The sequence below is a fragment of the Pristiophorus japonicus genome, chromosome 22 (assembly GCF_044704955.1).
Source record: "Pristiophorus japonicus isolate sPriJap1 chromosome 22, sPriJap1.hap1, whole genome shotgun sequence".
NCBI lineage: Eukaryota > Metazoa > Chordata > Chondrichthyes > Pristiophoridae > Pristiophorus > Pristiophorus japonicus.
This window is the reverse complement of record NC_091998.1, coordinates 70,624,845-70,696,933: the sequence shown is the minus strand read 5'-3', so window position 1 is coordinate 70,696,933 and position 72,089 is coordinate 70,624,845. Positions and strand designations below refer to the sequence as shown.

General features: G+C 47.8%; 1 long non-coding RNA gene across 1 annotated transcript; it reads left to right on the top strand.

Moving 5' to 3' along the window:
• The first annotated feature begins 13,979 nt into the window (after positions 1–13,979).
• LOC139235148 (uncharacterized) lies at positions 13,980–44,671 on the top strand. The gene is made up of 4 exons (XR_011588425.1): positions 13,980–14,126; positions 26,832–27,023; positions 43,934–44,062; positions 44,337–44,671. It is a non-coding gene; the product is annotated as an uncharacterized lncRNA (long non-coding RNA).
• The last annotated feature ends 27,418 nt before the right edge of the window (positions 44,672–72,089 follow it).

Below are 72,089 nucleotides of genomic sequence, written 5' to 3'. Positions count from 1 at the left end.
AATTGATGGGATTGAAGGCCGATAAGTCCCCAAGACCTGATAGTCTGCATCCCAGAGTACTTAAGGAAGTGGCCCTAGAAATAGTGGATGCATTGGTGGTCACTTTTCAGCAGTCTATCGACTCCTATGGACTGGAGGGTAGCTAATGTAACACCACTTTTTTAAAAAGGAGGGAGAGAAAACAGGTAATTATAGACTAATTAGCCTGACATCAGTTATGGGGAAAATGTTGGAATCAATTATTAAAATTGAAAATTGAAATAGCAGCGCATTTGGAAAGCAGTGACAGGATGGGTCCAAGTCAGCATGGATTTATGAAAGGGAAATTATGCTTGACAAATCTTCTGGAATTTTTTGAAGATGTAATTGGTAGAGTGGACAAGGGAGAACCAGTGAATGTGGTGTATTTGGACTTTCAAAATGCTTTCGACAGGGTCCCAAACAAGAGATTGGTGTGCAAAATTAAAGCGCATGGTATTGGGGGTAATGTATTGACATGGATAGAGAACTGGTTGGCAGACAGGAAGCAGAGAGTCGGGATGAACGGGTCCTTTTCAGAATGGCAGGCAGTGACTAGTGGGGTGCCGCAGGGCTCAGTGCTGGGACCCCAGCTATTTACAATATACATCAAATATACATTAATGATTTCGATGAAGGAATTGAGTGTAATATCTCCAAGTTTGCAGATGACACTAAGCTGGGTGGCGATGTGAGCTGTGAGGAGGATGCAAAGAGGCAGGGTGACTTGGACAGGTTAGGTGAGTGGGCAAATGCATGGCAGATGCAGTATAATGTGGATAAATGTGCGATTATCCACTTTGGGGGCAAAAACGCGAAGGCAGAACATTATCTGAATGGTGACAGATTAGGAAAAGGGGAGGTGCAACGAGACCTGGGTGTCATCATACATCAGTCATTGAAAGTGGGCACGCAGTACAGCAGGCGGTGAAGAAGGCAAATGACATGTTGGCCTTCATAGCTAGGGGATTTGAGTATAGGAGCAGGGAGGTCTTACTGCAGTTATACAGGGTCTTAGTGAGGTCTCACCTGGAATATTGTGTTCAGTTTTGGTCTCCTAATCTGAGGAAGGACGTTCTTGCTATTGAGGGAGTGCAGCGAAGGTTCACCAGACTGATTCCTGGATGGCAGGACTGACATACGAGGAGAGACTGGATCGACTGGGCCTTTATACATTGGAGTTTAGAAGAATGAGAAGGGATCTCATAAAATTCTGACGGGACTGGACAGGGTAGATGCGGGAAGAATGTTCCCATTGCTGGGGAGTTCCAGAACCAGGGGTCACAGTCTAAGGATAAGGGGTGAGCCATTTAGGACCGAGATGGAGAAACTTCTTCACTCAGAGAGTTGTTAACCTGTGGAATTCTCAATCGCAGAGAGTTGTTGATGCCCGTTCATTGGATATATTCAACGGGGAGTTAGATATGGCCCTTACGGCTAAAGGGATCAAGGGGTATGGAGAGAAAGCAGGAAAAGGGTACTGAGGTGATGATCAGCCATGATCTTATTGAATGGCGGTGCAGGCTCGACGGGCCGAATGGCCTACTCCTGCACCTATTTTCTATGTTTCTATGTAAATCTATATAACTCTATGTAACGCTCTGTAACTCTCTGTAAATCTATGTAACTCGATGTAACTATGTTTTGTGACTCCTGATGTAGTTGCAAAAGCTTTTACTATTATTACTACAATTGTGCACCATCTTCATTTCCAAATATTACTGAGCTTTCTCATCATCATCATAGGCAGTCCCTTGGAATCGAGGAAGACTTGCTTCCACTCCTGAAGTGTGCCCTTAGGTGGCTAAACAGTCCAATACAGAACCTGTCACAGGTGGGACAGACAGTGGTTGAGGGAAGGGGAGGGTGGGACAGGTTTGCCGCACGCTCCTTCCGCTGCCTGCGCTTGATTTCTGCATGCTCTCAGCATTGAGACTCGAGGTGCTCAGCATCCTCTCGAATGCACTTCATCCACTTAGGGCGGTCTTTGGCCAGGGACTCCCAGGTGTCGGTGGGGATGTTGCACTTCATCAGGGAGGCTTTGTGGGTGTCCTTGTAACGTTTCCTCTGCCCACCTTTGGCTTGTTTGCCATGAAGGAGTTCCAAGTAGAGCGCTCGTTTTGGGAGTCTCGTGTCTGGTATGTGAACAATGTGGCCTGCCCAGCAGAGCTGATCAAGTGTGGTCAGTGCTTCAATGCTGGGGATGTTGGCCTGGTCGAGGACGCTAATGTTGGTGCATCTGCCCTCCCAGGGGATTTGCAGGATCTTGCGGAAACATCGTTGGTGGTATTTCTCCAGTGACTTGAGGTGTCTATTGTACATGGTCCATGTCTCTGAGCCATACAGGAGGGTGGGTATTACTATAGCCCTGTAGACCATGAGCTTGGTGACAGTTTTGAGGAACTGATCTTCAAACACTCTTTTTCTTAGGCGGCCGAAGGCTGTACTGACGCACTGGAGGCGGTGTTGAATCTTGTCGTCAATGTCTGCTCTTGTTGATAATAGGCTCCCAAGATCTGGGAAGTGGTCCACGTTGTCCAGGGCCACGCCGTGGATCTTGATGACTGGGGGACAGTGCTGTGCGGCGAGGACAGGCTGGTGGAGGACCTTTGTCTTACGGATGTTTAGCATAAGGCCCATGCTTTCGTACGTCTCAGTAAATACGTCGACTATGTCCTGAAGTTCAGCCTCTGTGTGTGCACAGACGCAGGCATCATCCGTGTACTGTAGCTCGTCGACAGAGGTTGGGGTGATCTTGGACCTGGCCTGGAGATGGCGAAGGTTGAACAGGTTCCCACTGGTTCTGTAGTTTAGTCCACTCCAGCGGGGAGCTTGTTGACTGTGAGGTGGTGCATGGCAGCGAGGAAGATTGAGAAGAGGGTTGGGGCAAAGACACAGCCCTGTTTGACCCTGGTCCGGATGTGGATTGGATCTGTAATTGATCCGTTGGTAAGGATCACGGCCTGCATGTCATTGTGGAGCAGGCGGAGGATGGTGATGAACTTTTGGGGGTATCCGAAATGGAGGAGGACGCTCCATAGACCCTCGCGGTTGAAGAAGGCCATGTTTCAGGGCTGACGCTGCACTTTGGGGGCAAAAACACGAAGGCAGAATATTATCTGAATGGCAGAAGATTAGGAAAAGGGGAGGTGGAGCGGGACCTTGGTGTCATGGTACATCAATCATTGAAAGTTGGCATGCAGGTACAGCAGGCGGTGAAGAAGGCAAATGGTATGTTGGCCTTCATAGCGAGAGGGTTTGAGTATAAGAGCAAGGAGGTCTTACTGCAGTTGTACAGGGCCTTGGTGAGGCCCCACCTGGAATATTGTGTTCAGTTTTGGTCTCCTAATCTGAGGAAGGACGTTCTTGCTATTGAGGGAGTGCAGCGAAGGTTCACCAGACTCCCGGATGGCTGGACTGACATATGAGGAGAGACTGAATCGACTGGGCCTTTATTCACTGGAGTTTAGAAGGATGAGTGGGGATCTCATAGAAACATATAAGATTCTGACGGGACTGGACAGGTTAGATGCGGGAAGAATGTTCCCGATGTTGGGGAAGTCCAGAACCAGGAGATACAGTCTAAGGATAAGGGTTAAGCCATTTAGGACCGAGATGAGGAGGAACGTCTTCACTCAGAGAGTTGTTAACCTGTGGAATTCCCTACCGTAGAGAGTTGTTGAGGCCAGTTCATTGGATATGTTCTAGAGGGAGTTAGATTTGGCCCTTATGGCTAAAGGGATCAAGGGGTATGGAGAGAAAGCAGGAAAGGGGTACTGAGGTGAATGATCAGCCATGATCTTATTGAATGGTGGTGCAGGCTCGACGGGCCGAATGGCCTACTCCTGCACCTATTTTCTATGTTTCTATGTTTCCTAAGCTTCTTATGGCTTTTTCTACCTCGTGCAACATTGGGGTTTCGCTGAGGTGGTGGCGGGTAGCATACTGCGGGATGGAGTCGAGAACACTCGAGTCAAAGCTAGAGTCTCGATTGAGGAGATCTTCGAAGTGCTCCTTCCAGCGGGCCCTGACTGCCTCAACGTCCTTGATGAATGTTTCCCTGTTCTTGGCCAGCAGTGGGGTGGGGCCTTGGGTGTTTGGACCATAGGCCTTGACTGCGATGAAGGATCTTCGCACATCATGGCTGTTGGCCAGTTGTTGTATCTCCTGTGCTTTCTCCATCCACCACCTGTTCTTTAAGTCCCTGGTTTTTTGTTGGACTTCAGCCTTGAGCCGTCTGTAATGCTGCTTTGCTGTTCCTGAGTTGGGTTGTTGCTTGAGGCTCAGAAATGCTCTGCGCTTGCGATCTATTAGCTCTTGGATCCCCTGACCATTCTCATCAAACCAGTCCTGGAGTTTCCTGGTTGAGTAACTGAGCGTCTCTTCACAGGCACTGGTTATGGAGGCTTGGAGCTTCTCTAATGGCATGCGGACGATTTGGCCCGTCCAGCAGAGCTGATCAAGCGTGATCAATGCTCTGAGTCAGAAGGTTGTGAGTTCAAGTCCCACTCCAGAAACTTGAGCACATAAATCTAGGCTGGCACTCCAGTGCAGTGCTGCGGGAGCGCCACACTGTCGGAGGTGCCGTCTTTCAGATGAGACATTAAACCGAGGCCTCTCTCAGCTGGACGTAAAAGATCCCATGGCACTATTTTGAAGAAGACCAGGGGAGTTATCCCCGGGGTCCTGGCCAATATTTATCCCTCAATCAACATCACTGAAACAGATTATCTGGTCATTATCACACTGCTGTTTGTGGGAGCTTGCTGTGCATAAGTTGGCTGCCATGTTTCCCAAGTTACAACAGTGACTACACACTATACACTTTGAGATGTCCAGTAGTCGTGAAAGGCGCTATATAAATGCAAGTCATTCTTTCTTTTGACTCGCACAATTGTGGGTGATATTTGTCCCTATTCTCCTGTCAACTGAACTCATCTTGTTCTAAACTGGGTTCAATGTAAGACGGTTCGAGGAGTCAGGACTCATTCACTGTGAGACCTCCACTGTCCGGTAAAACCGCAGTCGGATCCTCAGTAAGGATTCCTCGGGTTCCTCACCATATATTTGTCAGGAGACTGAAACCCAGCGTTCACAGTCCACTCCTGGAGGCCCCACTCCCTGAGCCTACAACCTTCAGCAGGGTCAGTGATGGAGTTTCGCAGCGGGAGTGATCCCAGAGTAACTGTCGGGATCGCACCCCCGTGGATGTTCCGGGTCCCGGTGTCGAACCCGCTCACATCAATAAAACCGGGAATTCCTGGAAACATGCTGCAGGTCCTTCTTTATCCGGGGATCAAATGTCTGTTGCATAATTGTACCAGTAGTTAATGGGCTCCTGTGAACTCCTCCGCCTGCTTTTAATGCAGACTTTACAATGCATTTATTTAATGCAGACTTTAAGCAATTTATTTTAAACGGTTTATGTTAAATGAGTTAACACCTGGCTTAAGAAGGTAGACTCAGGACTGTCACATAAACACGTTAAATCTTCGGGGAATAATTACCAGTCATTTTTAGACTGGAACCTTAAACCTGCCGTGTTGCTTTCAGTCAGGAACAGATCGCAGTTTTACACCAATCTCTCTGACAGCACCTTTCCAGCATTCCCCTCGAAACACAGTTGTAAAGCAACCTTCTGTTCCATGCCCCGGAGCTCTGACCATGGGAGAGAGCGGCTGGGACACATTTCTTTCACACCTCGGGATTAACCTGCACGGAGACGTTGCTGTCAGTGAAGAGAGATGAGAAAGACCACAATACCGGTCACAGGCACAATCCCTGCCCCTTCAAGGAGAGCGCGCTCTATATTTTTACGGATGATTGATGGTGCGTAGCCCCGCCCCCCATGGCTGATTGGCGCAGATGCCCAGCGCGGCCTCGCCATTGGCTGCAGGCTGAGTGGCAGCGGGAGGGCGCTTGGCGGTTTGTGGGCGGGGCTCCACTTGCGGCCCGGATGGTCAGAGAGCCGCGGCGGGAGGGAGTTATGCGCAGGCGCAGAGCTGGCCCAGTGTGGGGACTGCCCGCGGGCGGGGAGAGGAGGAGCGGCCCAGTGTGGGGACTGCCCGCGGGCGGGCGGAGAGGAGGAGCGGCCCAGTGTGGGGACTGCCCGCGGGCGGGCGGAGAGGAGGAGCGGCCCAGTGTGGGGACTGCCCGCGGGCGGGCGGAGAGGAGGAGCGGCCCAGTGTGGGGACTGCCCGCGGGCGGGCGGGGAGAGGAGGAGCGGCCCAGTGTGGGGACTGCCCGCGGGCGGGCGGGCGGGGAGAGGAGGAGCGGCCCAGTGTGGGGACTGCCCGCGGGCGGAGAGAGGAGGAGCGGCCCAGTGTGGGGACTGCCCGCGGGCGGAGAGAGGAGGAGCGGCCCAGTGTGGGGACTGCCCGCGGGCGGGGAGAGGAGGAGCGGCCCAGTGTGGGGACTGCCCGCGGGCGGGCGGGGAGAGGAGGAGCGGCCCAGTGTGGGGACTGCCCGCGGGCGGGCGGAGAGGAGGAGCGGCCCAGTGTGGGGACTGCCCGCGGGCGGGCGGGGAGGAGGAGCGGCCCAGTGTGGGGACTGCCCGCGGGCGGGCGGGGAGGAGGAGCGGCCCAGTGTGGGGACTGCCCGCGGGCGGGCGGGCGGGGAGAGGAGGAGCGGCCCAGTGTGGGGACTGCCCGCGGGCGGGCGGAGAGGAGGAGCGGCCCAGTGTGGGGACTGTCCGCGGGCGGGCGGTGTTGGGCAGCGGAGGGGCCTGGGGAACATGCCCCAGCTCCCTGCGGACTCACTCACGCTGCGGGCGGCGGCTGTTGGGAAGCTCCTGACACGCCCCTGGATTAATCCACAGGCCGAGACCAATGATCAGGTGACAAGAGTTTCAATCCCATCATGGCAGCTGGGTAATTCAATTCAATAAATCTGGAATATAATAATTGATAAGTCCTGACTACACAGTGTAAATGCACACAAGGCCCAGACTCGAGAGGTCAGTCTGTAACCAGTTACCTTTATTAGCCAGCGCTCAAGTGATGAAGGTGGGTGGAGCTTCCCCTTTTATACCTGAATGTCCAGGTTAGGAGTGTCTCCCACCTAGTGGTCAGTGTTCTCACAGTGTACAACTTAGGTCAGTTTATACATGGGTTACAATATTGGTTGAATACATGACATCACCTCCCCCCCCAAAGTCTTATTGGGATCACAGGTTGAGTCTCTCTGGTGGTTTACGCTCCCTTGTAGAGCGCCTGAGTTGGGGCTCCGATTGTTGGGCGCTGGCCTGAGTGTCTGCTGTTTGCGGTGCCTCAGGCCTGTCCGGACTGCCCACAGTGACTGGGCTCTCCTCCCTTTGGTTCTGGTGTTCGGTCACCTGTGGTGGAGTGAACTCTATCATGTTCTTCCTCTGCTTCTTCTATGGGGTGCTGAACCTCCTTTTTGTTTGATCCACCTATTTGTGGCAGATTTGTCCATTGGTAAGTTTAACTACCAGAATCCTATTCCCCTCTTTGGCAATCACAGTGCCTGCGAGCCATTTGGGCCCTGCAGTGTAGTTGAGGACAAAGACAGGGTCATTGACATCAATACATCGCGCCCTCGCATTCCCGTCATGGTAGTCACATTCTGACTGGCGCCTGCTCTCAACAATTTCTTTCATGGTGGGTGTATAAGGGATAACCTGGTTTTGAGCGTCCTTTTCATTAGCAGCTCTGCGGATGGGACCCGGTGAGTGAGTGTGGTCAGGATCTACTGGCCAACAGGAAGCGTGATAAGCGGCATTGTAGGGAACCCCCTTGGATTCTGAGCATCCCCTGTTTGATTATCTGCACTGCTCGTTCCGCCTGGCCGTTTGAGGCCGGCTTGAACGGTGCCGTTCTAACATGGTTGATACCATTTCCTGCCATGAAGTCCTGGAAATCAATTCTTGTGAAGCACGGGCCATTGTCGCTGACCAAGACTTCCGGTAGACCGTGGGCGGCGAACATTGCCCGTAGACTTTCTACCGTGGCAGAGGATGTGCTTGAATTTAAAATGGCACACTCAATCTATTTGGAGTAGGCGTCTACTACAACCAAAAACATTTTTCCCATGAAAGGACCTGCGTAGTCCACATGGATGCGTGACCATGGCTTGACGGGCCAGGACCAGGGGCTAAGGGGGGCTTCCCTGGGCGCATTGCCCAGCTGGGCACATGTGTTGCACCTGCGAACACAAAGTTCCAGGTCTGCATCTATCCCTGGCCACCAAACGTGTGACCTGGCAATTGCCTTCATCATGACAATGCCCGGATGATCATTGTGGAGTTCTCTAATGAACACCTCTCTGCCCATCCGGGGCATGACTACTCGGTTTCCCCATAGTAGGCAATCAGCCTGAATCGAGAGTTCATCCCTGCGCCTGTGAAATGGTTTGAATTCCTCAGGGCATGCCCCGTACGTGGCTGCCCAGTCCCCATTCAGGACACATTTCTTGACTAGAGACAATAGCGGGTCTCTATTTGTCCAGACTTTGATCTGACGGGCTGTCACGGGTGAGCCTTCGCTTTCGAAAGCTTCAACAGCCATGACCATCTCAGCAGCATGCTTGGTTGCCCCCTCGGTGGTGGCTAGTGGGAGCCTGCTGAGTGCATCGGTGCAGTTTTCAGTGCCCGGTCTGTGCTGAATTGTGTAGTCATAGGTGGCTAATGTGAGTGCCCACCTCTATGCGGGCCGACGCATTTGCATTTATGGCCTTGTTGTCGGCCAAAAGGGATGTTAGGGTTTTGTGATCTGTCTCCAGCTCAAATTTCCTGCCAAACAGGTACTGGTGCATTTTTTTTTAATGCATATGCACATGCAAGCGCTTCCTTTTCTACCATCCCGTAGCCCCTTTCTGCCTGACAGACTTCTGGAGGCATAAGCTAAGGGCTGTAACTGACCCTTGGCACTAACATGCTGCAACACACACCCGACCCCATAGGACGATGCAACACACATTAAAACAAGTTTCTTACAAGGGTCATATAACGTTAACAGATTGTTGGAACATAACAAATTGTGAGCTCTATCAAAAGCCCTTTCCTGCCTGTCTCCGCAGACCCATCCAGTACCTTTGTGTCGGAGCACGTGTAGCGGCTCTAGCAGCGTGCTCAATTTGGGAAGAAAGTTACCAAAATAGTTCAGGAGCCTCAGGAACGAATGCAGCTCCGTCGTGTTACGGGGTCTGGGTGCTCTCTGGATTGCTTCCATTTTGGACACAGTAGGTCTGATCCCGTCTGCTGCTACCCTCATCCCCAGGAATTCTACCTCTGGAGCTAGGAAGACGCGCTTCGCCTTTTTCAGTCGCAGCCCTACCCGGTCCAGTCTGTGTAGCACCTCCTCCAGGTTGTGGAGGTGTTCTTCAGTATCGTAACCCGTGATGAGAATGTCGTCCTGAAAAACCACCGTCCCTGGAATCGACTTGAGGAAACTTTCCATATTTCGTTGGAAGATCGCGGCGGCCGAGCAAATCCCGAACGGACATCTGTTGTACTCAAACAACCCCTTCTGTGTCGTGATGGTGGTCAGATTCTTCGACTCACTCGCTAGCTCCTGGGTCATGTAAGCTGAGGTCAGGTCCAATTTTGAAAAAAGTTTGCCGCTGGATAGCGTCGCAAAGAGGTCCTCCGCTCTCGGTAGCGGGTACTGGTCTTGGAGTGACACCCGATTGATGGTGGCCTTGTAATCACCACATATCCTGACCGACCCATCCGCCTTGAGCACCGGCACAATCGGGCTCACCCAGTCACTGAATTTGACTGACGAGATGACGCCTTCCCTCAGCAGGCATTCCAATTCGCCTTCTATCTTTTCCCGCATCACGTACGGCACCGCTCTGGCCTTGTGGTGTACTGGCCTGGCGTCCAGGTTTATGTGAATCACTAATTTTGTCTCCATGAAAGTGCAAATGCCGGGTTGAAATAATGAGTCAAATTTGTCCAGGATCTGTGAGCACGATATTCGCTCCACAGAAGAAATTGCATTGACATCGCCCCATTTCCAGTTCATGACAGCAAGCCAACTCCTCCCCAGTAGTGCGGGACCGTCCCCCGGGACAATCCAGAGTGGCAACCTGTTCTCCGAATCTTTGTGCGTCACGACTATCATGGCGCTGCCTAGCACTGGAACGATCTCCTTTGTATATGTCCGTAGCTGTGCGTCAATCGGAAATAATTTTGGCCTCCTGGCCTTGGACGCCCACAACTTGTCGAACTGTTTGATACTCAGTAGGGACTGGCTGGCCCCCGTGTCTAGCTCCATTGATACTGGGATGCCATTGAGGAACGAATGGTTGAGCGATTATAATCAGGGATGCTCAAGAGGCCAGAATTTGAGGAGCGCAGAGATAGAATCATTCAAGTTTGCAACACGGAAGGAGGCCATTTCGGCCCATCGTGTCCGCGCTGGCCGACAAAGAGCTACCCAGCCTAATCCCACTTTCCAGCTCTTGGTCCGTAGCCCTGTAGGTTATGGCACTTCAAGTGTACATCCAAGTACCTTTTAAATGCAGTGAGGGTTTCTGCCTCCACCACCCTTTCAGGCAGTGAGTTCCAGACCCCACCACCCTCTGGGTGAAGAAATTTCCCCTCAAATCCTCTCTCATCCTACCAATTAATTTAAATCTATGCCCCCTGGTTGTTGACCCCTTTGCTAAGGGAAATGGGCCCTTTCTATCCACTATATCCAGGCCCCTCATCATTTTATACACCTCAATCAGGTCTCCCCTCAGCCTCCTCTGTTCCAATGAAAACAGACCCAGCCTATTAAATCTGTCCTCATAGCTACGATTCTCCAGTCCCGGCAACATCCTCATAAATCTCCTCTACCCTCTCCAGTGCAATCACGCTTTTCCTGTAATGTGGTGACCAGAACTGCACGCAGTACTCCAGCTGTGGCCTAACTAGTGTTTTATACAGTTCAAGCATAACCTCCCTGTTCTTATATTCTATTCCTCAGCTGATAAAAGCAAGCATTCCGTATGCCTTCTTAACTACCTTATCTACCTGGCCTACCTTCAGGGATCTGTGGATCTGCACTCCAAGGTCCCTTTGTTCCTCTACACTTCTCAGTGTCCTACCATTTAATGTGTATTCCCTGGCCTTGTTGCCCCTCCCCAAATGCATTACCTCACACTTCTCCAGATTAAATTCCATTTGCCACTGTTCTGCCCACCTGACCAGTCCATTGATATTTGCTATGTCTGTAATACTCTGATGAATGACTCCAGGAGGTCTAGTATTGTACTTGAGCTGTTGTGACTTTAGTCCTATTTATTGTAACTCCAGAGTAAGGCACAAGCATGGTGGGCAGTCTTTTATACTGGGCCCTGCACACCTATGCAGGTGACCCTCAGGTCTCCCACCGCAGTGCCCTCTGGTGGCACACCTTATGTGACTATACAGTTAGTATACATGGTCTACATACATGACATCACTTCTCCCCAAGTCTTTAGTGCAAGTTGACTTGTACATTGACGGTGACCTGGGCTTTGCTCTTCCTGGTTGACCATTGGAGGATCGCTTCTAGCTTGGTAGTGAGATTTGTTGCCAGTGGAGGTCCCAGTGGTTTCTGGTTGTGAGTCCATGACTACTCCATTCTCCCCCCCCCCCCCCCCCCACACTGAGATCATGTGATGGCCCGTTTTTGCAAGTCGCATTCAAGTTCATCACATGGGTTTTACATTTACATCTTGGTACATTTGTAGGGTGGATTACAGTTGCGTTTCTTTTTGTGTGGTACATTTACATGATCAGTACAGGTATCTCAGTACGGGTACACAAGGACAGTCTAGTTCCAGCACGGCCGGATGAGATCCGGGTCGTCTGGTGGCAGCGCAGTGCCCCATGCCAGTGGGTCGAGTTGCCAGAGCTCAGGGCTCTTGCCGTTACTCCTAGTGTCGGGCAGGCCCAAAGATAGCTGATGTGTCTGTGACCTCCCAGTCCTTTTTGTTTGCACAGTGTCGCTGTTGCTCCCTGGGAAGCGGTCTGAGCGAGTGAGCGTTTCGTCTAGGCGACGGTGGGGCTGCCTCGTCTTGTCTAGCAGTTCACAGGGGACTGCTGACTCGCTTTCCTTGAGGGCACCGTTGTGAGCACTCTCTAGTTTGGGATCCTGGCTGGTCCAGGTCCCGATCGGAGGAGCCGTTGTGGGTGACCCTTTGCTCTTGGGCATTGCCGTGGTGGCGAGTGGGTTTGTGGGCTATGCCGTTTCCACCTAGGTGCTGGGCGCCGGTAGCCGACCGCAAGCATAGGCGCAGTTTACTGTTTCTGGTCCATGACGGTTCATGCCATCGGGGGCCTACAACGTTAAACCGATCTGAGGCAGGGTATCGCGACCGGTGCCTCTGCTCTCCGGGGATCGTTTACTCTGTGGCTTGTCTACTTCTGTCAGCCGTGGGGACACTTTATGATACATCGTTCTGGTCCCGGGGACGCAGGCTACAGCATTAGGTAGCCCGCTGGCCCTGTATACAACCGTTGGGTGTTCACCCGCTACATTGGCTGATTGCAATTTGCACCCAACATCACTCAATTACATTTTTCTCGTTACAGCTGGACTTTTACATTGGTTACCAATTTCAAGAAGTTCATTCAAAAATGGCAGGTTGCTGGCCTCCTTTAAAATGGCCTTAATACTTTTACCGCAATCATCTTCCTTGCGTGGAACCATGTGTCGTTGCTCCATTAGCGCTGCACCTCGTGGTTTGGACGCCATCTTTTCCCTGTCCATGATGTCGACTGCCGCGATCTTCTTTCCCAGGGATTCTGCCACTGAAGCTGGGAAGGTGCCCTCGGATCCAATCTTCCTCCCCAGGAGTCCTGCCACTGACACCGGGAAGATGCGTTTGCGTCGTCTCGGCCAGATCATCGCCACGCAGTCGTGCTGAGTGGTCTGTGCCTCGGGGGCTGCGCGGATCTGCTCTCCGGTGCTTGGTCCAACCGAAGGCACCGGAGCACGGGAGACGTCGATCGCTGGACGGATGAAGTCTTCCCAGTTCCAATGAATCCTCCCCATCCATCTTCTTCCAAGTAGCATTGGTCCATCACCTGAAACAATCCACAATGGTAAATTGTGCACCGCGTCATCATGGGATACACTTACATCCGCACTACCAACAACTGATATCAGTTCCTTGGTGTAGGTGTTCAGCTTTGCCTGAATCGGGACCAGCTTGGGTCGTTCAGCTTGATCGTTCCATAGTCTCTCAAAGGCTTCCTGGCTCATTACTGACTGACTCGCCCCTGTGTCCACTTCCATGAAGACTGGAACGCCATTTATCTCGACTTCCATTATCACTGGAGGACAATCTGTGGTGCAAGTATATACTCCATACACTTCATCCTGGGACTGAGCTGCCTCTCGAGCCATCTCCTCGTAATCCGCGCTGGATTCACAGCCATCTGCTGACTCCTCTTCCACGTGGTGAGTCACAGCTCTTTTGCACATTCGCTGGAGGTGGCCCTTTGTGCTGCAGCCTTTGTACACATAGTCTCTGAACCAACACTGATGAGCCCTGTGATTACCTCCGCAACGCCAGCATGGTGCTACTCGACTTACGTCTGCACCCCTCAGCGGACTCTGAGTTAAAGGACTCGGGGGCCTGTACACTCTGCCCTGGGCAGATTCACGTTCAACAGTTCTGCCTGTGAAAGACGCCATTCTATTTACAGTACTTGCCGTGTTTGAGTCCTGAGAGTGAGTCATTATCTGCTTGGAGCTGCAGCTTGAGTTCATGAACGCCTGGCTGATGCTGAAGGCCTTCTGCAGAGTGACGGTGGTTTCGGGGGACAGTAGCTTGTGAAGAAGGACCTCATGACTGATGCCAATTACGAAGACATCCCGTAATGCATCGGTGAGGGATGCGCTGAATTCAACGGTCCTGCCAGCCTCCTGAGGTCGGCAGCGTACTTCGCGATTTCCTGGCCCTCGGGCAGCGGTGTGTATAAAATCGATGTCTGGCCGTGAGGAGGCTCTCCTTCAGTTTGAGTTGGTCCCGAATTAGCACCTTCAGCTCTTTGTTGTTTTCTCTGGTGCAAGCAAGTCCCTGACGAGGCCGTAGACCGCGGGCCCACAACTGGTCAACAGGATAGCTCTGCGATTATCTGCCAGTGTGGTCGGATCATCGTCTACCAGGTGGTTTGCTACAAAATATTGGTCAAGCTGCTCTGTAAAGGCTTCCCAATCTTCACCCTCTGAGAACTTTTCTATTGCACCAAAGTTAGTCATTTTTGTGTGAAAGTTCATAATCTCGTCACCAGTTGTTATATCTTTAATACTCTTATGAATGAATCCACGAGGTCTAGTATTGTACTTGAGCTTCAGTGACCTTAGTCCCATTTATTGTAACTCCAGAGTGAGGTATAAGCATGGTGGGCAGCCTTGTATACTGCGCCCTGCACACCTATGCAGGTGACCCTCAGGTCTCCCACCGCAGTGCCCTCTGGTGGCACACCTTATGCGACTACAGTTAGTATACATGGTCTACATACATGATATCTTCCTGCAATCCGCAGCTTTCTTCTTCGTTACCAACCACACAGACGATTTTAGTATCATCTGCAAACTTCTTAATCATACGCCCAACATTCAAGTCTAGATCATTGATGTATACCACAAAAAGCAAGGAACCCAGTACTGATCCCTGCGGAACCCCACTGGAAACATCCTTCCAGTCGCAAAGACACCCATCAACCATTACCCTTTACTTCCTGCCTTTGAGCCAATTTTGGATCCAACTTGCCACTTTGCCCTGGATCCCATGGGCTTTTACTTTTGTGACCAGTCTGCCATGTGCGACCTTATCAAAAGCGTTGCTAAAATTCATATACACTACATCATACACACTGCCTCCATCGACACTCCTGAGTATTTCCAGCATTTTATATTTTTATTTCAGGTACAGCACGGGGTTAGATACAGAGTAAAGCTCCCTCTACACTGTCCCATCAAACACTCCCATGGTAGTTACAGGGGGTTAGATACAGAGTAAAGCTCCCTCTACACTGTCCCATCAAACACTCCCAGGGCAGGTACAGCAAGGGGTTAGATACAGAGTAAAGCTCCCTCTACACTGTCCCATCAAACACTCCCAGGCAGTTTAGAAAGACCTTTACTGGCATTCATCATCTCGATGAGCACAAAGATTAATCTAAAGAAGGTGACACAAACCCATCGGTTGCTCCCCAGACACAGATACTGAGGGACAGGGAGTGTCCGGGACAATGACATTCCTCACTCAATAAGGTATAAATTGATCCTGTACCTCTCCGCGTAAATCCTGGGCTCCACACGGGTCGAAACCTGATCCTCTTCCCCTTCCTGAAACAGACTGAGCTCAACATAGCCCATAATAAGCAGGGCTCAGGGAGGTTGGTTGCTAGGCACTGCAGTGATGTCATAAAGCAGGGCCATTCAGCCCAGCGGGTCCTCTCCTTGTCCCTTTAAAGGTGGAGAGCTGGGTCATCCTGTCTCAACATACATCCCCTGTTCATACTGAGAATCCCTGGGGAAGGCCCAAGGCCCAGAGTGTGCAGCACAACCAAGGGGGAGAAGAGAATGAGAGAAGGGGAGGTAAATGAGGGAGCAGGACCCGAGGGACACCAAGCTGAAGTTTTACAGCCTGTAGACTTCAGATGGGGAAGAGCGAGTTCAGTAGTTTTAGGATCCAGGGGGAGAGCAAGGTACATTACACAAATTCCTAGTATTTTAACCTACTCTCCTCTCCTTCCCTGAAGGTGCTGACTCTGGCTGGGTTCACTTCTACACTCACTGGTTCCCCTCCCTCTCCTCCCCTGAAGGTGCTGACTCTGGCTGGGTTCACTTCTACACTCACTGGTTCCCCTCCCTCTCCTCCCCTGCTGATCAGAACAGGAGGGGCCCAGGTTTAATCACTTTTGCATATCCTCCCCTTATACCCTGTAAAGGCTGTTTACAAAAGTCATCACTATACCATGGCTGATCTGTATCTTAGCTCCATCAACCGACTTGGTTCCATAATCCTTAATACCCTTGTCCAACAAAATTCTAGCACACTGGGTTGTGAAATTTTGAGCCTGGACAGTTTTTGGGAGAGCGTGTTCCTGATTTCCCCTGTCCTTTGTCTGCTTCCTGTCACCAACACTGAACGGCCAAGCCCTGAAGGTTACGGCAATTCAGCTGCACATCCAAGTACTTTTTAAATGTGATGAGGGTTTCTGCCTCTACCACCCTTTCAGGCAGTGAGTTCCAGACCCCCACCATCCTCGGGGTGAAAACATTCCCCCTAGATCCCCTCTAAACCTCCTACCAATTATTTTAAATCTATCCTGGTTGATGACCCCTCTACTAAGGGAAATAGGTCCTTCCTATCCGCTCTATAATGTTATACACCTCAATCAGGTCTCCCCTCAGCCTCCTCTGTTCCAAAGAAAATAAACCCAGCCTATCCAATCATTCCTCATAGATACAATTCTCCATCCATCCTTGTAAATCTCCTCTGTACCCTCCAGTGCAATCACATCTTTCCTGTAATGTGGTGACCAGAACTGAACACAGTATACTAGCTGCAGCCTAACTAGTGTTTTATACAGTTCAAGCATAATCTCCCTGCTCTAGCCTTGGCTAATAAAGGCAAGTATTCCGTATGCCTTCTTAACCAGCTTATCTACCTGGCCTACCTTCAGGGATCTGTGGACCTGCACTCCAAGGTCCCTTTGTTCCTCTACACCTTTCAGTATCGTACCATTTAATGTGTCTTCTCTTGCCTTGTTGGAGCTCCTCAAATGCATTACCTCACACTTCTCTGGATAGAATCCCATTTACCACTGCTCTGCCCACCTGACCAGTACATTGATATCTTCCTGCAGTCCGCAGCTTTTTTCTTCATTATCAACCACACATTTTAGTGTCATCTGCAAACATCTTAATCATACCCCCAACATTCAAGTCCAAATCATTGATATATACCACAAAAAGCAAGGGACCCAGCACTGAGCCCTGCGGGACCCCACTGGAAACATCCATCAACCATTACCCTTTGCTTCCTGCCTTTGAGCCAATTTTGGATCCAACTTGCCACTTTGCCCTGGATCCCATGGGCTATTATTTTTGTGACCAGTCTGCCATGTGGGACCTTATCAAAAGCTTTGCTAAAATCCATATACACTACATCATACGCACTACCCTCATCAACCCTCCTTGTTAACTCCTCGAAAAATTCAAATTTAGTCAGACACGACCTTCCCTTAACAAATCCGTGCTGATTGTTCTCGATTAATCCCTGTCTTTCTAAGTGAAGGTTTATCCTGTCTTTCAGGATTTTTATGAATAATTTTCCCACCACTGAGGTTAGGCTGACTGGCCTGTAATTACTTGGTCTATCCCTTTCTCCCTTCTTAAACAAACATCTTGTGGGGTAGTGAGGCTGAAAACGATTACAGAGATAGGGAGGGGCGAGGCCATGGAGTGATTTGTAAACAAGGGTGAGAATTTTGAAACCGAGGCGTTGTTTAACCAAGAGTCAATGCAGGTCAGAAAGCATAGGGTTGATCACAGCAGGACTTGTTGCGAGTTAGGACATGGGCTGTTGAGTTTTTGATGACCTCAAGTTTACGTAGTGTGGAATGTGAGAGGCCGGCCAGGAGTGAGTTGGAGTAGTCAAGTCTAGAGGTAACAAAGGCATGAATGAGGGTTTCAGCAGCAGAAGAGCTGAGGCAGGGGGCGGAGGCGGGCAATGTTATGGAGGTGGAGAAAGGTGGTTTTAGTTATGTTCCGGATATGTGGCTGGAAACCCATTTCAGGGTCAAATATGACACCTAGGTTGCGAACAGACTTGTTCACCCTCAGATTGATGCTAGGGAGGGGGAATGGAGTCGGTGATTAGGGAATGCAGTTTGTGGGACCAAAGACAATGGTTTCGGTCTTCCCAATATTTAATTGGAGAACATTTCTGCTCATCCAGTACTGGATGTCGGACAAGCAATCTGACAATCTAGACACCAAGCAGGGGTCGAGAGAAGTGGTAGAGAGAAAGAGTTGGGTGTCGTCTGCGTACATGTGGGAACTGACTCCATGTTTCCGGATAATATTGCCAAGGGGCAGCATATAGATGAGAAATAGGAGAGGGCCAAGGACAGATCCTGGGGGGACACCAGAGGTAATGATGTGGGAGTGGGAAGAGAAGCCTTTGCAGGAGATTCTCTGGCTACGATTAGATAGATAAGAATGGAACCAGGCGAGTGCAGTCCCACCCAGCTGGACGGTGGTGGAGAGGCATTGGAGGAGGATGGAGTGGTCAACAGTGTCAAAGACTGCGGACAGGTCGAGAAGGACGAGGAGGGATAGCCACAGTCACAGTCACACAGGATGTAATTTATGACTTTGATGAGAGGAGAGACTGGATCAACTGGGCCTTTATACACTGGAGTTTAGAAGGATGAGAGGGGATCTCATAGAAACGTATAAGATTCTGACGGGACAGGACAGATTAGATGCGGGAAGAATGTTCCCCATGTTGGGGAAGTCCAGAACCAGGGGACACAGTCTTAGGATAAGGGGTAGGCCATTTAGGACTGAAATGAGGAGAAACTTATTCACTCAGAATTGTTAACCTGTGGAATTCCCTGCCGCAGAGAGTTGTTGATGCCAGTTCATTGGATATATTCAAGAGGGAGTTAGATATGGCCCTTATGGCTAAAGGGATCAAGGGGTATGGAGAGAAAGCAGGAAAGGGGTACTGACTGAATGATCAGCCATGATCTTATTGAATGGTGGTGCAGGTTCGAAGGGCCGAATGGCCGACTCCTGCATCTATTTTCTATGTTTCGGGACTGTGGTAGGCATGGAAACCGGATTGAAGGGATTCAAACATTGAATTCATGGAAAGATGGTCACGGATTTGGGAGGCAACAACACGTTCAAGTACTTTGGACAGGAAAGGGAGGTTGGAGATGGGGCGATAGCTAGCAACCAAAGTGGGGTCAAGGGTTGTGTTTTGAGGAGGGGGTGATGACAGCAGATTTGAAGGAGAGGGGGACATAGGAGCAGGAGTAGGTCACCTGGCCCCTCGAGCCTGCTCCACCATTCAATAAGATCACGGCTGATCTGATCATGGACTCAGCTCCACTTCCCCGCCCACTCCCCATAACCCCTTATTCCCTTATCGCTCAAAAATCTGTCTATCTCCACCTTAAATATATTCAATGACCCAGCCTCCACAACTCTCTGGGGCAGAGAATTCCACAGATTTATAACCTTCTGAGAGAAGAAATTCCTCCTCATCTCAGTTTTAAATAGGCGGCCCCTTATTCTGAAACTATGTCCCCTAGTTTTAGTTTCCCCTATGAGTTGAAACATCCTCTCTGCATCCACCTTGTCGAGCCCCCTCATTATCTTATAAGTTTCAATAAGATCACCTCTTATTCTTTTGAACTCCAATGTGTATAGCCCAACCTACTCAACCTATCTTCATAAGTCAACCCCCTCATCTCCGGAATCAACCGAGTGAACCTTCTCTGAACAGCCTCCAATGCAAGTATATCCTTCCTTAAATACGGAGACCAAAACTGTACGCAGTATTCCAGGTGTGGCCTCACCAATACCCTGTACAGTTGTAGCAGGACTTCTCTGCTTTTATACTCCATCCCTCTTGCAATAAAGGCCAACATTCCATTTGCCTTCCTGATTACTTGCTGTACCTGTTAGCGTGAATGTTTTCTCGGAAGAATCACTCAACACTCAGAGTCGGTTCCAACGCCAATGCGGCCTTTATTTTTCCGGCAGGGAGAGAGCCTCAGGACTGGATCCGGGCACTTCTCTCCAATGAACAAAGAAATTCATCGATATTTATATGTTTTACAATAGTTCTTTACAGTTACTCAGCCCACTTCGGCTGGACACAATCCAATCATAACGATTATCGATTACATATAGGTTTCTTTAACCCAATAGAATTCCCCTGATACCTCAGGGGCTGTATGTTTGGTTTTTGTCAGCTCGGGCTGATTAATGACCTTGTTATGTGAGGCAGGTTCCCTCCCTTATCTCTGTTCCTCGGGCTCTGCTGTGTGAAGTCCTTAGTCAAAGGACATTCCACATCAGGTACTATAATGGTTCGTTTATAGTTATCTTGTCTCAAGTGAGTGAGCTAAGGCATTCCCGGTAGTGAGCCTCACAGGGTCATTGCTCGGTCAGCCCCAGTTCATTACTTGACTAGCGGAGTTCCCAGCATGCTTGGGCAGCCATTTTATATGTGGCCACTTTAAACCTATATGAGTTTTGATATATTCAGCACGTGCCTAATGCCTACAACACTAACTTTTTGTGTTTCATGCACAAGGACCTCCAGGTCCCTCTGTACTGCCTCACTTTGCAATTTCTCTTCATTTAAAAAATAATTTGCTTTTCTATTTTTTCTACAAAGTGGATAACCTCACATTATCTATTATTACTTACTCACTTAGTCTGTCTATATCCCTCTGCAGATTTTTTGTGTCCTTGTCACAATTTGCTTTCCCACCCATCTTTGTATCATCAGCAAACTTGGCTACATTACACTCGGTCCCTTCATTAATATAGATTCAGTACCTGAGGAGAGAGAACCGTTAGCAATGTTGGGTAACATAAGAGCCAGAAAAAGAAGTTGGGTGGTCAGCAGCTTGGTGGGAATAGGGTCAAGGGAACAGGAAGTGGGTCTCATGGACAGGATGAGTTTGGAGAGATAGCAGGTGGAAGATTCGGATGAAGTTTGGCCGTGTGGGCTCGGGGAAGGAAGGGAAGTGGCAGAGGCAGCTGATCTCAATCTTTGAGACAAAGAAGTCCATGAGCTCCTCACACGTTGTTGGTGGTGAGTGTGGTGGAGGCAGGGAGAGGGGTTTAAGGAGACAGTTAGCAGTAGACAATAGTAGCTGGGGATTATTTTGCAATCCAGAATGATCCTGGAATAGTGAGCAGTTTTTGTAGACAAGAGTAGGAACCGATAATGTTTTGTGTTCGAGCCAGATCTGGCAGTAAATGGCGAAACCAGTTGTCCGCCACATCCGTTCCAAGTCTGTGCCCCTTGGACTGAGGGATCGAAGATCAGGGGGAACAGCCCGGGTGGGAGAGAGTAATCTTTTTAATAGGGACTAGGGCATCAAAGGTGGTGGTGAGGGTTGTAATATATATAGCTCCACCCAGTGGCCTACTGTGACATTGCAGCCATTGCTATTTACAATAAAGGGGGAGTCACCAGACTGGCTTCCTGAAGTTATCAGCCATCTTACAGTCTGTGTGTGTTTGTGATGTCATACCCAAAACATAACAAGGGTGTGGTTGAGCAGATCGGTGGCTGCAGAAATGTCATTGTTAAAAGGTTGGACTGTTTTGAGTTGATAAGTGCAGTTGTAAGAGAGTTTGGAGAGTTTTCCAGGGGCAGAAGTAGGTTTGGATTGGGAAAGGGGGATGTGGGTCGAGAGCAATACAAGGAAATGGTCAGAGAGGGCTTTATCTTTAATTGACATGGTTGGAGTAGCGAGGCCACGAGACATTGCAAGGTCAAGGGGGTGGCCGTGAATATGGGTTGAGGAATTTACATGGAGGGAGAGATTAAGGGAGGACAGGAGGCTAGTGAACTCAGAGGAGAGAGCATGATGATTTGAGATGGAGGTTGAAGCCACCGAGGATGAGAAGTCGCTCGGTGCAAAGGCTGAGGGAGGAAAGCAGTGAGGATATCTCCGTGATAAAGTTTTTATCATATTTGGGTGGGTGGCAGAGAACGAGAATTTTGAATGAGAGGTTAGAGGCAAAATGTTCCAAAGATGAGAAAGTGCCGGAGGAGTAGAGGCAGACCAAGGTGTGATTTGGTGATGAGAGCTATACTGCCACCATGGCGGTCTGGGTGGGGCAAGTAGTGGAAGGTATAGCCAGGAGGGGAGGCTTCGATTATCCCTCAGCCAAGTTTCCGTTAGTGCCATGATGTCAATGCAGCCATCTACGAAAGTGAACAGACATTCTGCAAGGAGATTTTGAGACCATCGGTGATGGCTGATCCACTGCCAGAATACACAGGGTCATTGCTTGGAGCAATGAGTTGGACGGGGAGGAGATTTGCAAGGTTAGCCCTCCCTGGGCAAGCTGGGCGGTGAGAGAGTAGGATGGGATAATTGGGGTTGCTGCTTGTGAGGGGACAGCGACGAGGGCCATGATGGGCCCTTCGGAGGATGCCAAGAGAGGCCCAGAGGGAGTGTCTAAAAGGGAGTGAAGTCTGGGGCGGCAGCAGGAGAGTAGGATGGTCGAAGAGTAATGAAGTATTGGTGGAGAGATTTTAGAGTATGAGAGGTGGCATATCGACATTAGATACTGACCAGGGAGGGAAAGAGAGAAGAAGCAGGAGAAGGAAGTGTAAAAAGAAGTCAATGGCTTGGGTTGGAAGCAGCGGCCAAACTGTTCAGCAAATACAAGTGAAAAACTAAAGGAAAAGAAATTCAATTTACATGGTAAAAACAATAAGGATTCTACAATAGTACTTTTTATTTCTCCTTTTGACAGGTCTGTTGATTTTGTTTAGATTTCCAGGCTCGAGCTGCCTCCGATCTCAGGGTCCTCGAGCTGCCTCCGATCTCAGGGTCCTCGAGCTGCCTCCGATCTCAGGGTCCTCAAGCTGCCTCCGATCTCAGGGTCCTCACCCACTGCCCCTGATCTCAGGGTCCTTACCACATCTTGCCTTGTTTAAACTTCTGACAGTTCAGATTAATATTCAATAATATGAAGCTAGTATCGGAAATAGTGACCATGAAAACTACCAGATTGTCGTAAAACCCCACTGGTTCACGAATGAGCTTTGGGGAAGGAAATCTGCCGCCCTTACTTGGTTTGGCCTATATGTGACTCCAGACCCACAGCAATGTGATTGACCTTAGCTGCCCCCTGAGGTTGTAGCAGCATCAGCACCACCTCCTCAAGGGCAATTAGGCCCAGGCACTAAATGCTAACCTCCCCGGTGATTCCCACATTTCATGAATGAATATTAAAAAAGAGGAACAGTTTCCACTGGCTGAAGGTTGGGAGCCAGAGATTTAATGGAATTGGCAAAAGAACCAGAGGGAGATGGAGAATTTATTTACACAAGTCACTTTTGAATTGGATAAATTGGTGGAGCAGCAGGAGGCCGTTCAGCCCCTCAATGCTGTCCCATCATTCAATGTGATCATGGCTGATCTCAACCAAACAACATATACACGTCTTTGGCCCATGTCCCTTAATAACTTTGGTTAACAAAAAGCTAACAATCTCAGATTTAAAATGAACATCAATTGCTGTTTGCAGAAGAGAATTCCAAACTTCTACCACCCTTTCTGTGCAAAAATGTTTCCTAACTTCACTTCTGAAATGTCTGGCTCTGGCCCCTAGTCCTGGGATCCCCAACCAGCAGGAATAGTCTCTCTCTATCTACCCTGTTCCCTTAATATCCTGAACACTTCAATCAGATCACGCTTTACCTTCTAAATTCCAGAAAATGCAATCCTAATTTGTGAGATCTCTCCTTGTAACTTAACCCTGGAGTCCGGGTATCATTCTGATAAACCCACGCTGCACTCCCTCCAAGACCAATATACCCTCCCTGGTGTGGGACCCAGAACGGCTCACAGTGCTCCAGGTGTGGTCTAACCAGGGCTTGGTACAGCTGCAGCATAACTTCTACCCCTTGTATTCTAGTCCTCTGGATATAAAGCCCAGCATCCCATTTGCCTTTTTGATTACTTTATGTCCCTGTTCCTGACATTTCAATGATCTCTGTACATGGACCCCTCACTGTAAACCCACACTGTTTCTAGCTTTTCACCATTTAGAAAGTCCCCTGTTCTACCCTTTTTATATCCAAAATGGATGACCTCACATTTGTGTAGATTGAAACCCATGGCTCAGAATTTTGCCCAGTCACTGAATCGATTAATATCCCTTTGTATAGAGAGTAAGATGAAGCAGAAAAAGAGAGTGTATGACAAATGTCAGGTCGAGAATACATCTGAGAATCAGGCTAAATATAGAAAGTTCAGAGAAGTGAAGAAAATACTAGGGGCAAAGAGAGAGCATGAGAATAGAATGGCAGCCAACATAAAGGCTAATTCAAAAGTTGTCTATAGGCAAATAAATAGTAAGCGATGGGGTGGGGCCGATTCGGGACCAAAAGGGAGATCTGCGCATGGAGACAGAGGCTGAGGTACTAAATGAGAATTTTGCATCTGTCTTCACCAAGGAAGAGGATGCTGCCAGAAACAGAGTGAAGGAGGAGGGGGAGGAGATACTGGGTGGGATAAACATTGATAAAAGATGAGTTAGTAGAAAGGCTGTCTGTAATTAAAGTTGATAAGTCGCCCGGATCAGATGCATCCGAGGACACTGAGGGAAGTGCAGGAAGAAATAATATTCCAATCCTCCTTAGAAACTGTGGGGAGGGGGGGGGCAGAGGACTGGAGATCTGCAAATATTACGCCCATGTTCAAAAAAAGTGTAAAGATAAACCCAGCAAATATAGACCAGTCGTTTAACTCAGCAGCAGGGAAGCTTTTAGAAACAATAATCAGGGTCAAAATTAAGTCACTTGGACAAGTGTGAATCCAGTACAGATTTGTTAAAGGCAAATCGTGTTTAACCAACGTGATCGAGTTTTTTGATGAGGTAACTGTTATATCTTTAATACTCTGATGAATGACTCCACGAGGTCTAGTATTGTACTTGAGCTGCAGTGACCTTAGTCCCATTTATTGTAACTCCAGAGTGAGGTATAAGCATGGTGGGCAGCCTTGTATACTGGGCCCTGCACACCTATGCAGGTGACCCTCAGGTCTCCCACCTCAGTGCCCTCTGGTGGCACACCTTATGTGACTATACAGTTAGTATACATGGTCTACATACATGACAGTAACAGAGAGGATCGTTGAGGGCAATGCGTTCATCAAAGTGCCACATAACAGGCTTGCCAGTAAAGTTGAAGCCTGTGGAATAAACGGGACAGTGGCAGCATAGATACAAAATTGGCTAACTGACAGGAATTAGAATCATAGAAATTTACAGCACAGAAGGAGGCCATTCGGCCCATCGTGTCCGCACCAAGAGCTACCCAGCCTAATCCCACTTTCCAGCTCTTGGTCCATGGCCCTGTCTGTTACGGCACTTCAGGTGCACATCCAAGTATTTAAATGCCATGAGGGCTTCTGCCTCTACCACCCTTTCAGGCAGTGAGTTCCAGACCCCTACCGCCCTCTGGGTGAAAAAAATTCTCCTCGAATCCCCTCTAAACCTTTGACCTTGAATCTCTGCCCCGTGGTTATTGACTCCTCCGCTAATAACAATAACTTGTGTTTATATAGCACCTTTAATGTAATGCAACATCCTAAGGCGCTTCACAGGAGTATTTTGAGACAAAATTAATTTGACACCAACACTTAAGGAGAAATTAGGAAAAGAGGTGGGTTTTAAGGAGCGTCTTGAAGGAGGAAAGAGAGGTCGAGAGATGGAGAGGTTTAGGGAGGGAGTTCCAGAGCTTGGGGCCCAGGCAACAGAAGGCACGATTGAGCGATTATAATCGGGGATGCTCAAGAGGGCAGAATTAGAGGAGCGCAGATATCTCGGGGTGGGGGGTGGGGGGGGGGGGGGGAGGTTGTGGGGCTGGAGGAGGTTACAGAGATGGGGAGTGGCCTTGGAGAAATTTGAAAACAAGGAGGAGAATTTTGAAATTGAAGTGCTGCTTAACCGGGAGCCAATGTAGGTCAGCGAGCACAGGGGGTGATGGGTGAGCGGGACTCGGTGCGAGTTAGGACACGGGCAGTCGAGTTTTGGATCACCTCTACTTTGCGTAGGGTAGAATGTGGGAGGCCAACCAGGAGTGCGTTGGAATAGTCAAGTCTCGAGGTAAGAAAGACTTGGATTTGAGGGCTTCAGCAGCAGATGAGCTGAGGCAATGGGTGGACACGGGTGATGTTACCAAGGTGAAAATAGGTGGTCTTGGTTATGCCACGGATATGTGGTCAGAGCGTTCTGGGTAAGATCATCCGCCATTTTCATAGAATGAAACAGCGCAGAAGGGGGCCATTCGGCCCATAGTGCCTGTGCTGCGTCTATGGTCGAACGATCTAATTAGTCCCACATCCCTCACTCTTTCCCCACAGCTCTGCAAGTATTTTCCCTTCGGTATTTATCCAATTCACTTTTGAATGTTACTATTGAATCTGCAATTACCGCCCAATCAGGCAGCGGGTTCCAGATCGCGGCAACTTGCTGCATATACAATGTTTCCTCATGTTGCCTCTGCTTTTGCCAATCATCATAAATCTGCGCGCTCTGGTTACCGACTGGAAAGTGTTTCTCCTTATTTAGTCTATTAAAACCGTTCATGATTTTGAACACTATCAAATCTCCTCTTAATCTTTTCTGCTCCAAGGAGAATAACCGCAGCTTCTCCAGTATCTCCACATAACTGAAGAACCTCATCCTTGGTACCATTCTGGGAAATCTCTTCTGCCCCCTCTCTCAGGTGTAGACATCCTTCTGAAAGTGTGGTGCCCAGAATTGAACACAATGTGTCAGCTGAGGCCTAACCATGTTTTATAAAGGTTTAGCATAACTAAACATCAAATGCTGATAATTGTGTGATGGGGTTAAGAGGTTTATCCAGTCAGTCGGATGTGAGCTGAAACATGTGTATTTGTAGCGGAAAGCCAGAGACACGCTGTGTAACCAGGCACAGACACTCTGCACAGTCTACACATCACTTGTTTCCCACTTGGCCCAAAAGGAATATATTAACTGCAACATTTGATTTGATTTTAAATAGTATAGTTTATAAATTTAATCATGCTTCTCTAATTTTATTTCTTTACTCAGATTCACACCTCGTTTTATTTCTCCCTCTGAGCCCCTCAACTTCACCTGACAGCGTAATGTTGGCACGTGCTGATTGATTGCCCTGGGAACCAATAGGAAGAGAGTTCAGAGGCCGGAGGGCCCAGGGAGCAACGTGTTCTGCAACCAATCGTGGGGCTTGAGGGGAGGATCCTGAGTCGGCCAATCAGATGAGTCAGTGTGAACCTCTGTTAAACAATTTATCTTTTCAAAGTTAAATCGAGGTGCAGGAAGTGTCGCCAGCTGGAGGGGCTTGAGCGGCGGCTGGAGTCACTGCAGGGCATCCGCGAGGCTAATAGCTTTGTGGATAGCACGTTTCAACAGGTGGTCACCCCGCAACTTAAGTGTGCAGGCAGAGAGGGAGTGGGTGAGTGCCAGACAGACAAGGAGGACCAGGCAGGTAGGACAGGTGTTCCCTGAGTACATCTCACTCGCTAACCAGTTTTCAGTTCTGGATACCGGTGAGTGCGATGGTTCCTCTGGGGAGTGCAGCCAGAGCCAAGTCCATGGCACCACGGGTGGCTCAGCTGCACAGGGAGGAAGAAAGAAGAATGGAAGAGCAATAGTGGTAGGGGATTCATTAGATGAGGAACAGACAGGCACTTCTGCGGCCGCAGACGTGACTCCAGGGATAGTGTGTTCCCTCCCTGGTGCCAGGGTCACTGAATGGCTGCAGGACATTGAAGGGGCAAGGGCTGAATAGCCAGAGGTCGTGGTCCATATCAGCACCAATAACATAGGTCGAAAGCGGACTGAGGTCCTAGGGGCAGATTTTCGGGAAAGGGATTAAAAAGCTGGACCTTAAAGGTCATAATCTCCTGATTACTCCCAGTGCCACGAGCTAGTGAGTACAGAAATAGGAGGATAAAGCAGATAAATGCGTGGCTGGAGAGATGGTGCAGGAGGGAGGGCTTTAGATTCCTGAGGCATTGGGACCACTTCTGGGGGAAGTGGGACCTGTACAAGCCGGATGGGTTGCACCTCAACAGGACCGGGACCAATATCCTCACTGGGGAGCTTGCTGGTGCTGTTGGGGAGGGTTTAAACTAGCTTGGCAGGGGGATGGGAACCTAAGAGTAGATTCAGAAGGGAGGAAGAAAAACTGGAATGGAAGGCAGAAATTTGTATGTGAGTTTGGAAGGCAGAGGAAACAAAGGTTAGAAAACAGACAAGGGAGTTTGGCTGTGCTACATGGTATATACTTCAATGCCAGTGCAAGGAGTCTCAGGAATAAGACAGATGAGCTGAGGGCACTGTTAGACACGGGGTATGATATTGTAGCTGTTACTGAGACATGGCTGAAAGAGGGGCAGGTATGGAAGCTCAACATTCCCGGTTACAGGGTTTTCAGACGGGATAGAGAGGGGGTAAAAAAGGAGGGGAAGTCGCAGTATTGATTAAAGAAACAATTACAGCTGTGAGGAGGGATGATATGTTAGAGGGGTCATCAACTGAGGCCATAATGGGATGAACTGAAGAATAAGAAGGGGCGATCACACTGCTGGGCGTGTACTACAGACCCCCAGTCAGAGGGAGAGAGAAGAGCAAATTTCTGATAAGTGCAAAAACAATAGGGCAGTAGTGGATTTCAACTACCCTAATATTAACTGGGACAGAATTAATGTGAAAGGTATAGAGAATGCAGAATTCTTAACATGCATTCAGGAGAACTTCTTTAGCCAGTACATAGCAAGCCCAACAAGGGAGGGTGCGGATCTGGACTTGGTTTTGGTGAATGAAGCTGGGCAGGTGGAAGGGGTATCAGTGGGAAAGCATTTTGGTGCTAGTAATCATAATTCAGCTAGATTTAGAGTAGTTATTGAAAAGGACAAAGATAGACCAGGAATAAAAGTTCTCAATTGGGGAAAAGATAATTTTACTAAGCTGAGATGTGATTTAGCCAAAGTGGATTGGAAACAGCTACTTGAAGGTAAATCAGTGTCAGAGCAGTGGGAGGCATTCAAGGAGGGAGGTAGTGAGGGTTCAGAGCAAATATGTTCCCTTAAGAAAAAAAGTGGGACTAATAAATCTGGAGCCGCCTGTAGGTCAACATAAAAAATAGGATCAGGAGGAGGCCATTCACCTCCTCGAGCCTGCTCTGCCATTCAATAAGTTTATTGACCTCAACTCCACTTTCCCGCCTGATCCCCATATCCCTTGATTCCCCTAGAGTCCAAAAATCTATCTATCTCAGCCTTGAATATATTCAGAGAATCAGCATCCACAGCCCTCCGGAGCAGAGAATTCCAAAGATTCACAACCCTCTGAGTGAAGAAATTCCTCCTCATCTCTGTCTTAAATGGCCAACCCCTTATCCTGAGACTGTGCCCCCTGGTTCTAGACACTCCATCCAGGGGAATCAACCTCTCAGCATCTACTTGTCAATTCCCTTCAGAATCTTGTATGTTTCAATAAGATCACCTCTCATTTTTCTAAACTCCAGAGAATATCGGCCCATTCTACACAACCTCTCATCATAAGGCAACCCTCTCACCCCAGGAATCAATCTCGTGAACCTCCGTTGTACAGCCTCCAAGGCAAGTATATCCTTCCTTAGATAAGGAGACCAGAACTGTACGCAGTACTCCAGGTGTAGTCACACCAGGGCCCTGTACAATTGTAGCAAGACTTCCTTACTCTTGTACTCCAACCCCCTTGCAATAAAGGACAACAGGCCATTTGCCTTCCTTATTGCTTGCTGTACCAGCATGCTCGCTTTGTGTTTCTTGCACGAGGACACCCAAATCTCTCTGAACACCACCATTTAAATGTTTCTCACCATTTAAAAGATATTCTGTTCTTCTATTCTTCCTACCAAAGTGAATAACCTCACATTTCCCCACATTATACTCCATCTGCCACCTTACTGCCCAATTAAAAAGTAGAACCTCAAAAGTAGTTATCTCAGGATTGCTACCAGTGCCACGTGATAGTCAGAGTAGGAATCGCAGGATAGCGCAGATGAATACGTGGCTTGAGCAGTGGTGCAGCAGGGAGGGATTCAAATTCCTGGGGCATTGGAACCGGTTCTGGGGGAGGTGGGACCAGTACAAACCGGACGGTGTGCACCTGGGCAGGACCGGAACCAATGACCTAGGGGGAGTGTTTGCTAGTGCTGTTGGGGAGGATTTAAACTAATATGGCAGGGGGATGGGAACCAATGCAGGGAGACAGAGGGAAACAAAAAGGAGGCAAAAGCAAAAGACAGAAAGGAGATGAGGAAAAGTGGAGGGCAGAGAAACCCAAGGCAAAGAACAAAAAGGGCCACTGTACAGCAAAATTCTAAAGGGACAAAGGGTGTTTAAAAAAACAAGCCTCAAGGCTTTGTGTCTTAATGCAAGGAGTATCCGCAATAAGGTGGATGAATTAACTGTGCAAATAGATGTTAACAAATATGATGTGATTGGGATTACGGAGACGTGGCTCCAGGATGATCAGGGCTGGGAACTCAACATCCAGGGGTATTCAACATTCAGGAAAGATAGAATAAAAGGAAAAGGAGGTGGGGTAGCATTGCTGGTTAAGGAGCAAATTAAGGCAATAGTTCGGAAGGACATTAGCTTGGATGATGTGGAATCTATATGGGTAGAGCTGCAGAATACCAAAGGGCAAAAAACGTTAGTGGGAGTTGTGTACAGACCTCCAAACAGTAGTCGTGATGTTGGGGAGGGCATCAAACATGAAATAAGGGGTGCATGCAATAAAGGTGCAGCAGTTATAATGGGTGACTTTAATATGCACATAGATTGGGTTAACCAAACTGGAAGCAATACGGTGGAGGAGGATTTCCTGGAGTGCATAAGGGATGGTTTTTTAGACCAATATGTCGAGGAACCAACTCGGGGGGAGGCCATCTTAGACTGGGTGTTGTGTAATGAGAGAGGATTAATTTGCAATCTCGTTGTGCGAGGCCCCTTGGGGAAGAGTGACCATAATATGGTGGAATTCTGCATTAGGATGGAGAATGAAACAGTTAATTCAGAGACCATGGTCCAGAACTTAAAGAAGGGTAACTTTGAAGGTATGAGGCGTGATTTGGCTAGGATAGATTGGCGAATGATACTGAAGGGGTTGACTGTGGATGGGCAATGGCAGACATTTAGAGACCGCATGGATGAACTACAACAATTGTACATTCCTGTCTGGTGTAAAAATAAAAAAGGGAAGGTGGCTCAACCGTGGCTATCAAGGGAAATCAGGGATAGCATTAAAGCCAAGGAAGTGGCATACAAATTGGCCAGAAATAGCAGCGAACCCGGGGACTGGGAGAAATTTAGAACTCAGCAGAGGAGGACAAAGGGTTTGATTAGGGCAGGGAAAATGGAGTACGAGAAGAAGCTTGCAGGGAACATTAAGACGGATTGCAAAAGTTTCTATAGATATGTAAAGAGAAAAAGGTTAGTAAAGACAAACGTAGGTCCCCTGCAGTCAGAATCAGGGGAAGTCATAACGGGGAACAAAGAAATGGCGGACCAATTGAACAAGTACTTTGGTTCGGTATTCACTGAGGAGGACACAAACAACCTTCCGGATAAAAAAAGGGGTCGGAGGGTCTAGTAAGGAGGAGGAATTGAGGGAAATCCTTATTAGTCGGGAAATTGTGTTGGGGAAATTGATGGGATTGAAGGCCGATAAATCCCCAGGGCCTGATGGACTGCATCCCAGAGTACTTAAGGAGGTGGCCTTGGAAATAGTGGATGCATTGACAGTCATTTTCCAACATTCCATTGACTCTGGATCAGTTCCTATGGAGTGGAGGGTAGCCAATGTAACCCCACTTTTTAAAAAAGGAGGGAGAGAGAAAATAGGGAATTATAGACCGGTCAGCCTGACCTCAGTAGTGGGTAAAATGATGGAATCAATTATTAAGGGTGTCATAGCAGTGCATTTGGAAAGAGGTAATATGATAGGTCCAAGTCAGCATGGATTTGTGAAAGGGAAATCATGCTTGACAAATCTTCTGGAATTTTTTGAGGATGTTTCCAGTAGAGTGGACAAGGGAGAACCAGTTGATGTGGTATATTTGGACTTTCAGAAGGCTTTCGACAAGGTCCCACACAAGAGATTAATGTGCAAAGTTAAAGCACATGGGATTGGGGGTAGTGTGCTGACATGGATTGAGAACTGGTTGTCAGACAGGAAGCAAAGAGTAGGAGTAAATGGGGACTTTTCAGAATGGCAGGCAGTGACTAGTGGGGTACCGCAAGGTTCTGTGCTGGGGCCCCAGCTGTTTACACTGTACATTAATGATTTAGACGAGGGGATTAAATGTAGTATCTCCAAATTTGCGGATGACACTAAGTTGGGTGGCAGTGTGAGCTGCGAGGAGGATGCTATGTGGCTGCAGAGTGACTTGGATAGGTTAGGTGAGTGGGCAAATGCATGGCAGATGAAGTATAATGTGGATAAATGTGAGGTTATCCACTTTGGTGGTAAAAATAGAGAGACAGACTATTATCTGAATGGTGACAGATTAGGAAAAGGGGAGGTGCAAAGAGACCTGGGTGTCATGGTACATCAGTCATTGAAGGTACAGCAGGCGGTTAAGAAAGCAAAGGGGATTTGAGTACAGGGGCAGGGAGGTGTTGCTACAATTGTACAGGGCCTTGGTGAGGCCACACCTGGAGTATTGTGTACAGTTTTGGTCTCCTAACCTGAGGAAGGACATTCTTGCTATTGAGGGAGTGCAGCGAAGGTTCACCAGACTGATTCCTGGGATGGCGGGACTGACCTATCAAGAAAGACTGGATCAACTGGGCTTGTATTCACTGGAGTTCAGAAGAATGAGAGGGGACCTCATCGAAACGTTTAAAATTCTGACGGGGTTAGACAGGTTAGATGCAGGAAGAATGTTCCCAATGTTGGGGAAGTCCAGAACCAGGGGACACAGTCTAAGGATAAGGGGGAAGCCATTTAGGACTGAGATGAGAAGGAATTTCTTCACCCAGAGAGTGGTGAACCTGTGGAATTCTCTACCACAGAAAGTTGTTGAGGCCAATTCACTAAATATGTTCAAAAAGGAGTTCGATGAAGTCCTTACTACTAGGGGAATCAAGGGGTATGGTGAGAAAGCAGGAATGGGGTACTGAAGTTGCATGTTCAGCCATGAATTCATTGAATGGCGGTGCAGGCTAGAAGGGCCGAATGGCCTACTCCTGCACCTATTTTGTATGTTTCTATTCACTCAGTCTATCTATATCCCAGATGGTTTGTGTTCTCCTCACAGCTTACTGTCCCACCTAGATGTCAATTGTCAGCAAACATTACACTCGGTCCCTTCATCTAGTTCATTAATATAGATTGTAAATAGCTGAGACCCCAGCACTGATCCTTGTGGCACCCCACTAGTTACAGCCTGCCAACCAAAGTATCCATTTATCCCTACTCTCTGTTTTCTGTCTGTTAACCAATTCTCTATCCATGCTAATACATTACCTCCAATCCCATGAGCCCTCATCTTGTGTAATAGCCTTTTACGTGGCACCTTATTGAATGTCTTTTGGAAATCCAAATATACTACATCCACTGGTTCCCCTTTATCTACCCTGCTAGTTACATCCTCAAAAAACTCTAATAAATTTGTCAAACACGATTTCCCTTTCATAAAACCACGTTGACTCTGCCTAATCATGTTATGATTTTCGAAGTGCCCTGATACCACTTCCTTAACTATGGATTCCAAAATTTTCCAGACAACTGCTGTCAGGCTAACTGGCCTGTAGTTCCCTATTTTCTCTCTCCTTCCTTTCTTGACCAGCAGTGTTACATTTGCTACCTTCCAATCCGCTGGGACGTTCTAGAATCTAGAATTTTGGAAGATCAAAACCAATGCATCCACTATCTCTGCAGCCACCTCTTTTAGAACCCCAGGATGTAGGCCGTCGGGTCCAGGGGATGTGTCGGCTTTTAGTCCCATTACTTCCTCTAGAAATTTTTCTCTACTTACATCAATGACATTGAGTTCCTCACCCTCATTAGACCCGAGGTTCCCTATCACTTTAGGTATGTCTTCTACTGATGCAAAATATTTGTTTAATGTTGCTGCCATTTCCTTATTCCCCAGAATAATTTCTCCTGTCTCAGCCTCTAAGGGACCAATATTTATTTTTTCTACTCTACTTTTGCATAGTTGTAGAAGCTCTTACAATCTGTTTTTATATTTTTGGCTAATTTTCTCTCATTCTATTTTTTCCCTTTTTATCAATTTTTATAAATTTTTTGGTAATCTTTTGCTGGTTTCTGAAACACTCTCAATCCTCAGGCTTACTATTCTTTGCAATATTATCAGCTTCTTTCAATCCAATGTGATCCTTAACTTCTTTAGTTAGCCACGGATGGATCATTTTTCCCGTGGAGTTTTTGTTTCTCAATGGAATGTGTTTTTGTTGAGAATTATGAAATATTTCTTCAAATGCGAGCCACTGCTTATCTACCGCTATACCTTTGAATCTATTTTTCCAGCTTCCTTAAGCACCTCGCCCTTCAAACCGATGCAATTGGCTTTATTTAAGTTTTAAGCTCTAGATTCGGACTTGGGCAAGTCAAATCTCAAATGTAAGGGGCATACAGGGTAGGATAAAGAAATTAAGACAACCTTATGACAGATATCGAACTCTCAATACTGCAGAACCCGAGCAGAGTACAAAAAGTGCAGGGGCAAAATTAAAAAGGAAATTAGGAAAGCAAAGAGAGAGCATGAAAAAATATTGGCAAGTAAAATCAAGGGAAACCCAAAGATGTTTTACAAATACATTAAGAGCAAGAGGATAACTAAAGAAAGAGTGGGGCCTATTAGGGATGTTAAAGCAAACTTGTGTGGAGGTGGAAGATGTGGTGGGTATGGTTCGGAATGAATACTTTGCGTCTGTTTGCACAAAAGAGGGACGATGCGGACATTGCAATCAGGGAGGAGGAGTGTGAAATATTAGGTGAAATAAACATAGTGACAGAGGAAGTATTAAGGAGTTTAGTATCTTTGAAAATGGATAAAGCCCCAGGCCCAGATGAAATGTATCCTGGGCTGTTAAGAGAAGCAAGAGAGAAAATAGCAGAGGCTCTGACCATCATTTTCCAGTCCTCTCTGGCTACAGGTATGGTGCCGGAGGACTGGAGCACTGCTAATGTAGTACCTTTGTTTAAAAAGGGAGAAAGGGATAGACCGAGTAATTACAGGCCAGTCAGCCTAACCTCGGTGGTGGGAAAATTATTGGAAAAAGTTCGAAGGGACAGGATAAATCGCCATTTAGAAAGTCACGGATTAATCAAGGACAGTCAGCATGGATTTGTTAAGGGAAGATCGTGTCTGAATAACTTGATTGAATTTTTTGAGGCGATAACAAGGAGGGTCGATGAGGGCAGTGCGTACAATGTAGTCTATGTGGATTTTAGCAAAGCTAGATAAGGTCCCACATAGCGACTGGTCATGAAAGTAAAAGCCCATGGGATCCAGGGCAAAGTGGCAAGTTGGATCCAAAATTGGCTCAGAGGCAGGAGGCAAAGGGTAATGGTTGATGGATGTTTTTGTGACTGGAAGGCTGTATCCAGTGGGGTTCCGCAGGGCTCGGTGCTGGGTCCCTTGCTTTTTGTGGTATATATCAATGATTTGGACTTGAATGTAAGGGGTATGATTAAGAAGTTTACAGATGATACAAAAATTAGCTGTGTGGTTGATAATGAAGAAGAAAGGTGCAGACTGCAGGAAGATATCAATGGACTGGTCAGGTGGGTAGAACAGTGGCAAATAGCATTCAATCTGGAGAAGTGTGAGGTAATGCATTTGGGGAGGTCTAACAAGGCAAGAGAATACACATTAAATGGGAGAACACTGAGAAGTGTAGAGGAACAAAGAGACATTAGAGTGCATGTCCACAGATCCCTGAAGGTAGCAGGCCAGGTAGATAGGTTATGAAGGCATACGGGATACTTGCCTTTATTAGCCGTGGCATAGAATACAAGAGCAGGGAGGTTATGCTTGAACTGTGTAAAACACTAGTTAGGCCACAGCTGGAATACTGTGTGCATTTCTGGTCACCACATTACAGGAAAGATGTGATTGCACTAGAGAGGGTACAGAGGAGATTTTCGAGGATGTTGCCTGGACTGGGGAATTGTAGCTATGAGGAAAGATTGGATAGACTGGGGTTGTTTTCTTTGGAACAGAGGAGGCTGAGGGGAGACTTAATTGAGGTGTATAAAATTATGAAGGGCCTGGATAGAGTGGATAGGAAGGACATATTTCCCTTAGCAGAGGGGTCAATAACCAGGGGGCATAGATTTAAAGTAATTGGTAGAAGGTTCAGGTGGAATTTGAGGGGACATTTTTTCACATAGAGGGTGCTGGGGGTCTGGAACTCACTGCCTGAAAGGGTGGTAGAGGCAGGATCCCTCATAGCATTTGAAATGTACTTGGATGTACACTTGAAGTGCCGTAACCCACAAGGCTACGGACCAAAAGCTGGAAGGTGGGATTAGGCTGTTGCAGATATGATGGGCTGAATGGCCTCTTTCTGGGCTGTAAATTTCTATGATTCTATGCTCCTGTATTTGCAGTGATCACTTTTGTAAATGATGAGGACAGGTTGCAGACTAGGCATGTATTCCCTTGAATATCGAAGATTAAAGGGTGATCTAATTGAGGTGTTTAAGATAATTAAAGGAGTTGATAGGATAGATAGAAATCATTTCCTCTGGTGAGGGAGCCCACACCAAGGGCCTATAACCTTAAAATTAGAGCCAGGCCGTTCAGGGTGATGTCGGGCACCACTTCATCACACAGATACTGACAGGCCATTTACGACTGCGATAAGGAGACATTTCTGTCTCAGAGGGTGGTGAATATTTGCAATTCTCCACCCCAGAGGGCTGCAGATGCTCAGTCGTTGAGTATTCAGGCTGAGATAAATCACTGTTTGGACACTAAAGGAATCAAGGGGATTGTGCAACTGAAGTACAAGATCAGCCATGATCTTTTTGAATGACGGAGCAGGCTCGAGGGGCCATATGGCCGACTCCTGCTCCTATTTCTTATGTTCTTAATGGGTCGTGGAAATCCAGAACTCTGTTCCCCATAAAATTGAGGCTGGGGGCCAACTAAAAATTCCAAAACTGAGGTTGATTGATTCTTCTTAGGAAAGGGTATTAAGGGTGATGGAACCAAGGCAGGTAGATGGAGTTAAAATACTGATCAGCCACAATCGCATTGAAGGGTGGAACAGGTGCACAGGGCCGAATGGTCTGTTCCTATGTTCCTAGGTTCCGACTTACAGATGGGATTAAACCTGGGCCTCTCCTGTTCTTATGACTCAGTCACACTGGGCGGTGACTTTACCCAGTGAACCACTGGGGGAGGGCCCAGTGACCCTGCTGGAAAATGCACGTGTGAGGCCCCAGGTGAGGTCAGTGCAATAGCCTGTCGAAACTCACTGTCAAGGGTCAAACATGGAGATGGGCCATATACTAGAGAGAAACTGGTGAGTGTAGAACTGAATCCAGCCAGAGTCAGCACCTTCAGGGGAGGAGAGGAGAGTAGGGTAAAATACTAGGAATTTGTGCAATGTGCCTTGCTCTCCCCCTGGATCCTAAAACTACTGAACTCGATCTTCCCCATCTGAAGTCTACTTCAGCTTGGTGTCCCTCGGGTCCTGCTCCCTCATTTACCTCCCCTTCTCTCATTCTCTTCTCCCCCTTGGTTGTGCTGCACACTCTGGGCCTTGGGCCTTCCCCGGGGATTCTCAGTATGAACAGGGGATGTGTGTTGAGACAGGATGTCCCAGCTCTCCACCTTTAAAGAGACAAGGAGAGGACCCGCTGGGCTGAATGGCCGTGCTTTATGACATCACTGCAGTGCCTAGCAACCAACCTCCCTGAGCCCTGCTCATTATGGGCTGGCAGTGTTTGAGGAGACGGTGTTAGAGGGAGCGTTGCTCTGTATCTAACCCGTGCTGTACCTGCCCCGGGAGTTTTTGATCATAGAATCATAGAAATTTACAGCACGGAAGGAGACCACTTCGGCCCATCGTGTCCGCGCCGGCAGACCAAGAGCTATTCAGCCTAATCCCACTTTCCAGCTCTCGGTCCATAGCCCTGTAGGTTACGGCACTTCAAGTATCTTTTAAATGTGGTGAGGCTTTCTGCCTCTACCACCCTTTCAGGCAGTGAGTTCCAGACCCCCACCTCCCTCTGGGTGAAGACATTTTCCCTCTAATCCTTCTACGAATTACTTTAAATATATGCCCCCTGGTTGTTGACCCCTCTGCCAAGGAAAACAGATCCTTCCTATCCACTCTATCCACGCCCCCTCATAAGTTTATACGCCTCAATCAGGTCTACCCTTAGCCTCTTCCGTTCCAAAGAAAGCAGACCTAGCCTACCCAATCTTTTCTCATCGCCAAAATTCTCCAGTCGGGCAACTTTCTTGTAAATCTGCTCTGCACCCTCTCCAGTGCAATCACATCTTTCCTGTAATGTGGTGACCAGAACTGCATGCAGTACTCCAGCTGTGGCCTAACCAGTGTTTTATACAGTTCAAGCATAACCTCCTTGCTCTTGTATTCTATGCCTCGACTAATAAAGGCAAGTATTCCATATGCCTTCTAAACCACCTTATCTACCTGACCTGCTACCTCCAGGGATCTGTGGACCTGCACTCCAAGGTCCCTGTGTTCCTCTACACCTTTCATAGAAACATAGAAAATAGATGCAGGAGCAGGTCCTTCGAGCCTGCACAGCCATTCAATAAGATCATAGCTGATCATTCATCTCAGTACCCCTTTCCTGCTTTCTCTCCATACCCCTTGATCCCTTTAGCCGTTAGGGCCTTATCTTACTCCCTTTTGAATATATCCAATGAACTGACATCAACAACTCTCTGCGGTAGGGAATTCCACAGGTTAACAACTCTCTGAGTGAAGAAGTTTCTCCTCATCTCAGTCCTAAATGGCTTAGCCCTTATCCTAAGACTATGTCCCCTGGTTCTGGACTTCCCCAACATCGGGAACATTCTTCCTGCATCTAACCTGTCCATTCCCGTCAGAATTTTATGTTTCTATGCGATCCCCTCTCATTCTTCTAAACTCCAGTGAATACAGACCCAGTCGATCCAGTCTCTCCTCATATGTCAGTCCTGCCATCCCAGGAATCAGTCTGGTGAACCTTCACTGCACTCCCTCAATAGCAAGAACGTCCTTCCTCAGATTAGGAGACCAAAACTGAACACAATATTCCAGGTGGGGCCTCACTAAGGCCCTGTACAACTGCAGTAAAACCTCCCTGCTCCTATACTCAAATCCACTAGCTATGAAGGCCAACATACCATTTGTCTTCTTCACCGCCTGCTGTACCTGCATGCCCACTTTCAGTGATTGATGAACCATGACACCCAGGTCTCATTGCACCTCCCCTTTTCCTAATCTGCCGCAATTCAGATAATATTCTGCCTTCCTGTTTTTGCCCCCAAAGTGGATAACCTCACATTTATCCACATTATACTTCATCTGCCATGCATTTGCCCACTCACCTAACCTGTCCAAGTCACCCTGCAGCCTCTTAGCATCCTCCCCACAGCTCACACCGCCACCCAGCTTAGTGTCTTCTGCAAACTTGGAGATATTACACTCAGTTCCCTCATCCAAATCATTAATGTATATTGTAAATAGCTGGGGACCAGCACTGAGTCCTGCGGTACCCCACTAGTCACTGTCTACCAATCTGAAAAGGACCCGCTTATCTTGACTCTCTGCTTCCTGTCTGTCAACCAGTTCTCTATCCACGTCAATACATTACCCCCAATACCATATGCTTTAATTTTGCATACCAATCTCTTGTGTGGGACCTTGTCAAAAGCCTTTTGAAAGTCCAAATACACCACATCCACTGGTTCTCCCTTGTTCACTCTACCAGTTACATCCTCAAAAAATTCTAGAAGATTTGTCAAGCAGGATTTCCCCTTCATACATCCATGCTGACTTGGGCCGATCCCATCACTGCTTTCCAAATGTGCTGCTATTTCATCTTTAATAATTGATTCCAAAATTTTCCCCACTACTGATGTCAGGCTAACCGGTCTATAATTATCTGTTTTCTCTCTCCCTCCTTTCTTAAAAAGTGGTATTACATCAGCTACCCTCCAGTCCATAGGAACTGATCCAGAGTTGACCGTTTAACTGACTGTTCTGCCCACCTGACCAGTACATTGATATCTTTCTGCAATCTTCAGCTTCTTCATTATCAACCACACAGCCTATTTTAGTATCATCTGCAAACTTCTTAATCATACCCCCAACATTCAAGTCTAGGTAATTGATATATACCACAAAAAGCAAGGGACCCAGCACTGAGCCCTGCGGGGCCCCACTTGGTGCAGCCTTTCAGTCACAAAAACACCCATCGACCATTACACTTTGCTTCCTGCCTACGAGCCAATTTTGGATCCGACTTGCCACTTTGCCCTGGATCCCATGGGCTATTGCTTTCGTGACCAGTCTGCCATGTGTGTCCTTGATGGGACAGTTTAGAGAGAGCTTTACTCTATATCTAACCCGTGTTGTACCTGCCCCGGGAGTGTTTGATGGAACAGTGTAGAGGGAGCTTTGATGAAGCAGCTGAAGATGGTTGGGCCGAGGACACTGCCCTGAGGAACTCCTGCAGCGATGTCCTGGGGCTGGGATGATTGACCTCCAACCACCACAACCATCTTCCTTTGTGCTGGGTTTGACTCCAGCCAGTGGAGGGTTTTCTCCTTGATTCCCATTGACTTCAGTTTTACTCGGGCTCCTTGATGCCACACTCGGTCAAATGCTGCCTTGATGTTGAGGGCAGTCACTCTCACCTCACCTCGGGAATTCAGCTGTTTTGTCCATGTTTGGACCAAGGCTGCAATGAGGTCTGGAGCTGAGTGGTCCTGGTGGGACACAAACTGGACATCAGTGAGCAGGTTATTGGTGAGTAAGTGATAGCACCTTCAACGACACCTTCCATCACTTTGCTGATGATTGAGACTAGACTGATGGGGCGATAATTGGCCACATTGGATTTGTCCTGATTTTTGTGGACAGGACATACCTGGGCATTGTTCCACATTGTCGGGTAGATGCCAGTGTTGTAGCTGTACTGGAACAGCTTGGCTAGAGGCGCGACTAGTTCTGGAGCACAAGTCTTCAGCACCACAGCCGGGCTGTTGTCCAGGCCCATGCGCTCAGCTGCTCCTTGATATCACGGGGAGTGAATCGAATTGGCTGAAGACTGGTTTCTGTGATGGTGGGGACCTCAGGAGGAGGCCGATATGGATCATTCACTCGGCACTTCTGGCTGAAGATGGTTGCAAACCCTTCAGCCTTGTCTTTTGCACTCACGTGCTGGGCTCCGCCATCATTGAGGATGGGGATAATCATGGAGCTTCCTCCTCCCGTTAGTTGTTAATTGTCCACCACCATTGCACAGCATCCCAATAAGATAGATGAATTAATAACGCTGATAGTAATTCATAGGTTTGAGACGTGGTTGCAAAGTGATGAAGATTGGGAACTAAAGATTCCAGGACACTTAACTTTTAGAAGAGATAGACAAAATGGAAAAGCAGGAGGGTAGCCTTGATAAAGGATGGGATAAAGACAGCAGAGTGAAAGGATACGAGCTGGGAAAATCACAAATTACAATCAGTTTGGGTGGAGCAAAAAACCAGCATGGGGCAGAAAACATTGGTGGGAGTTGTTTATAGGCTCCAAACAGTCGTGGTAATGTAGTAATCGTGCAGTAATCGTGTGGAGCACCAATTCATGGAATGTATACTGGTTTTCTACATCAGTATGTTGAGGAATCAACTCGGGAACAGGCTATTGTCGATCGAGTACAGGTAGGGCATCCAAAATCCGTAAACTTCGGGATCGAGGCCGTTTTAGATTTTGGGTATTTCCAGATTTCGGAACGTCTTTCCAACATCCCGAATCCAGAACCCCCTCCGGGCCGAGGTTCGACTATTTCCGGATTTTGCAATGTCTTTCCGACATCCCAAATCTGGGCCGAGGAAAGGGGTGGAGAGGCGAGGCAAAGGTAGGGAGGGGGGGGTCTGAGGCAAGGGGGAGGCCGAGGCGGGGGGGGGGGGAGATGGGGGAGGGGCGCCGAGGGAGGGGGTGAGGTGGGGGCCGAGGTAGTGAGGGGGCGCCGAGGTGGGGGAGGGGCGCCGAGGGCGGGGAGAGGGCGGCGAGGCGAGGTGAGGTGGGGGCCGAGGTAGTGGGGGGGGGGGGGCGAGGTGGAGGGGGGGCCGAGGCCGAGCGGCAAAGGTCCTGCGGATTTTGGAACATTTTCCGGATTCCAGACGACTCTGCCACGGATCGGCCTTCTGTCCGGATTCCAAAACATTCTGAATTCTGGAACTCCGGATTTTGGACGCCCAACCTGTATTGCGCAATAAGAAAGGGTTAATTAATAACCTTGTAGTAAAGGGGCCTTTAGGGAAGAGTGACCATAATATGATTGAATTTTAGATTGAGTTTGAAAGTAATTTGGTTAAATCTAAAACTAGGGTCTTAAATCTAAACAAAGCAAACTACGTAGGTATAAGGGGAGAGTTGACCGAGGTAGATTGAGAAACGACATTGAAAGGTAGGACGGTACACAAGCAATTTAAATAATTAATACATAATTTACAACAAATATACATTCCTTCAAGGCACAAATCCCCACAGGAAAAGTGGTCCAACCGTGACTAACAAGAGAAGTTAAAGATAGTATTAGATCAAAGTTAGAGGCTGATTATGTTGTCAAAAAGAGCAGCAAACCTGAGGATTGGGAGGATTTTAGAATTCAGCAAAGGAGGACCAAGAAATTGATTAAAGAAAGGGAAAATAGAATATGAGAGTAAACTAGTGAGAGACATAAAAACAGACTGTAAAAGCTTCTATAGATATGTAAAAAGGAAAAGATTAGCGGCAGTAAATGTGAGTCCCCTACAGGCTGAGACAGGAGAAATTATAATGGTGAATAAGGAAATGACAGAGAAATTAAATAAATACCATGGGCTAGATTTTACACTTTTGTGCAGATCACCCAAAAATGGCGTTATTTCCGGCGAGGGTGATAAAAATGGGTTTTCAGATCGCCGGCTTCTCACCCATTCTCAAAGACTCTAGTTTCCATTTTTGAAATTGGGCGTTACCACGAGCGATATGAAATGAGCGGTAGCGTTAAATCTCTGACTTTCTGCCGTAAAGTGTCTCCTTCCTTAGCAACGGCATGTTAACACTCGATTCCCACGAGTCAGGAGGTCAAGGGTCATCATGACATGCGCAAAAGAGAGAGAGAGAGAGTTGAGAGAGATTGAAGGCGTGTGTGGATGTGGTGTGGCTGCTTTGGGAGGAAGGAGGGAGAGTTTAGAGCAAATAGGGAAACAAAAATCAGCTGTTACCAGCCACATATTTGCCCGAATTTGGCCTATAATGGAAGGAGAGGAGGAGGTGACACAGCACGCAGTGGTGACTGATGCTGGAGAGAGCAGTGATCTGGGAGAGGTGCACATTGGAGGGTGCAAAAGAGCGAGGAGGTTCTTGGATAAGGCAAATGCCTCCCTCCTGCAGGAGGTCAAATTACGCTGGGGTGATTTGACACAGGGAGGACGTGGGAACCTGTGGAAGAAAACGATCTATGTCCTATTTTAAAGGAAAGGGTTAAGTTCACTTTTTGCTGCTTTTGTAGAATTAGTGGAGCTAGAAAAAACACCCACACTTCTCTGCCTTGAAACAAAGAATGTTGTAAATACATGACTATCTGGTATGTGTATGAGTTTCCAGATACCCTGCTTATCAGGATACGGACAGGGAGAAACTATGCAAGGACAGATAAAGTGTGCCTCCCGGAATGTCCTTTGAACTCACAGAATGTATGATTAATGTTCATGTGTGGTGTGTTTTAGATAAAGTTCCTGTTCTGACTGTATAAAGATAGAGCGGGTTTGCTTGTAAAACTCAGAGTTTTTGCCTCGGTGCGGACTGAGCAAGCTCTCCAAGATATCTCGCTTGTAAAATAAAATTCTCTCGAAGCACGACTCTGAAAGTCTCCGCCTGAGTTAATTTAAGCTAAAATTTCCTCGACAGAACCCCACCCCAAAGGCCTACCAGAAGATCTAGGCCGAGATAGCAGAGGTGGTCTCGTCGGCGACCAACGAGATGCGTGAGGACAACCAATGCTGCAAACGATGGAACGACCTTGTGGGATCTGCAAAAGTATTACATTTATTTACATGTACTTATGTATTTATATAATTTGATTTGTAACGGTCATGAGTGATTATCAGCAGGTGTGAGGTCGTTCACTTTTACCAGGAATGTTTTACTCAAAGCCTGCGGTCACGGTGCACGTCTTTAGGTAAAGAATGATAATTATCATAACCGACAGATATAATCATGATTATTATGTGTTGTATCAGTGTCTGTGACAGTACCTAGCAATGATATCACGCAATGATCTCATGCCATGTCGTCCTGTCACCTTTTACAGAAGAAACTATCGACGATGAGGTCTGTGCAGAGGCGAACGGGTGGGGGGCCACCAGTTGTCAGCGACATCACTGAGATGGAGGAGCGGGTGCTCACACTCGTGAGGAAGCACTCCCGGACTGCCACGGAAGCATCTGCAGAGCCTGAAGTGAAGCAACATGAGTAAAGCTTACACCATTGCGTGATGTAAAGTCAATAGATGCCACACCCACTCATATCCGAACAATCATATATGGTAGATGATTTCTAAAATTGTCCGAGAAATAATGCTGGCCGAATGAAAATCATTGCAATGCACCATGTGTTGATGGTAATGAAATGTGATGTCTGCGATGATCTTGATAGTGGTGTTGTTTTTGTCGTGCTTATGCTGTGTGTAGCGCTGGATTCACCTTGTGATCCTAGCATCCCCTTCTCCTCTAATAACCTCATTTGTATATTGCATCTCAGCCAGAAACGCAGCCCCAGGCAAGGCCACAGAGGCGGGAAGGTGGGGCCGCGGGGCCGAACTCGTCGGACAATCCTACATCTGCTGAGCAGCTCCAATCCTCACCCGTCAATCCGCTGGGTCTGTTCTCTACGGATGAGAGCACCGACTTCGAGGAACCTGCATCACCCCGCTCCAGAAGCCATTCCACCCCAAAGCCATCTAATGGTCCTCCAGACATTCCCCCTTCCACTCTGGAGGTACTGGCCCCAAGCAGCTCACCACAGGGCACCCCATTTGTCCTCAAGATGGTGCTGACCATGTAGAGGTTTCATGGGCGCTGCAGGTCTGGTCCACGAGCGCGACATGAGAGCCGAGAGGTGGTACAGTTGTCCAGGAGGATGGCAGACATTGGTGACCAGCTCCTCGAAGCATTGGGGGGCATATCCCGACAGCTGGCCAACATGACTAAGTACGTTCCATGGGTGGCAGAGGCCCTGGAGGCGATAGCCAGGAACACTGCTGGCACAGGCCTCCCAGTGGTCCCAGAGCATGGCACTCCACCTCTAGGTTCTTCACCACCACTGTAAACAACAGATGAGAGGCAGGGCCAAGATCCTGCTTCTGCATCACAGAATGTTGCTCCCTCGGCACCCCCTGCTCCAGTACCCATCCAACCAACGCTTCGGCCTTCATCTCCCCCGCAGTGAGGCACCATCTGAGGAGCTCTTTGGTCAGGCACCGTGGAACGAGTAGGGGAAGTGGTAGAGGTGGGGAGAAGAAGGACAGGGGGGAAGGAAGGCGAGGTGCATGTCTGCAGGTGATGGCTTGTTATATCTCCATCTGGGTGTATGCAGTTTGACATAATGTATGGGGGGAGGGGACTACCCTCCTGTTTTGCATTGGTATTCTGTGTTGCTGGACATTTTGAACATGTGATTGATGTCAATGGTGGTAAAAGTCGGGTGTGGGCGGGGGTTGGGTGTTTTTGCCCATGATACTTATGATTTCAGACCAATGTTGGTATAATTTTTTTTTATTGAACATAACCTTCTTGCGCATTGTCTCAGATAGCTGGACCGTTACACACTGGTGATTCCTTAACATGAAAGGGTTAAATAAAACACTTAAATCAAAGTAAACTTTAACTGGCACCAAGGTGATGGGCACCATTGATGTCTGAGCTGCACACACACAGCAGTGTGTCAGCGTTGTCACTCACAGCAACGTTCGTTCAGGCAAATCGTTCAGATATCAGCTCCTCAAGTAAGAGTCTTTCAGCTATGTAGCCACCACGGGCCCTTTCCTGCGGTCTGGAGCGGGGCATAGCCGGCCTGATTGTCTGGCCCTAGGTCCGCATCCAGCCCTTCATCATCCTCTGCTTCTCTCTCTTCAAGTGGAGCATCAGTCCCTTCTGGCAATTCTTGTCCCCTCCTTATAACCAGGTTGTGCAGCATGGAGCACACGACCACAAATTTAGCTACTTGCTCAGGGTTCTGTCGTAGCTCCCCTCCTGAGTGGTCCAGATATCGGAAGCGCTGCTCAAGCACAGTTAATGTTTTCTGGATCACATTGCATGTGTTTCTGTGACTCTGGTTGTATTGCTTCTCAGCCTCGGTGTGGGTACAACGCAGAGGGGTCATCAGCCAGGTGGCTAGGCCACATCGGTTATCACCAAGCATCCAGCATTGTCCTTGTCGCTTACTCATAAACATGTCAGAGACATCGCTCTCACGCAGGATGTGAGCCTCATCGAAGGTGCCTGGACATTTGGCATTCACTGCCATTATGATCTGGTTGTGGTCGACAACTAGTTGAACCTTCAGGGAGTGAAATCCTTTTCCTTTACGAAAAAGCTCTGGGTCCTGAGAAGGTGCCCACATGGCGATGTGAGTGCACTGTACAGCTCCCTGCATCCTGGGGAACTTAGCAATGTGGTAGAATGCTCCATCTCTGTCAGTCTGAGCCTCCGTGCTCATGGGGAAGCTGATAAAGTCCATCCTTCGCACGTACAGGGCCTCCGTGACCTGTCTAATGCAGCGATGGGTGTCATGGTGAGACAGAGGAGAAATCTCGAACGTGGAGGACTGAAAGGAAATGTGTAGTGGGGTGCCACAGGGATCAAGTGCTGGGACCCCAACTATTTACAATCTCTTAACGACTTGGAAGAAGAGACTGAGTGTAACGTAGCCAAGTTTGCTGACGATACAAAGATGGGAGGAAAAGCAATGTGTGAGGAGGACACAAAAAATTTGCAAAAGGACATAGACAGGCTAAGTGAGTGAGCAAAAATTTGGCAGATGGAGTATAATGTTGGAAAGTGTGAGGTTATGCACTTGGGCAGAAAAAAATCAAAGAGCAAGTTATTATTTAAATGGAGAAAGATTGTAAAGTGCCGCAGTATAGCGGGACCTGGGGGTACATGTGCATGAAACACAAAAGGATAGTATGCAGGTACAGCAAGTGATCAGGAAGGCCAATGGTACCTTGGCCTTTATTGCAAAGGGGATGGAGTATAAAAGCAGGGAAGTCTTGCTACAGCTATATCAGGGATTGGTGAGGCCACACCTGGAATACTGCGTGCAGTTTTGGTTTCCATATTTACAAAAGGATAGAAACATAGAAACATAGAAAATAGGTGCAGGAGCAGGCCATTCAGCCCTTCTAGCCTGCACCGCCATTCAATGAGTTCATGGCTGAACATGCAACTTCAGTACCCCCTTCCTACTTTCACGCCATACCCCTTGATCCCCCGAGTAGTAAGGACTTCATCGAACTCCCTTTTGAATATATTTAGTGAATTGGCCTCAACTACTTTCTGTGGTAGAGAATTCCACAGGTTCACCACTCTCTGGGTGAAGAAGTTTCTCCTTATCTCGGTCCTAAATGGCTTACCCCTTATCCTTAGACTGTGACCTCTGGTTCTGGACTTCCCCAACATTGGGAACATTCTTCCTGCATCCAACCTGTCCAAACCCGTCAGAATTTTAAATGTTTCTATGAGGTCCCCTCTCATTCTTCTGAACTCCAGTGAATACAAGCCCAGTTGATCCAGTCTTTCTTGATAGGTCAGTCCCACCATCCCGGGAATCAGTCTGGTGAATCTTCGCTGCACTCCCTCAATAGCAAGAATGCCCTTCCTCAAGTTAGGAGACCAAAACTGTACACAATACTCCAGGTGTGGCCTCACCAAGGCCCTGTACAACTGTAGCAACACCTCCCTGCCCCTGTATTTAAATCCCCTCGCTATGAAGGCCAACATGCCATTTGCTTTCTTAACCGTCTGCTGTACCTGCATGCCAACCTTCAATGACTGATGTACCATGACACCCAGGTCTCGTTGCACCTTCCCTTTTCCTAATCTGTCACCATTCAGATAATAGTCTGTCTCTCTGTTTTTACCACCAAAGTGGATAACCTCACATTTATCCACATTATACTTCATCTGCCACGCATTTGCCCACTCACCCAACCTATCCAAGTCACTCTGCAGCCTCATAGCATCCTCCTCGCAGCTCACACTGCCACCCAACTTAGTGTCATCCGCAAATTTGGAGATACTACATTTAATCCCCTCGTCTAAATCATTAATGTACAATGTAAACAACTGGGGCCCCAGCACAGAACCCTGCGGTACCCCACTAGTCACTGCCTGCCATTCCGAAAAGTACCCATTTACTCCTACTCTTTGCTTCCTATCTGACAACCAGTTCTCAATCCACGTCAGCACACTACCCCCAATCCCATGTGCTTTAACTTTGCACATTAATCTCCTGTGTGGGACCTTGTCGAAAGCCTTCTGAAAGTCCAAATATACCACATAAACTGGTACTCCTTTGTCCACTTTATTGGAAACATCCTCAAAAAATTCCAGAAGATTTGTCAAGCATGATCTCCCTTTCACAAATCCATGCTGACTTGGACCTATCATGTCACCATTTTCCAAATGCGCTGCTATGACATCCTTAATAATTGATTCCATCATTTTACCCACTACTGAGGTCAGGCTGACCGGTCTATAATTCCCTGCTTTCTCTCTCCCTCCTTTTTTAAAAAGTGGGGTTACATTGGCTACCCTCCACTCCATAGGAACTGATCCAGAGTCAATGGAATGTTGGAAAATGACTGTCAATGCATCCGCTATTTCCAAGGCCACCTCCTTAAGTACTCTGGGATGCAGTCCATCAGGCCCTGGGGATTTATCGGCCTTCAATCCCATCAATTTCCCCAACACAATTTCCCGACTAATAAAGATTTCCCTCAGTTCCTCCTCCTTACTAGACCCTCTGACCACTTTTATATCCGGAAGGTTGTTTGTGTCCTCCTTAGTGAATACTGAACCAAAGTACTTGTTCAATTAGTCTGCCATTTCTTTGTTCCCCGTTATGACTTCCCCTGATTCTGACTGCAGGGGACCTACGTTTGTCTTTACTAACCTTTTTCTCTTTACATACCTATAGAAACTTTTGCAATCCGCCTTAATGTTCCCTGCAAGCTTCTTCTCGTACTCCATTTTCCCTGCCCTAATCAAACCCTTTGTCCTCCTCTGCTGAGTTCTAAATTTCTCCCAGTCCCCAGGTTCGCTGCTATTTCTGGCCAATTTGTATGCCATTTCCTTGGCTTTAATACTATCCCTGATTTCCCTTGATAGCCACGGTTGAGCCACCTTCCCTTTTTTATTTTTACGCCAGACAGGAATGTACAATTGTTGTAATTCATCCATGCGGTCTCTAAATGTCTGCCATTGCCCATCCACAGTCAACCCCTTAAGTATCATTAGCCAATCTATCTTAGCCAATTCATGCCTCATACCTTCAAAGTTACCCTTCTTTAAGTTCTGGACCATGGTCTCTGGATTAACTGTTTCATTCTCCATCCTAATGCAGAATTCCACCATATTATGGTCACTCTTCCCCAAGGGGACTCGCACAATGAGATTGCTAATTAATCCTCTCTCATTACACAACACCCAGTCTAAGATGGCCTCCCCCCTAGTTGGTTCCTCGACATATTGGTCTAGAAAACCATCCCTTATGCACTCCAGGAAATCCTCCTCCATCGTATTGCTTCCAGTTTGGCTGGCCCAATCTATGTGCATATTAAAGTCACCCATTATAACTGCTGCACCTTTATTGCATGCACTCCTAATTTCCTGTTTGATGCCCTCCCCAACATCACTACTACTGTTTGGAGGTCTGTACACAACTCCCACTAACGATTTTTGCCCTTTAGTGTTCTGCAGCTCTACCCATATAGATTCCACATCATCCAAGCTAATATCTTTCCTAACTATTGCATTAATCTCCTCTTTAACCAGCAATGCTACCCCACCTCCTTTTCCTTTTATTCTATCCTTCCTGAATGTTGAATACCCCTGGATGTTGAGTTCCCAGCCCTGATCATCCTGGAGCCACGTCTCCGTAATCCCAATCACATCATATTTGTTTCCATCTATTTGCACAGTTAATTCATCCACCTTATTGCGGATACTCCTTGCATTAAAACACAAAGCCTTCAGGCTTGCTTTTTTAACACCCTTTGTCCTTTTAGAATTTTGCTGTACAGTGGCCCTTTTTGTTCTTTGCCTTGGGTTTCTCTGCCCTCCACTTTTCCTCATCTCCTTTCTGTCTTTTGCTTTTGCCTCATTTTTGTCTCCCTCTGTCTCCCTGCATTGGTTCCCATCCCCCTGCAATATTAGTTTAACTCCTCCCCAACAGCACTAGCAAACACTCCCCCGAGGACATTGGTTCCGGTCCTGCCCAGGTGCAGACCGTACGGTTTGTAATGGTCCCACCTCCCCCAGAACCGGTTCCAATGCACCAAGAATTTGAATCCCTCCCTGCTGCACCACTGCTCAAGCCATGTATTCATCTGCGCTATCCTGCGATTCCTACTCTGACTAGCACGTGGCACTGGTAGCAATTCCGAGATTACTACTTTTGAGGTCCTACTTTTTAATTTAGCTCCTAGCTCCTTAAATTTTTTTCGTAGGACCTCATCCCTTTTTTTTTTTTACCTATGTCGTTGGTACCAATGTGCACCACGACAACTGGCTGTTCTCTCTCCCATTTCAGAATGTCCTGCACCCGCTCCGAGACATCCTTGACCCTTGCACCAGGGAGGCAACATACCATCCTGGAGTCTCGGTTGCGTCCGCAGAAACGCCTATCTATTCCCCTCACCATCGAATCCCCTATCACTATCGCGCTCCCAATCTTTTTCCTGCCCTCCTTTGCAGCAGAGCCACCTACGGTGCCATGAACTTGGCTGCTGCTGCCCTCCCCTGATGAGTCATCCTCCCCAACAGTACCCAAAGCGGTGTATCTGTTTTGCAGGGGGATGACCACAGGGGACCCCTGCACTATCTTTCTTGCACTGCTCTTCCTGCTGGTCTTCCATTCCCTATCTGGCTGTGGACCCTTCTCCTGCGGTAAGACCAACTCACTACACGTGATACTCACGTCATTCTCAGCATCGTGGATGCTCCAGAGTGAATCCACCCTCAGCTCCAATTCCGCAACGCGGACCGTCAAGAGCTCGAGGCGGATACACTTCCCACACACGTAGCGCCCAGGGACACCGGAAGTGTCCCCGAGTTCCCACATGGTACAGGAGGAGCATATCACATGGCCGAGCTCTCCTGCCATGTCTTAACCTTAGATACCCTTAAATTGGTAATAACAATGTTACAGTTCACTTACTGATATAAAAAATAAAGAAAAGCTACTCACCAAACACCAGCCAATCACTTACCCCATTGGCTGTGACGTCACTTTTTGATTACTTTCTACTTCTATTTTGCTTTCTCTCCCGCTGTAGCTGCCTTTTGATAGGCTGCTCCCGCGTCTCACCAACTGCCGCTGGCTCTCGATCTCCCGCTGGGCTTTTGACAGGTCGCTCCCCTCTCACCAACTGCCGCTGGCTCTCGATCTCCCGCTGGGCTTTTATAGGTCGCTCCCCTCTCACCAACTGCCACTGGCTCTCGATCTCCCGCTGGCCTTTTATAGGCTGCTCCCGTGTCTCACCAACTGCCGCTGGCTCTCGATCTCCCGCTGGCCTTTTATAGGCCGCTCCCACGTCTCACCAACTGCTGCTGGCTCTCGATCTCCCGCTGGGCTTTTATAGGTCGCTCCCCTCTCACCAACTGCCGCATATACTTGCTTTGGAGGCAGTTCAGAGAAGGTTCACTCGGTGATTCCAGGGATGAGGGGGTTGACTTATGAGGAAAGGTTGAGTAGGTTGGGCCTCTACTCATTGGAATTCAGAAGAATGAGAGGTGATCTTATCGAAACGTATACAATTATGAGGGGGCTTGACAAGGTGGATGCAGAGAGGATGTTCCCACTGATAGGGGAGACTAGAACTAGGGGGCATGGTCTTAGAATAAGGGCCCACCCATTTAAAACATAGAGGGTTGTAAATCTGTGGAATTTGCTGCCTCAGAGAGCTGTGGAAGCTGGGACATGAATAAATGGAAGACAAAAATAGACAGTTTCTTAAACGATAAGGGATTATGAGGAGCGGGCGGGGAAGTGGAGCTGAGTCCATGATCAGATCAGTCATGATCGTATTGAATGGCGGAGCAGGCTCGAGGGGCAGTATGGCCTACTCCTGTTCCTATTTCTTATGTTCTTATGAACCGGACGCCTAGAAAGACAGTGCCATGGTGACCTTGACCTCGACTGACACTGATGTCCTGATGGCAGGCTGCATATGTGGCCTGATGAGCTCACATATTTAATTGATCACCACCTTGTGGAAGTGCAGTCTCCGAAGGCAGGTGTGCTCGGACAGGTCGAGGTAAGTCCTCTTTTCCCTGTACTTGCGGGGTGTGTATGGTCTGGACCTCCTCATTCTTGCACGTCTTAAATTGGGGACATGATGATGTGCATCACACATTGAGGCATTTGCACTCTGCAGCATCTGCGTATTAATCGCTGCGGGCTGAGAAATGGCCCCATTGCAATGAAAGTATAATAGCGATTGGTCAGAAGCAATAATTTCCTCACTAAAATACACCTACCGTAAATCCCCAATAGTCCAGAGTCTGAAAATATGTCTGTTGAGATGGTCACATCACCTGAGAAGAACTCCAGAGTCAATCCAAACTCCCCTGAAGTTGAAGGAGCCTTTTGAATGAAGTGACGTGCGATTTTAAAAATGGCATGCATAGCGCTGGAATTAGTTCAGAACAGTTCCACTTTTGTGATATGTGTGCAAGGTGGTGAAAGTGATGCTGGCCGATCTCCTGGGCGTTAGTTTCGGCAAATGTGATCATTACGTTAAAAAAAAGTGGGCGGGGCGATATTATTGAATCTCGGCGTTAATTCCGTGCGGAAAGTAACGCTGGGCGATATTATGGGCATTGATTCCGGCCCAAAAAAGTGGGCGGGCGGTATTAGTTTTTCCCGGCATTACACACACAGGGAAAGTTAAGCACGCCGATAAGTGTCCAAAAAATGCCCGTCAGTTTCCATTTTGTGGCTAAATGGGTGATATCTGGGCGTTATGTCATTTCAGCGGTAAAATGGATGTTAAGTGGGCATTAGGCATGCAAAAAAAGTGAAAATCTAGCCCTTTGTAACTGTTTCCACAGAAGAAGACACAAAAAACTCCCAGAAATAGTGGAGAACCAAAGGTCTAGCGAGACAGAGGAACGGAAAGAAATTAGTATTTAAAAAAATTAGTACTGGAGAAATTAATGGGACTGAAAGCCAATAAATCCCCTGGACCTGATGGCCTACATCCTTGGGTTTTGAAAGCGGTGACTATAGAGATAGTCGATGCATTTGTTGTCATCTTCCAAAGTTCCACAGATTCTACAACGATTCCCACAGATTGGAAGGTACTTAATGTGTAACCCCACTATTTAAGAAAACGGGGAACTACAGACCAGTTAGTCTGACATCAGTAGAAGGGAAATGCGAGAATCTATTATTAAGGACGTGGTAACAGGACACTTGCAAAATAATAACAGGAGTGGGCAGAGTCAACACGGATTTATAAAAGGGAAATCATGTTTGACAAATAGAGTTTTTTGAGGTTGTAACTAGTAGAATAGATAAGGGGGAACCAGTGGATGTGGTATATTTGGTTTTTCAGAAGGCACTCGATAAGGTGCCACACAAGAGGTTATTAAACAAAATTAGGGCTCATGGGATTGGGGGTAATATACTAGCATGGACTGAGGATTGGTTAATGGACAGAAAACAGAGAGTAGGAATAAACGGGTCATTTTCGGGTTGGCAGGCTGTACTAGTGGGGTGCTGCAAGGTTTGGTACTTGGGCCCCAGATATTCACAATCTATATCAATGATGAGGATGAGGGGACCAAATGTAATATATCCAAGTTTGCTGATGACACAAAGCTAGGTGGGAATGTAAGTTGTGAGGAGGATGCAAAGAGGCTTTAAGGAGATATAGAGAGGCTCAGTGAGTGGGCAAGAACATGGCAAATGGAATATAATGTGGAGAAATGTGAAGTTATGTGAAAAATAGAAAAGCAGAGTATTTTTAAATGGTGAGAAATTGGGAAATGTTGGTGTTCAGAGGGACCTAGGTGTCCTTGTACACAAATCACTGAAAGTTAACCTGCAGGTACAGCAAGCAAAAGAAAGCAAATGGTATGTTGGCCTTTATTACAAGAGGATTTGAGTATAAGAGTAAAGACGTCTTACTGCGATTATACAGGGCCCTGGTGAGACCACACCCGGAGTATTGTGTACAGTTCTGGTCTCCTTACCTAAGGAAAGATATACTTGCCATGGAGGGAGTGCATCAAAGGTTCACCAGACTGATTCCTGGGATGGGGGGATTGTCCTATGAGGAGAAATTGAGCGGACTAGGCCTGTATTCTCTAGAGTTTAGAAGAATGAGAGGCGATATTGAAACATACAAAATTCTTACAGGGTAGATGCAGGGAGGATGTTTTCCCCGGGCTGGTAAGTCCAGAACCAGGGGTCACAGTCCCAGTGGGTCGGCCATTTAGGACTGAGATGAGGAGAGACTTCTTCACTCAGGGTGATGAATCTTTGGAATTCTCTACCCCAGAGGTTTGTGGAGACTCAGTCTTTGAGTATATTCAAGACCGAGATCGATAGATTTTTTGATATTAAGGGAATCGAGGGATGGGGACAGTGCTGGAAAGTGGAGTTGGGGTAGAAGATCAACCATGATCTCATTGAATGGCGGAGCAGGCTCGATGGGCTGAATGGCCTACTCCTGCTCCTAATTCTTATGTTCATTCATGACTGGATGTGGCAGAACTGCAGAGCTTTGATCTGATTGGTTGATTGTGGGATCGTTTAGCTCTGTTTATTGCATGCTGCATCTGCTGCTTAACATGCACGTAGTCCTGTGTTACCACTTTCCCAGGTTGGTACCTGCTTTTTAGGTATGCCGTGCTGCTCCCAGCATACTCTTCTGCACTCCTCATTGAACCAGGCTTGATGGTAATGGTAGAGTGAGCAATATGCTGGGCCACGAGGTTACAGATTGTGATGGAGTACAATTCTGCTGCTGCTGATGGCCCACAGCAGCTTATGGATGCCCAGTTTTGAGCTGCTAGATGTGTCCTGAATCTATCCCGTTTAGCACGGTGGTAGTGCCACACAACACAAGTGAGAGTGTCTTCAGTGTGACTTCGTCTCCACAATGACTGTGCGGTGGTCACTGCTACCAATGCTGCCATGGACAGATGCGTCTGCGACAGGTAGATTGGTGAGGACGAGGTCAAGTAGGTTTTTTTCCTCATGCTGGATCTCTCACCATCTGCTGCAGGCCCAGTCTGGCAGCTATTTCCTTCAGGGCTCGGTCAATAGTGCTGTTACCGAGCCACTCTTGGTGATGGACATTGAAGTCCCCCACCCAGAGTACATTATGTGCCCTTGCTTCTCTCAGTGCTTCTTCCAAGCTTAAACCAGAGTGAGTAACCAAATAGATCAGATTATAATGTGAGATGTTTATACCTATAATTGTGGAACTATATGAAATAACAACTAACAGCAGGTGGGGAGTTTAGGGTTAATGAGAAAATTACTGAAGAAAGTACCTGCTGGGAACCAGAGAAAGTGTCCGTGTAAATCACAGATTAGGGAAATTCCAGCTGTCTTTTCCTCACTTCCTGCCCAAACCCAGCAGAGAAGACAAAGAAGAATCCGGGGCCAGAGGTGGATCAGTGCAAGGTATAAAACTGATTTAAGGGGGCAGTCGGGACTGGAGACACCGAAGATCAAGCTCGGCGCCCGAGGTTCCATCCAGCGGGCTGACCTGGAGTCAGTTACTGTGGACACGCGGGACTTGCATCTTTTCTCTGATTGGTGGATCAATATAAATCACTGGGCAGAGAATCTGCTCATCTTATATTTCTGGATAAGGTATTAAAGTTACTGACACTGGACTCTCAAACCTGCTAATTAATTAGACAAGTCATTAGCGAGAGTCTTACACTGCCCCTGGGGAACACCACTGTTTACATCCCTTCAGTCTGAAGAACATCCATTAACCGCGACTCTCTGTTCTCTGCCCTTTGCCCAACTTCCTGCTCACGCTGCCCCACTCCCTTTAATACCCTGAGCCTTAATTTGATCAACAAGCCTCCTGTCCGGCACCTTATCAAACACCTTTAGACAATCCATCCACTGCATTTCCTTTCTCACTGCACTGGGTTAACTCCTGAAATAATCCTCTATTTCACTACCCAATGTTTGCTCCACCCCACAGGGTTCCATCTGTTTAAAGCCACAACAGAAAGGTCCAGTTTCCTCCTGGAGCTTGAGAGAAATCAGCTTTAACAATGTGGCAGAGTTTCAGCCAATGAAGGAAATCCTGGCTTAGCCCCGCCCACTGGGTGCTGCAAGCCCCGCCCCTCTCACTCCGATTGGTTGGAGGAACAACTACCCACTCAGTCCTCCAGCCCCGCCCCCTCTTCCTATTGGTCCGGAGCTGCCGTCGACCACCCAGGCCGGATTAATGCTCAGTCTAAGGGTCCGGAAAATAAACATAAATCTTGCGGAGTTTACTAAATGGGAGGCGAGTCTCCACTGAGGGTTTGTTACGGTTTATGTCTCCAAATCCAATCAGATCAGCCATGATCTTATTAAATAGCAGAGCAGGCTGGAGGGGTCGAAGGGCCGACTCCTTATGTTGTTATGTTCAATCCAAACGACGGGGTTTTGGTCAGCTTCGATATTGCACATACTGCAGATCTGCTCACCCATTTTTTAAATTATTTATATATTAATATTATTTATTGCCCATCTGGCCTCAATCTCGATGGGGCCACAAAAGAGAATACAGTTCCCCAAATTTGGACTTTAAATTATTGGAAAAAATTCTGAGGGACAGGATAATGGAAACATATAAGATTCTGACGGGATTGGACAGGTTAGATGCGGGAAGAATGTTCCCGATGTTGGGGAAGTCCAGAACCAGGGGATACAGACTTAGGATAAGGGGTAGGCCGTTTAGGACTGAGATGAGGAGAAACTTCTTCACTCAGGGAGTTGTTAGCCTGTGGAATTCCCTGCTGCAGAGGGTTGTTGATGCCAGTTCATTGGATATATTCAAGGGGGAGTTAGATATGGCCCTTATGGCTAAAGGGATCTAGGGGTATGGAGAGAAAGCAGGAACGGGGTACTGAGGGAATGATCAGCCATGATCTTATTGAATGGTTGTGCAGGCTCGAAGGGCCGAATGGCCTATTCCTGCACCTATTTTCTATGTTTCTATAAATCTTCATTTAGAAAGACACGGATTAATCAGGGATAGTCAGCATGGATTTGTTAAGGGAAGGTCGTGTCTGACTAACTTGATTGACTTTTTTGAGGAGGTAACCAGGAGGGTCGATGAGGGTAGTGAGTACGATGTAGTGTATATGGATTTTAGCAAAGCTTTTGATAAGGTCCCACATGGCAGACTGGTCACGAAAGTAAAAGCTCATGGGATCCAGGGCAAAGTGGCAAGTTGGATCCAAAATTGGCTCAGAGGCAGGAAGCAAAGGGTAATGGTTGATGGATGTTTTTGTAACAAAGGCTGTTTCCAGTGGGGTTCCACAGGGCTCAGTGCTGGGTCCCTTGCTTTTTGTGGCATGATTAGAACTTTGAATATTGAGGGCATGATTAAGAATTTGTAGATAATATGAAAATTAGCTGTGTGGTTGATAATGAAGAAGAAAGCTGTGAACTGCAGGAAGATATCAATGGACTGGTCAGGTGGGCAGAACAGTGGCAAATAGCATTCAATCTGGAGAAGTGTGAGGTAATGCATTTGGGGAGGGCTAACAAGGCAAGGGAATACACAATAAACTGAAGTGTTGGGGAACAGTGGGACCTTGGAGTGCATGTCCACAGATCCTTGAAGGTAGCAGGCCAGGTAGACAAGGTAAGAAGGCATACAGAATGCTTGCCTTTATTAGCTGAGGCTTGGAATACAAGAGCAGGGAGGTTATGCTTGAACTGTATCAAACACAAGTTAGGCCACAGCTGGAGTACTGCGGTACTGCATGCAGTTCTGGTCACCACATTACAGGAAAGGGAGGGTACAGAAGAGATTTTTGAGGATGTTGCCTGGACTGGAGAATTTTAGTTTTGAGGAAAAATTGGCTAGGCTGGGCTTGTTTTCTTTGGAACAGAGGAGGCTGAGGTATATGAAATTATGAGGGGCTGAGATAGAGTGGATAGGAAGGACCTATTCCCCTTAGCAAAGGGATCAATAACCAGAGGGTTTCGATTTAAAGTAATTGGTAGGAGCTTCAGAGGGGTTTTGAGGAGAAACTTTTTCATCCAGAGGGTGGTGGGGGTCTGGAACTCACTTCCTGAAAAGGTGGTAGAGGCAGAAACCCTCCTATCATTTCAAAAGTGCTTGGATATGCACTTGAAGTGCCGTAACCTGCAGGGCTACGGACCCAGAGCTGAAAAGTAGGATTAGGCTGGATAGCTCTTTGTCAACCGGCGTGGACACGATGGGTCAAATGGCCTCCTTCTGTTCTGTAAATTTCTGATTCTATGAAAACTAGAATTGTCTGTTCTGAATTTCTATCCTGGACTCAGTGAAGATTTTTCTGATCTCCTTTTACAGGGTATAAGAAGGGGAGGATTTGCAGACGGAAAACTCAAACCAAAGATGACATCAAGGTCTGACAGAGTCACTTGATTCATCATGACCTGAATATCGGCCTTTGAATGTGGAAGGAGAAATGTTTGTGTGTTCTGTCTGTGGGAAAAGATTTCAAGCATCAGTGTGACTGGAGAAGCCCCGAGACACACACCCCCCGAGGGAGAGTGCTCCAGTGCACTGCCTGTGGAAAGAGCTTTAACCAGTTACACAGCCTGAAAACCATTGCACCATTCACAGCGGGGAGAAACTGGACACGTGTTGTGTGTGTGGACGAGGCTTCAACTGATTGTCCTTGTGTCTCTCCAGATTGGACACCCGCACCACGGAGAAACTGTGGGAATGTGGGAACTGTGTAAAGGGATTCAATTAACCATCCACCTTGCTGAATCACCAGCGAGTTTAAACTGATAAAAGACCATTTAAGTGCTCTGACTGTGAGAAGAGTTTTAAAAGCACAAATGAGTTGCTGACACACCAACGCACTCACACTGGGGAGAGGCCGTTCATCTGCTCCGTGTGTGGGAAAGGACTCACTATCCCAGCAGCTGAGACCCAAGTGAGTTCACACTGACTTGAGAGATGAGAGGAGACTAATTGGTGTCCTGGTACCGACTGGTCCATTTCTCCTTTCTAACTTTAGATTATTTCAGTTCTCATACCTTTGATTACTCTCATGGACTTAAGTCCCAGCTCCCCAGACCTTCCAGGATGGTATCCAGGGAAGGTGTCGGTAACACCAGGGATCACTAAACACAAAACCCTTTCACTTTCAGCGACTGGACTTAGTGTGGGCCCCACAGCATCTCCCACCTTCGATGTGTGAATAGAGCATCACGCCTGCAAACCTGCTTTCAATTTAAATCTACTCAGCAAATGTATTGAGCAAAGGTAAACTCATCACGGCCCAACAATTCAGCTCTATATTTGCAGGAGAGAGTCTCTTATCTAACTCCTTGAGTGCACAACATAAATAAAGAAGCCACATGTAAGAACCCCTTGAATTCTGTGTAAATAATTTTCCAATCCTGACTGGTTTCTTCCTTACTTTTAAAAACATTCCTGTGATGTGGGCACTGCTGGCATGGTCGGCATTTATTGCCCGTCCCTGAGAAGTGATGGTGGGCCACCTTCTTCAATCGCTTTAGTCCAGAAAAGCAGTATATAGCCGAGACAGGGAGGGTTTACAGACGGGAAGCTCAAACCAAACATCCCATCAACATCGAACAGAGTCAATGAAATGGTCAGGACCTGTGTATCATTAGCCAGTGAATACTGAGCCTGAAAAGATACAAGGATTCCAGCACCAGGGAGAAAGCGTGGGAATGTGGAGACTGTGGGAAGGGATTCAGTTCCTCATCTCAGCTGGAAACTCATCGCCGGTCATGCTGGTGGAGGCTAATCACCGGCTCCCTGTGTGGCAGGGATTCCGTCGCTCATTAAATCCTATCCGAGAACTCAGTTCCCACAACTTTCTAAACAATGGAGCTACAAATGCCTAAGTCTGACAGGACAGAACATTGTGATATATCACAGAGCCCACTCCAACCATTCCGGGCACCGAGTCCCTGTAATATTGTCTTTTAACATGGCAAATATTCTGATAATCTGTTGTTGTCACGGGACAAAGCAGCATTGTTACTTTAATATCAATTTAATCAAACTCAATGGGCAATCAATCTCCAAAGGGAAATGTGTCCTTAAAGCTGACGGTGTCAACGAGTCAGAATGAGAAGCTTTAACAACAGCCGATGTGTCACAAAGGGAGACCTCACCAGACCAGGAGCTTAATGGGCTGCAGGAGACCATTTTAACAGAAGGAAAGCTGGTCATAGCAGACACAGTTTAACAGCCTGCCCATGGTCCACGCTAATCCTCACCTCTCTCTCTCACTATTTATGGACACTGCTGCAGTAATTGTTCTCTGACCTTTTCTCCCTTGTCCCACCCGGCTACACCCCTAATACACAGGCCAACACAATCTCCCTCCCACTCCCTGTGCTGGAATCCCCACCAGTCTTCCCATCTGCTGCTTGTTCTCCCTGGATCCTAAAACTACTGAACTCGCTCTTCCCCATCTGAAGTCTACAGGCTGTAAAACTTCGGCTTGGTGCCCTCCGGTCCTGCTCCCTGATTTACCTCCCCTTTGTAAAGTCCTTACTCTATAGTATGAAACCACACGAGGCACATCCCGGGGACAAGGTCCACACAGACCTTAACTCTTGTGGTCAAGGTGTGCATCAAGGTCAAGTGTGTACAGTAATACAGTGGTGTTACATACATGACATCACCTCCCCCCCAAAGTCTTATTAGGATCATAGGTTTAGTCTTTCAGGTGGTCTACGCTCCCTCGTGGAGCACCACAGTTGGGGCTCTGGCTGTTGGACACTGACTTGAGTGTCTGTCACCTGTGGTGATTCCGGCCTGTCCGGGCTGACCGCAGGGACTGTGCATTCTTCTGATTGCTCTTGTTTCTCGTTCACTGGCGGTAGTGTGAGCTCCATCTCATGGTCTTCTTCACGTTCCTCAGTGTCAATGCTGAACCTTTTTTTTTACTTGGTCCAGATGCTTGCGGCATATCTGACCATTGTTGAGTTTTACCACAATGACCCTATTCCCCTCTTTGTCAATTACAGTACCCTCGAGCCATTTGGGCCCCATGGCATGATTGAGGACGAATACGGGATAATTTATTTCTATACATCTCCCCCTCGAATTACGGTCATGGTACTCGTTTTGGGACTGGCACTTGCCCTCAACAATGTCGGTCAGGACTGGGTGAATGAGGGACAACCGAGTTTTGAGTGTCCGTTTCATTAATAGCTCTCGGGATCTATAAGCCAGCAGGAGACGTGATAGGCGGCATTGTAGGGAGGGTCCTTGAATCCTGAGCAACCCTTGCTTAATGATTTGGACCGCACGTTCCGCCTAGCCATTGGAGGCCGGCTTGAACGGCGCAGTCCTGACGTGGTTGATGCCATTGCCCGACATAAAATCTCGGAATTCATAGCTCGTGAAACACGGGCCATTGTCACTGACCAGGATGTCCGGCAAGCCATGGGTTGCAAAGATCGCACGTAGGTTTTCCACGGTGGCGGATGTCGTGCATGAATTCAAAATGATGCACTCAATCCATTTCGAGTATGCATCTACCACAATAAGGAACATCTTATCCGTGAACGGGCCCGCGTAGTCAACATGAATGCGTGACCATGGCCTGGTGGGCCAGGACCACGGGCTGAGCGGGGCCTCCTTGGGGGCATTACCCAGCTGGGCATACGTCGTGTACCTGTGAACATAGTGTTCCAGGTCTGAACCAAACGTGTGACCGGGCAATGGCCTTCATCAGCCTGGGTGCTCGCTGTGGAGTTCCCTGATGAATGCCTCCCTGCCCTTCTGGGGCATAACTACCCGGCTGCCCCATAGTAGGCAGTCGGCCTGGATGGAGAGCTCATCCATCCGTCTGTGGAACAGTCTGACCTCCTCAGGGTATGCTCCGTGTGCGGGCGCCCAATCCCCAGTCAGGACACATTTCTTAATCAGGGATAGGAGGGGATCTCTTTATGTCCAGATTTTGATCTGGCGGGCTGTGATGGGGGAGCCTGTGCTGTCAAAGGCATCGACAGTCATGACCATCTCAGCGCTTTGCTCCGCTGCCCCCTCAGTGGTGGCCAGTGGAAGCCTGATGAGCGCATCAGCGCAATTTTCAGTGCCGGGCCGGTGCCGGATGGAGTAGTCATAAGCAGCCAGCATGAGGGCCCATCGCTGTATGCGAGCTGATGCGTTGGCATTGACAGCCTTACTGTCTGACAACAGGGATGTTAATGGCTTGTGGTCTGTCTCTAATTCAAATTTCCTACCAAAGAGGTACTGATGCATTTCTTTACACCATAGACACATGCAAGCGCTTCCTTCTTGACCACGCCATATCCCCGTTCAGCTTGAGAGAGCGACCTGGAGGCATAAGCCACAGATTACATTTGACCCTCAGCATTGCCCTGCTGCAACATGCACCCAACCCCATAGGACGATGCATCACAAGTCAGAACCAATTTTTTACAGGTGTCGTACAAGGTCAACAATTTGTTAGAACAAAGTAAGTTCCGCGCCCGATCGAAAGCCCGTTCCTGACAGTCCCCCCAAAACCAATCGCAACCTTTACGCAGGAACACGTGTAGCGACTCCAGCAACGTGCTCAAGTTCGGCAGAAAGTTCCCGAAATAGTTCAACAGTCCCAGGAATGAACGCAACTCCGATGTGTTGCAGGGCCTGGGTGCTCGTCGAATCGCCTCTGTTTTGGATTCGGTGGGCCGAATCCCATCTGCAGCAACCCTCCTGCCCAAAAACTCAACCTCAGGAGCTAAAAACACACATTTAGACTTCTTGAGTCGCAGGCTTACCCGGTCCAGTCGGCGTAGCACCTCCTCCAGGTTGTGGAGGTGTTCCTCGGTGTCTCAACCCGTGATGAGGATATCGTCCTGGAATACAATCGTTCCGGGAATGGATTTGAGCAGGCTTTCCATTTTTCTTTGAAAAATCGCGGCCGCTAATCGAATGCCAAATGGGCACCTGTTATAAACGAACAGTCCCTTGTGCGTGGTGATGGTGGTCAGTAGTTTAGATTCGTCGGCCAGTTCCTGGGTCATATAGGCTGAAGTGAGGTCCAACTTGGTGAACAGCTTGCCGCCTGCCAGCGTGGCAAAAAGGTCCTCCGCTCTCGGGAGCGGGTATTGGTCTTGTAGGGACACCTGATTGATGGTGGCCTTGTAGTCGCCACAGATCCTGACAGAGCCATCCTCTTTTAGGACGGGAACAATGGGGCTCGCCCAGTCGCTGAATTCAATGGGCGAGATGATGCCCTCTCTCAACAGCCGGTCCAATTCACTCTCGATCTTTTCCTGCATCACATACGGCATCGCTCTGGCTTTGTGGTGCACTGGCCTGGCGTTCAGGGTGATGTGTATCACTATTTTAGTGCCTTTGAAAGTCCCGACGCCAGGTTGAAATAGTGAATCAAATTGTTGTTGGACTTGTGAGCACGAACTTCGCTCCACAGATGACATTGCGCGAACATCCCCCCATTTCCAGTTCATCTCGGCTAACCAGCTCCTCCCCAACAGTGCAGGACCATTGCCTGGGACAATCCAGAGCGGCAGCCGATTCACTAACCCGTTGTGTGTGACAGCCAACATTGCACTGCCTAGCACTGGAATGATTTCTTTAGTGTAAGTCCGTAATTGTGTTTCAATGCGTTCTAGTTTGGGTCTACTGGCTTTGATGGGCCATAGATTCTCAAATTGCTGAGCTCCCATGAGTGACTGGCTGGCCCCCGTGTCCAGCTCCATGCGTACTGGGATGCCGTTTAATAAAACCTTCATCATCATTGGTGGCGTTTTGGTGTATGAACTGTGAATATTCGCCGCATGGACCCGCTGAACCTCGGCATCCATCGATTTGCCCCAAAAGTCATCCTGCCTCTTCTGGTCCATCCGCCTCATATATTAGTCTAGTTGAGGGCTTTCTGCACATTCGAGCTCAATGGCCACTGAGGTTGCAGTTTCTGCAGACAAACTGTTGGAATCTGCAAGATCTGGCTGAGTGTTTACCCCCACACCTCCAGCATGAGTTCAAGTTTCCATTGTTGGGGACAAAAGGGCTGTGGCCAGGCATTTCGCGCTGACTGTCCCTCTGACTGCTCTTAAGTACCCTATTAGTAGGTGTCAATGGCCCCATTCCGGGCCGCATTGTCCACTGTGATGGCATAAATGTCCGTTCAGCCTGCCATTGTCTCTGTGGAAGACCTACTCTGGGGTCTATGGCTGTCTGAGGGGTGTCAGACTGCCCCTGCCTGCCTGCAGAGCGCTGAGTCGCATTAATAATATTGACTCCCTGATCCATCGGGGTAGAATTGCGCGCGTATATCGTTTTTGTCTCTTCCTCCCCCGCCATGAAAGTTTGAGCCATCAACGCCGCCGCTTCCAAGATCAAATTCTTGGTCTCAATTAATTTGCAGAAAATTCCAGCATGACTGATGCCCTCGATAAAGAAGTCCCTCAGTATCTCCCCCCCTACAGGCATCTGTGAACTTACAGAGGCTGGCCAAACGCCGGAGGTCCGCTACAAAGTCCGGTATGCTCTGTCCTTCACGACGTCTGTGGGTGTAGAATCTGTGTCGGGCCATGTGTACACTGCTCGCCGGTTTGAGGTGCTCCCCGATTAACTTGCTGAGCTCCTCAAAGGTTTTGTCCGCCGGCTTTTCGGGTGCTAGTAAGTCCTTCATGAGTGCGTAAGTCTTTGGTCCGCAGCTGGTCAAGAGGCGAGCCCTGCGCTTGTCAGCCATCACGTCCCTCAGCCATTCCTTCGTGACAAAACTCTGCTGAAGGCTCTCAACAAAATCGTCCCAATCTTCCCCAACACAGTACCGTTCTTCTATGCTACTAGTGGCCATTCTCGTGGGTCGTGAATTCCCGTTTCTCGTCGCCATTGTAAAGTCCTTACTCTATGGTATGAAACCACACGAGGCACATCCTGGGGACAAGGTTCACACAGACTTTAACTCTTTATTTACAGCACTAATACAACCTAAACCTGCATGGGACCGCCCTTTATATACCTGAGTGCCCAGGTATGGGGCAGTCTCCCACCAGTGCACCTCTTGTGGTCAAGATGTGCATCAAGGTCAAGTGTGTACAGTAATATAGTGGTGTTACATACATGACACCCTTCTCTCATTCTATTCTCCCCCTTGGTTGTGCTGCACACTCTGGGCCTTCCCCAAGGATTCTCAGTATGAACAGGGGATGTATGTTGAGACAGGATGTCCCAGCTCTCCACCTTTAAAGGGACAAGGAGAGGACCCGCTGGGCTGAATGGCCTTATTTTATGACATCACTGTAGTGCCTAGCAACCAACCTCCCTGAGCCCTGCTCATTATGGGCTGGGTTGAGCTCAGTCTGTTTCAGGAAGGGGAAGAGGATCAGGTTTTGACCCGTGTGGAGCCCAGGATTTACGGGGAGAAGTACAGGATCAATTTATACCTTATTGAGTGAGGAATGTCATTGTCCCGGACACTCCCTGTCGCTCAGTATCTGTGTCTGGGGGAGAAGGAGGTCGGTAAAGTTCCCTCTACACTGCCCTGGGAGTGTTTGATCGGACAGTGTAGAGGGAGCTTTACTCTGTATCTAACCCGTGCTGTACCTGCCCTGGGAGTGTTTGATGGGACAGTGTGGAGGGAGCTTTACTCTGTATTTAACCCTGTGCTGTACCTGCCCTGGGAGTGTTTGATGGGACGGTGTAGAGGGAGCTTTACTCTGTATTTAACCCTGTGCTGTACCTGCCCTGGGAGTGTTTGATGGGACGGTGTAGAGGGAGCTTTACTCTGTATCTAACCCCGTGCTCGACCTGCCCTGGGGGTGTGTGATCCGAACACGATTTCCTCACATCGGTGAACACACCTTTTAACTGAAGGATAATATGATAAACCCATCAGCTTCTCCCCTAGACGCAGATCCTGAGTGTCTCGAACATTTTAAACACCTCCCTCCCATCTCCTCTGATCATCTTTGCTCTGATCAAAAGAGCCTCTTGTCCCTGGTTTCATCTCCGCGAATCTCTTCTGCACCCGCTTCATGGCCGTATTAGCCATCCCAGAGTAAAATGCCCCAAAACTGGATACAATATTCAAACTGCAGCCGCATCAGTGATTCGGTCCAGTGCAGACGCCCCATTTCTAAAACCCAGAATAACATTTGAAACAACTTGATCAACTTGTTCTCCCACTAGAAACCCAATGGGGAATTCAGCAGAAAGGTCTTTACCCAGAGAGCGGTGAGAATGTGGAACTCGCTGCCACAGAGAGGGGTTGAGGTGAATAGTATCGATGCATTTAAGGGGAGGCTGGACAAACGTCTGAGGGCGAAGGAATAGAGGGTTAGGCTGATAGAATTAGATGGGAAAAGATGGGAGGAGGCTCAAGTGGAGCATGAACACTGGCAGGGACTGGTTGGGCCGAACGGCCTGTTTCTGGGCCGTATATCCTGGGTAATGTAATCCTATATAAAACTTTTTAAGATTTCTGTAAATGAACCCCTTCTAGGGTTTAGATATATCAACATAACATGGTAAAATACACTGACATAAAATATCTGATATAAAGTGTATTGTGGGAAAGAGAAGTTTAGTCTCAGTTCACAGGAGAGAGGTTGCCATGACAACACTAAGACATTCCACAGAATGGTCTGGTTGGAAACTGTAATCTGATCCGGGGGAAGAGCAGGGTCTGTCTGTCATTAACCACAATATAAGCTCAAAGCAGAGGGAGCAACAGATTCAATGATAATGTGTGGTGAAAGGTTGTGACGACAATTATAGGCCTGAAACATTAACTCTCTTTTCCTCTCCACAGACACGGCCTGACCTGCTGAGCATTTCCAGGATTCTCTGTTTCTGTTTCAGGTTTCAGCCTCCGCAGTGTCTTGCTCTTGTAATTGGATCGCTCTTTCAGAGAGCTGCACAGGCTCGATGGGCCGAATGGTCTCCTTATGTGCTGTATCTGTGCAGGAACTGTGTCCAGCTGCAGCTCCTGACAGACCGCATTGGGGAACTGGAGCTGCACATAGATTCACTCTGGAGCATCCGCGATGCTGAGGATGTCGTGAATAGCACGTTTAGTGAGTTGGCCACACCGCAGGTAAAGGTTACACAGCCAGATAGGGAATGGGTGACCAGCAGGCAGAGCAATGGAAGGAAGGTAGTGCAGGAGTCCCCTGCGGTCATCTCCCTCCAAAACAGATACACCACCTTGGATAATGTTGGGGGAGATAGCTCATCAGGGGAGGGCAGCAGCAGTCAAGTTCATGGCACCATGGGTGGCTCTGCTGCACAGGAGGACAGGACAAAGAGTGGGAGAGCTATAATGGTAGGGGATTCGATTGTAAGGAGGATAGGCATTTCTGCAACCGCAATAAAGACTCCAGGATGGTATATTGCCTCCCTGGTGCAAGGGTCAAGGATGTATGTGAGCGGCTGCAGAGCATTCTGGAGGGGGAGGGTGAACAGCCAGTTGTCGTGGTGCATATAGGTACCAACGATATAGGTAAAAAACGGGATGAGGTCCTACAAGCTGAATTTAGGGAGCGAGGAGATACATTAAAAAGTAGGACCTCAAAGGTAGTAATCTCAGGATTGCTACCAGTGCCACGTGCTAGTCAGAGTAGGAATTGCAGGATAGTTAAGATGAATATGTGGCTTGAGGAATGGTGCAAGAGGGAGGGATTCAAATTCCTGGGACATTGGAACCGGTTCTGGGGGAGGTGGGACCAGTATAAACTGGACGGTCTGCACCTGGGCAGGACCGGAACCAATGTCCGAGGGGAGTGTTTGCTCGTGCTGTTGGGGAGGGGCTAAACTAATATGGCAGGGGGATGGGAACCTATTCAGGGAGACAGGGAGAAATAAAATGGAGGCAGAAGCAAAAGATAGAAAGGAGATAAGGAAAAGTGGAGGGCAGAGAAATCAAAGGCAAAAATCAAAAAGGGCCACATGACAACATAATTCTAAAAGGACAAAGAGTGTTAAAAATACAAGCCTGAAGGCTCTGAGTCTCAATGTGAAGGGTATTCATAATAAGGTGGATGAATTAACAGATAGCTGTTAACGGATATGATGTAATTGGGACTACGGAGACATGGATCCAGGGTAACCAAGGCTGGGAACTCAACATCCACGGGTATTCAATATTCAGGAAGGATTGACAGGAAAAGGAGGTGGGGTGGCGTTGCTGGTTAAAGAGATTAACACAATAGTAAGGAAGGACATTAGCTTGGATGATGTGGAATCTGTATGGGTGGAGCTACAGAACACCAAAGGGCAGAAAACGCTAGTGGAAGTTGTGAACAGACCACCAAACAGTAGTAGTGCAAGGCCCCTTGGGGAAGAGTGACCATAATATGGTAGAATTCTTTATTAAGATGGAGAGTGACACAGTTAATTCAGAAACTAAGGTCCTGAACTTAAGGAAAGCTAACTTCGACGGCATGAGGTGTGAATTGGCTAAAATAGACTGGCAAAGGGATACTTAAAGTGTTGGCGGTGGATAGGCAATGGCAAACATTTATAGATCACATGGATGAACTTCAACAAGTGTACATCCCTTGTCTGGAGCAAAAACAAAACAGGGAAGGTGGCTCAACCGTGGCTAACAAGGGAAATTAAGGATAGTGTTAGATCCAAGGAAGAGGCATATAAATTGGCCAGAAAAAGCAGCAAACCTGAGGAGTGGGAGAAATTTAGAATTCAGCAGAGGTGGACAAAGGGTTTAATTAGGAGGGGCAAAATAGAGTATGAGAGGAAGCTTGCCGGGAACATAAAAACCCACTGCAAAAGCTTCTATAGATATGTGAAGAGAAAAAGATTAGTGAAGACAAATGTAGGTCCCTTGCAGTCGGACTCAGGTGAAATTATAATGGGGAACAAAGAAATAGCAGACCAATTGAACAAATACTTTGGTTCTGTCTTCACGAAGGAAGACACAAATAACCTTCCGGAGGTACTAGGGGACCGAGGGTCTAGTGAGAAGGAGGAACTGAAGGATATTCTTATTAGGCGGGAAATTGTGTTAGGGGAATTGATGGGATTGAAGGCTGATAAATCACTGGGGCCTGATAGTCTGCATCCCAGAGTACTTAAGGAAGTGGCCCTAGAAATAGTGGATGCATTGGTCATCATTTTCCAACAGTCTATTGACTCTGGATCAGTTCCCATGGACTGGAGAGTAGCTAATGTAACACCACTTTTTAAAAAAGGGAAATGAAAATAGGTAATTATAGACCAGTTAGCCTAACATCAGTAGTGGGGAAAATGTTGGAATCAATTATTAAAGATGAAATAGCAGCGCATTTGGAAAGCAGTGACAGGATCGATCCAAATCAGCATGGATTTATGAATGGGAAATCATGCTTGACAAATCTTCTGGAATTTTTTGAGGATGTAACTAGTGGAGTGGACAAGGGAGAACCAGTGGATGTGGTGTATTTGGACTTTCAAAAGGCCTTTGACATGGTCCCACACAAGAGATTGGTGTGCAAAATCAGAGCACATGGTATTGGGGGTAATGTATTGATGTGGATAGAGAATTGGTTGGCAGACAGGAAGCAGAGAGTCGGGATAAACGGGTCCTTTTCAGAATGGCAGGCAGTGACTAGTGGGGTGCCGCAGGGCTCAGTGCTGGGACCCCAGCTATTTACAATATACATTCATGATTTGGATGAAGGAATTGAGTGTAATGTCTCCAAGTTTGCAGTTGACACTAAACTGGGTAGCGGTGTGAGCTGCGAGGAGGATGCCAAGTAGGGTGACTTGGACAGGTTAGGTGAGTGGGCAAATGCATAGCAGATGCAGTATAATGTGGATTAATGTGAGGATATCCACTTTGGTGGCAAAAACACGAAGGCATAATATTATCTGAATGGAGGCAGATTAGGAAAAGGGGAGATGCAACGAGACCTGGGTGTCATGGTTCATCAGTCATTGAAAGTTGGCATGCAAGTACAGCAGACAGTGAAGAAGGCAAATGACATGTTGGCCTTCATAGCGATGGGATTTGAGTACAGGAGCAGGGAGGTCTTACTGCAGTTGTACAGGGCCTTAGTGAGGTCTCACCTGGAATATTGTGTTCAGTTTTGGTCTCCCAATCTGAGGAAGGACGTTCTTGCTATTGAGGAAGTGCAGCGAAGGTTCACCAGACTGATTCCAGGGATGGCTGGACTGACATATGAGGAGAGACTGGATCAACTGGGCCTTTATGCACTGGACTTTAGAAGGATGAGAGGGGATCTCATAGAAACGTATAAGATTCTGACGGGACGGGACAGGTTAGATGTGGGTAGAATGTTCCCGATGTTGGGGAAGTCCAGAACCAGGGGACACAGTCTAAGGATAAGGGGAAGGCCATTTAGGACTGAGATGAGGAGAAACTTCTTCACTCAGAGAGTTGCTAACCTGTGGATTTCCCTGCCGAAGAGAGTTGTTGATGCCAGTTCATTGGATATATTCAAGAGGGAGTTAGATATGGCCCTTAAAGGGATCAAGGGGTATGGAGAGAAAGCAGGTAAGGGATACTGAGGTGAATGATCAGCCATGATCTTATTGAATGGCGGTGCAGGCTTGAAGGGCCGAATGGCCTACTCCTGCACTTATTTTCTATGTTTCTAGTGAGATTGGGGATGGCATCAAACAGGAAATTAGGGATGCATGCAATAAAGGTACAGCATTTATCATGGGTGACTTTAATCTACATATAGATTGGGCTAACCAAAATGGTAGCAATACGGTGGAGGAGGATTTCCTGGAGTGTATAAGGGATGGTTTTCTAGACCAATATGTCGAGGAACCAACTGGAGAGCTGGCCATCCTAGACTGGATGTTGTGTAATGAGAAAGGACTAATTAGCAATCTTGTTGTGCGAGGCCACTTGGGGAAGAGTGACATAATATGGTAGAATTCTTCATTAAGATGGAGAGTGACACAGTTAAGTCAGAGACTAGGGTCCTGAACTTAAAGAAAGGTAACTTCGATGGTAAAAGACATGAATTGGCTAGGATAGAATGGTGAATGATATTTAAAAGGATTTCGGTAGATAGGCAATGGCAGACATTTAAAGATCACATGGATGAACTTCAACAATTGTACATCCCTGTCTGGCATAAAAATAAAACGGGGAAGGTGACTCAACCGTGGCTAACAAGAGAAATTAGGGATCGTGTTAAATCCAAGGAAGCGGCCTATAAATTAGCCAGAAAAAGCAGCAAACCTGAGGACTGGGAGAAATGTAGAATTCAGCAGAGAAGGACAGTGTTTAATTAGGAGGGAGAAAAGAGAGTACGAGAGGAAGCTTGCAGGGAACATAAAAACTGACTGCAAAAGCTTCTATAGATATGTGAAGAGAAAAAGATTAATGAAGACAAATGTAGGTCCCTTGCAGTCAGAATCAGGTGAATTTATAATGGGGAACAAAGAAATGGCAGACCAGTTGAACAAATACTTTGGTTCTGTCTTCACTAAGGAAGACACAAATAATCTTCCGAAAATACTAGGGGAGCGAAGGTCGAGCGAGAAGGAGGAACTGAAGGAAATCCTTATTCGTCAGGAAATTGTGTTTGGGAAATTGATGGGATTGAAGGCTGAAAAATCCCCAGAGCCTGATAGTCTGCATCCCAG